Below are 72089 nucleotides of genomic sequence, written 5' to 3' on the forward strand. Positions count from 1 at the left end.
ATCGTCATCATATAGACTTTATATTGACTTTGTTTTAGTGTATATAATTATTTAAATTCAATTGTACATATGAATGACAACTTAGACATGCATGCAGAACAGGAATAATTATGGAAAATATTCAATGTTAAGCATCTAGTAGGAAGACCGGTCGAACTGGGTAGATTGGGTGCCTAACACCTTCCCAACTCTATAACTTGACACTTACCCTAAATCTCTGGACCAGACCAATTATTAGGTCCCTTTCTTAGGAATTGGACCCACCTCAGGGTCCTAGGCTCATAACCCTAGGTGGCGACTCTAAACCCCCCTTTTTGTATAATCTTTATCCCTATATTAGACCATCATCCACTAGTCACTCACTCCGTACTCAGGTCTAGAAGAAAAAGAGTCACTAGCCACATGCACGACTGTACCTGTGTCATCATCTAAAAAGTGTGTATACATGGGGTGAGCTTTCCAACTCGCTTAGTGAGGGGTGGGGTCAAGCACATCCAAGCAAGACAGTAGTAATAATAATTCATGATGTATGATAGCGAACATTAAACACATAGTCCATGATGTTCGTGATGTAGTTCATTTATTTGTTATCTACCTAATAATACTACCTAAGTTTGGTAAATGCTGATACGGGGCATTAGGCTTCATCTCGGAACCGCCATCGACTACGTAAGGATACAAACCCTAGCCAAGAATATAAGCCTGCCAATCCTTGTATAAGTCCATGGGGTCACCCAGCAAACCCTTGATAACCCCCTCCTAGTAGTCATGGCACTGGTAACACATTGGCCACGCTAGACAAGTTCCTACCTCTGATGACAATCACATCGTACCACGGGTGTGGCATTCCAGAAGGCACATCGAACATACCACAATGGGTTATCCAACATCTCAACCCCTGTTGGTAAGGGTTCGTAGTATAGGGAATGATACCTGACCATATATATGCTACATGCCTTCATAGTGATACAGTTACTATGAATTATACGATACCAACAAGACCTCAGCCACAAAGTGTAATCTATCTCCAAATATAGTCCCGGGCACACGCTACCAGCGAAACCTGGCCACAAAGTGAAACCCAAGACTATTAACCTAATCTAGCATACATATCACAATTGAGTATGGACTACGCAACACTGGTACCAACCATCGGCCCATGAAGGGTATCCATTTTCAAATACAGTCCTGGGGTACACGATACCAGCGAGACCTTGGACACAAGGTATAATCCACGACTACAACTAACTCTAATGCATATAATCAATGCATGAATGCAACATACACACGGCAATCATGGCACCGGTACCAGCTCAGCTATGCTAGATTTTGTCTCACACATATAACCAAACACACGACAATCATGGTACCGGTACCACCTCTGCCACACCGGATCCCGTCATACATATAAATAAACGGTTCATATGAAATCCATTAGAATGTAATATATGATAATCACCATCATCATGTAGGCAATATAATTAAGCATATTAAATCTACGCATGTGAACAATTCTATAATAATTAAACAATCCAAAATAAAACAACCATCCCTCACCTTGTTGATCTCTGCTTGTGTTAGGGTTCAGATAAGGCCACCGGTCAATCCACTTAGTTTCGATCTCGGTGCTTGTGTGCGTCACTATCCTAGACATAAGGACAGTCGTACATCAGTACATGTCAGAAATAATCGGAGGGACCCACATGGTTCACCCCCAAAGGTATAGATAAAATCTATCAGTGATAGTAATGTCACCAGAAACACCCACCGGAAACAGGGATTTTCCACCTGAAATATCAGTCCTATTTCTTGTGGAACTGACAGAGAACTCCTAAGGCTCAGTGGTCCACTAGAAATATGCCACCGAAATTAGACCCAGTGGATTCGATGGGCTGTTTCTGGTAGTGGTTCAGGACAGTCCACCCATTTTGGGGCTTTTCGGCTCGGGCCCAATCGCTGGGATTTGTTCTATGGAGTTTGTAGGGGATGCCCCCAACATCATTCTAAACCAATAAAATCTCGATTCCACCTAGCCGTTTAGGAGATACGTCAATCGAACGATTAAAACCCTAGTTGGCCTTTTGGCAATACATATGGCCGGAGCTCACCGGGCTCAGTTCAAGCTCGGCAATAACACCGCGAGGGTAGAACACACATTCTACTACCTTAACATGGTTTGTACACTAAGATTCCATCCATACCTAGCTTTGTCTAGGTTGAAATGAAGAGAGAGAGTGGTGAAAGTGAGTGTACTTACCTTCGACAGTGATTCTGGCAATTTGGCGGCAGCCGGCACCAAGGTAAGCCTTCTCCTTCTTCTTTCCCTTCTTCTTCCTTCTTATCCTTTTTCTCTCCTTCCGTACATTGGATACAATTGAAATTTCGGAAATGAATTCCTTATTTCTAACTTATAAGTTAAAATGGACGTTAAGGTCTGTTTGGTAGGACGCTATTCAGACCAATCGGGTTATTATGACTTTTGGAGCTCAAGAACTCATCCACTTGGGTTTAAAATGTGTTCACATCATAAGCAAAGTGTGGGGGACGATTTGGGATCATCCGAGATTGTATACGATGCGAGTGGTAGGACCCATGGGCATTAACACCATGACAGTAGCCTATTATGTTCACCAGAAACATCCCACCAGATTCAGGCCCAGTGGATCCGATGGCATATTTTCGATGGTCAAGACAGCTTGCTGTCCTATGGCTGGTCTTGCACAGGTGGTTGCCCTCGGCCATGCTCAAGGCCTTTCGACAACTTCGATAAGTGCCTAGACTTATGTGTGAGGAGTTGGGTCACTTACCGTCTGGGATTGGAAGGTACAAATCTCCTCCAATTAGACTGGCATGTGATGCACGAACACTTTGGGTCATCTCTCCACCTTTGGCAATGGGTGGTCACGAGCTAAAACTCGGTCGTGCTTTCGATCTTCGGTCTGAGACCTATCACAACAGTTCAAATTAGACCGAGTCAGGGCACGGGGATAACATTCTCCCACCTTACAAGAATTTTGTCCTCAAAATTGAACATACCTGGTAAATCAAACAATCCAGGATACTGCTTCAATATCTCATCTTCCCACTCCAAGGATGCTTCCCGTCCGGGGTGGTTCGTCCATTTCACCTTGACAAAGGGAATGGTGCAATTGTGGAGAACATGCTCTTTCTAGTCAATAATCTTCTCCGAAAACTCCACGTAGGTAAAATCCTCGTCTAACTCATGGGGTATGTAAGTCAAGATGAGAGTGGGGTCGAGAATGTACTTCCTTAACATAGAAACATGGAAGACATCATGTGTACCTTCCAACTCTGGTGGTAAAGCTATCCTGTAAGCTACTAGTCCGATCCTCTCCAGTACATCATACGGTCCCATAAACCTTGGACTAAGCTTTCCCTTCTTATCGAACCGCATCACCCCTTTCACTAAGGAGATCCGCAAGAACACCTTATCTCCAACACCAAACTCTAGATATTTTCTCCTAACATTCGTGTAGCTTTTCTGCCTGGACTGAGCTGCCTTGATCCTTTCTCTGATCACATTCACCTTCTCACTAGTGGCCTGTATCAAGTCTGGAATATGCGTTCACCAACCTCATCCCAATAGAGTGGAGTTCAGCATATCCTTCCATATTGTGTCTCAAATGGGGACATTCTAATGGTGGCTTGATAACTGTTGTTGTAGAAGAACTCAGTAAGGAAAATGTGCTCATCCCAACTATAAATCATATCCAAGGCACTTGGACGGAGTAGGTCCTCCAATGTCTAAATAGTCTTTTCCAACTGATCATTGATCTAAGGGTGATAGGCAATCCTGAAATCCAACTGTGTACCCATAGCCTTTTGTACACATGTCCAAAACTTGGAAGTGAACCTGGGATCTCGATCAGAGATGATACTAACTAGTATACCATCCAATCTGATGATGTTATCGACATACAACTTAGCCAACTTGTCCATAGAAAATGTGATCATGATTGGGATAAAGTAAGCTATCTTGGTCAAGCGGTCCACAACTACCCAAATGGCATCCATACCCTTCTATATATGGGGTAGGCCTATGACGAAGTCTATGGTAATATTCTCCCATTTTCACTCTGGAATAGGTAGGGACTGTAACAACCCATGGGGCCTCTATCTCTCAGCCTTGACTTGCTAGTATATGAGGCATCTAGACACATGCATGGTCACATCATTCTTCATTCCTTTCCACTAGTAGGAGCCTTTGAGGTCCTTGTACATTTTAGTGCTGCTGGGGTGAATGGAGTATGGAGAGCTATGTGCCTCTCTCAAAACTATGTCTCTCAAATCACCATCACTGGGTAACACAACCTCCCTTTGAACTTGAGAATTTTGCTTTTAGTTATAGAGAAATCCGGGTCCTTTTGGTTTCCTTTCTGGTATTTCGCTATCAGCTTCTGTAACTCTATATTAGTAACCTGAGCTGTAGTGATTCTATCCATTAGACTAGGTTGTACCACCAATTTCGATAGTGATAAAGTGACACTCTCTACAAATTATTCCAAGTCTAGTTTCCTGTCCTCCTTTAGGAGACACTCATTGGTGGTCAGTGATGTAAGATTCAGTGACTGGGATTTTTGACTAAGTGCATCAACTACCACATTGGCCTTTCCTGGGTGATAGTGGATAGTACAATCATAATCCTTCATCAGCTCTAACCAATGCCTCTGTCTCATGTTGAGCTCTTTTTGGGTGAAGAAGTGTTTGAAGCTCTTATGGTCACTGAAGATCTCACTCTTCTCACCATACAAGTAGTGTCTCAAGATTTTCAGTGCAAAAATCACAACTGCCAACTCCAAATCATGGGTGGGGTAGTTCTTCTCATAATCCTTCAACTGATGGGATGCATAAGCAATGACTTTCTCATGCTGTATCAATACGCAACCCAATCCCAGCTTGGAGGCATCACTACACAATCATACCACCTGTACCTGTTGGAATAGTCAAAACTGGGGCTAATACCAACCTTTGCCTTAGCTCCTCGAAGCTCTTCTCACAAGCATCAGGCCACTCAAATTTTATATCCTTTCGTGTGAGTCAGGTCATCAGAGTAGCAATGTGAGAGAAGTTCTCGATAAACCTCCTGTAGTATCCAACCAATCCCAAAAAACTACGTATGTCTGCTACACTCTTGGGAGTCTCCCATTCTAGAATTGCCTTCACCTTTCCTGGTTCGACCTCTATACCCTTGTCTGAAACAATATGGCCTAGGAATGCCACCTGTGACAGCCAAAATTCGCACTTGCTGAATTTGGCATAGAGTTGCTTCTCCCTCAGCCGTTACAGTACTAACCTTAGGTGAACAGCATATTCCTCTGCACTCTTGGAGTAGACCAAAATGTCATCAATGAATACTATCACAAACTTATCTAGGACATCCTATAATACCTGATTCATCAAGTCCATAAATGCAGCCGATGCATTGGTCAACCCAAATGATATTACCAAGAATTTATAATGTCCATACCTTGATCTGAAGGCTGTCTTACTGACATCACTATCCTTGATCCTAAGCTGGTGGTAACCTGATCTAAGGTCGATCTTGGAGAATACCTTGGCATCCTGCAATTGATCAAATAAATCATCTATCCTTCGCAAAGGATATTGGTTCTTGATGGTTAGCTTATTAAGCTTCCGGTAATCAATGCACAATCTCATACTTCTATCTTTCTTCTTGACGAACAACATTAGTGCTCCCCTTGGAGACACACTAGGTCTAATGAATCCCTTCTTCTGAAGGTCTTGAAGTTGCATCTATAATTCCTTCAACTCTGTGGGGGCCATACGGTACGGGGCCTTTGACACTAGTACCGAGTTGAGGAGTAGGTCTATAACAAACTTTGTCTCTTGGTCCAGGGGAAAACCTATCAAGTCATCCAGGAATACATCCGAAAATTCCCTCACCACATCTAGGTCAGCCAATGGCTTAATCTCTATTTCAATATCCATCACAGATGCTAAGTAGCTTTGACATCCCTTGAGTAGCTTCTTCATATGGAGTGTGGATATAACAACCTTTTTGGGTTTCTTGAGCTTATCCCCTTGGAACACAAACTCATCATCATCACAAGGTCTGAAAATGATAGTCTTCTCTGCACATAGCACACTGGCTGTGTATACAGAGAACCAATCCATTCCTAAAATCATAATGAAGTGGGTCATATCTAGCTCGATCAAGTGAGCATTCAACTCATGATCACCTATGGTCACTAGACAAGGCTCATAAACATAGTTTAAACCCACTACACTTCCTGTAGGGGTGCTCATAGCCAAACATTGAGTCAGTCCCTTGTGTAGAATTCTTATATTCTTCGTAAATGCTAGTGTCACGAACAAATGCGAGGCTCCTGAGTCAAATAACACATATGCAAGAAATCATGATATCAATAATGTACCTGTCACTACACCGGGTGTAGCCTCAGCATCTTTTGCAGTCATAGCAACACTTTACCCTGTGGTCTCTAGCCCTATAGGGGCTGCACTGGTCTAGGGGCTGAATATGTCTGTTGGGGCCTAGGTGGAATAGTGTATAGTGCATCACCTGACCTTCGATGGGGGCATGTCCTTGCCATATGGCTCGACGGATCACAATGAAAGCACCTCGGGCTCGATCCTAAAGACTAAGATACAGCACTAAATCGGAAGGACTGGGAAGTTTGACTAGCATTAGGCTTCCTGAAATGCACTGAAGTTGGGTTGACATAGGCCACTCGAAAATTTTTGTAGCCCCCCTAGAATCAGTAGATCCCATTGGCCTCTTTCCCATCCCTTGCTGGGCCGTGAAGTTATCTCTATACCGATCTTCAATAGATTTGGCCACTTGAACCACCTCAGTATAGGTCTGTAGTTTCAACCCCACAATGGTTGACCCAATACTTGGCCTCATCCCTTTCTCAAACTTCTTCACTTTAGCTCTATCACCTCTGAGATGTTCATGAGCAAAATGGAATAGCTCCTCGAAGTGTTGCTGATACTCAAGCACAAACCAGGAACCTTAAAGCAATTGAGAGAATTCACTCTCTCTCCTATCGCTGAAGCTTTTCCAAAAATAGTTCTCAAAGAAGGCCCCTTTGAAGTCTACCCAAGTGGGGTTAGCCCTCAGAATAGGCTAGGAGGCACTCCACCAATCATCCACTTCATTCTGTGACTGATAGCTGACAAATAAAATTTTTTGCTCATCAGTGTAGCCCATCAGTCTAAAAACCTTCTCCATTCCACAACCATCTTAATAGATACAACGGGTCTTGGCCCACCTTTGAGAAGCATTGGGGCCTAAGCCGTTGAAACTTCTCCATCATTTTTGTCAAGTCTGTCCAGCCCCCTACATGGGCTTGAGCTTGATCCAACATCGGGTCTTGCACCTGCCCATGCACATTTGGATGCCCTTGCCCATGCACTTGTGCCCCACCAGACGTTTGAAGAGTAGCCAATCCAGCGGGTATTGGAATAGGTTCCGGTGAAGTGTGAGGTGCGGACAGTGCATTACGGGCTTCCATTACCGCCTGAATCCTATCATCGATCTCAGCCATAAACTTGTTTTGCCTTTCTTCAACTCCCCGCATCATGTTATCCATGATGGATGCCACATCCTAGGCTGTAAGTACCGTGGAGCTGGAGGTGCATTACAGGGTCTACCTCGATTCCATGTAGGGGAAGCGGGAGGTGATAGGTGTGATCGGGATCAAGATCGAGTGTTCCTGCGTGACATGACTCCTGTGGAGGAATCTGATTAGTGCACATACAGATACAAGGTTGCATGTAATTGGAACACATGCATGCATAGTGGGTCCCACATATATACAATAGGCAAAATTAGGGTTAGGGTTTGTGTATAGGTGGGGTCCGCACATATTTGGATCTGATTGCCTACATATCAAGAAGGGGACACACAATTAGGGCAACAAAATAATAATTTAGATTTAAAAAATAAAATAAATTTATTTTCCAATTTAGTCCATCGGAAACAGGGAGACTTCTCACCGGAAATATGGCTTAATCCACTAGAAATATCAGTGTTATTTTTTATGGGCAAAACAGAGAGCAATTTGGGATTTTTCACTTCGGCAGAAACAGGCACTGGAAGCATGCCTAGTGTTTCCAGTGGGATGTTTCCAGTGACTCCAAAAAGGCTATAAATAGGCTCGAGTTTGGGTTTCATTGTACAAAACCCTATTCTAACTTGTGGAAATGGTGTGGAAACGGTCAAGGAGGACTTTTCAACCCATTAGATTGGCACGCGATGCACGAACACTTGGGGTCATCTGTCCCCCTTTGGCAATGGGTTGTCATGAGCCAAAACCTGGCCGTGCTTCCGGTCTCTGATCTGAGACCTATCACAACATATCAGATTAGATCGAGTCAGGGCATGGGTGTAACATTACTGACCACCCTTGGAGCTACTGTTCCTAGCAGTCCTTGCTTCTTCAACTTTTATGTGCTGCCGCCAAAGGCATTCCCAGTTCTGTAAACTGTCTTCCTGGGTGAGGAGCCCTCTAAGTGGGAGCATCTGACTCTATCACAAATGGTTGTGATTGTTAGGTGTTCACCACAATGATTGTTGGACCATGCATACCACATTGGTCTCAAGGCCCTTACCTCACCCACTCTTGGCACCTTTTCCCAAATCTTGGGATACTCCCTGATACTGTGCATCTCTTAGGATTTTGTTCTCAACACGTGTTCCTGTGGCAATCAGCGCCTCAAAGGTTTATAGGTGCTATAGTAGACAACATCATAGTAAGGTTAGGAAAGTGGTGATCTACCATCTTGGCAGCCTTGTCCCTGAACCTCATCAAAAAAGTGGTGAACCCTTCCCAAGGCTACTGTCTCAGGTTTTAAGCTCTCGACGCTTCTCTATCTCAGCGTTATAGGAGTACTACTTGGTGAAGGCTTTCACAATTGCTATCTAATTTTGAGTCTGTGTGGATTCTAATTGCGTGAGACATCTTAGTGTTGGCCCTGATAGTATTAACATGAATGCTTGGCCCATCTAATTATCAGCAAGCTGCCATAATTTCACGATGCTGACGAAGACCTTTATATGAGCCTTAAGGTCTCCTGAACTGTCGAACCTATCTATTTACCATTTGGACTTTTCAGGGATCCTTGCCCCAGAAAAGAAGCTCATCTCATCAAAATCTACTATTTGATTCTCTTGGCCTTTCCCTGCTCAGATTAAATTCTCGAGCCTCTCTAATTGGTCTCGAGTTCTTCTTTCCCTCTCTGTCTCTGGAGGTTCCATCTAGACATGTGCTGCAAATTCTTCCTCATCCTCAATCACAACCTTTGGTGGGGGAACTCGAGAATAAGCTCCTCTTTGACCATTTAGATGGGTTGGTTCCGTTCTTCTGAGTCAACTCTAAAGAAAGTTTCACAGTGACCCATGGGGCTGTCCTGTTCCTGCTCTCCTCTGATCAAAGTCGGGTCAGCCCTGGGATCAGTCCTAGGAGGGTTACGTAACAGGTGCAATACTTGAGCTAATCCATTCTTTTTTACTTCAGCCATTTCTACCTGCAATATCTCTATAAGGTGGACCCATACTTGCTCAGGTGCTTCAGCGTTGGGTGGGTCCATGTGGACTGGACTGTGATCACTTGGAGAAAGATAATCCCGAAGAGATGATGGAGGTGACACTGGACTTAAGCGAGTCAACCGATTACCCTGACGCATCCAAATGGACCACGGATAATCCTTGAGGCGTGGAATTGTGCCTGAACCATAAGTGATTCACTTTAGGATTCTTGTATTCCCACCCCTTTTATGCATTTGTTCACTGATTTCTCAAATAATGATTCATCCAAAGTTAGTCACCTGATGATAGGGAGTGGATTGAGGTCGATACCCCTGGTCCACTCAATGTCATAAGTGGGGAAACACACAAACTTGTATAGAATATTCTTGCAAGACATTCCATGTCGATAAATTCATGCTTTCCTTAATCTTGCCCCACTAGGTGACCTTCCTCCTAGTTCTCTTGAGTCTTTGGACAATCTACCATTTTGCGTGACTTTCAATGTGAATCACCCCGGAGTCACACATACCAAATTGCATGCATATTGTTCTTAAGGAGGAAGGACACCCTTTTATCCGAAACCCACTTAGGACAGCATTTCCTTATGACTAGAATGCGTCGTAGGAAGATTGCTTCCCAAGACCTCAAACAAATTCTACAGGTTAGCTTGTGATGTTCCTAGCATTCTCCATCTATTTCCTACATGATGCGAGTATGCAGTGGATGCAATATGACAGAATAGGTTTCCTTGACAGGATCTATATACTCAAGGTACGTGATCCATTTGTTATACCCAAAGGTACGAGACCAAAGGGGTAGCGTCCTTACTCATTACTCGTGACTACACACGAGGTTAAGCAACTACCTACAAGGGTGGTGGAACCCATGAGAGAGCATGTGGATAAGTATAATGTGAGGTTACCATCGTTCGATCTCAGAATGTCATAAGGTGCACGGACCTCCCCGAGGGTGCTGGCATTACGAACATCCTTGCAGTTTGATAATACCCCACACTCTTGTACAGGAAGTGGCTATCATTTACTCTTAAAGTACTCTCTATGACATACACTAACCTCCCCGAGGGCGCAGGTATGACAGAAAGTCCCTCGTCAAATGATTTCACTTCGAGCACAATGCATGATGTGGTTAGCGAATACATTTACAAACACGGGGTTAGCCAAACATGCTTTTGAACAGATGTGGTGGAAAATGTTCTTGCATTTAAAGGTAGCATCTAGTTTTGGAAGGTTGATAAGTCCCCAATGGAGTTGCCACTATGAGGGTAGCGGCCAGAAAGTATCTCTGTTTTTTTTGGCCCTCTCTCCTATTTGTGCCTCTGCGGTACCACCGTATCACTACTCAGTGATATGTGGGGGCCTATTTCGTAGGGCTCTGCTCTCTCTCGAGGAGGAGGAGGAGGAGGAGGAGTCCGGTTTGAAGGTACATTGTCCTTGGGCTGATGATGGTCCAATAGGGGATTGGGATCATGCAAAAGGGGTTTGGAGTCACCACCTAGGGTTATGGGCCTAGGACCCAGCGGTGGGCCTGATTCCTAAGGAAAAGGCATAGAATTTGGTCTAGTTCAAAGAATAGGGTATGTGCCAGATTGTAGAATTGGGAAGGTGTTAGGCACCTAATATACCTGATTCAACCGGTCTTCCTACTAGATGCTTAGGAATGAACATTTTCCACAATTATTTCTATACCACTTGTATGGCTAAATAATGACATATATATTCATAAAAAAAGGGTAATTACATATGTACACTAAAACAAGATAAATAAAGAATCTACATTGTGCTAATTTGGGTGAGTGATTATACCTAAGCTTAAGCCCTATTTCGGGTTAAGAGGGGTCCAATCCCTAAATTGGACCATCATCAAAACCCACCCCCATCTCAAATGATGAGTTTTGCACTCTTACGAAATAGGCCCCCACGTATCTCCAAGCGGCGATACAATGGTGTGGGGCCTGTAAGCAAAGCACACAAGACACGAACCCCTCCCCTCGCATGAAAGAGAAGGAGAGAGGAGAGAGGATGGGGAGGCATAGCCCATTTCTGTAGCCACTACCCTCATAGTCATTTCTTAGCTGGGTTGGATGTGTGAAGATACATCACCAATTACTTCAACAGGTGCCTTAACACTGGGATGCCAACTTGCATATATTTCAGTTTGGATTAGTGGAGATTTGCCCAACTCTTGAAGAATTTCAGGTTTGTATGTTATCTCCACCTAAAGGCAGTTTTTTCCAACCCTCTTTGAAGGAAGATTGCTTAGAAGAAATTCAGGATTTCTTTGGATGGAAAGAAGAAGAAGTAAAATAGTTTGTCAGGTATGGGAAGATCGACGTTCTGAAGGTGGCTCAGATCTTCATCCAATATCTACTAATGGGAGGAATACATTAGTAGGGATCCCTGGATGCTTATTTACTTTGCATGATAGCTCGTTATGTTCTCCACACTCCCGGGCATGGTGCATCATCTGTTCTGATTGAGGTAGTAAAACAGTTGAAGAAGGGAGGTGACATCGTCCCTACGGTTCTTGCAGAAACTTTCAAGCGATTTGATGACATGAGCTATGGCCATAGATTCGGATTAAATCATTATCGGGGGAGTGCTACTATTTTTCAGATATGGCTCCTCAAGAAACTAAAGCTCACCACACCACTAAGGGGAAGCTCACTCGGAGTTTTTTGTTACCGGGATTAGAGAGAAGTTCTAGATTCAACCTTATCACCGATTAGGAAAAGTACCTGCGGGAAAGGACTATGCAGGATATCGCATGGAGGTGTCCAGGGAAGCTACAAGAAGATTTTTTGATAAATACCCTTGGCCAAAACTATGTCAGATTGATGGGATTGACTCACACGTCCTTTTATTTGCCTATGTACATTAGCCGACAATACGGGCTCGAGGAGATAGACCCAAAAGAGTTAGTGAACTTTCATCCACCTCAAGAATTGTCTCCCCACCTTGTTAGTAACCTATCTTGTCTATGGTAGGAAAGTTGTCCCCCTTTTTATGTAATTCACTTGGTAATAGAATGCGGAAGTATTTGGATTTTCGTGTTATCCCGATTATTCTAATTATGACTTGAGTTATGGAACTGATTGTGCCTAAGCATTGCAAGCAAACAAAAAACCAAAAAAAAGAAAAAACAGAAGAGAGAGATTTTCTTTGCTCCAAAAGTAAGTTTTCATAAGATGCTGAAATAAAATAATAAACAAACAAGGAGAGCGAAAAAGAAAGATCCATATGTTTGTGTTTGCAGGAAATACAGGAACAAATCCCTATGGGTCAGAAGCCATCATTTGAACCATACTCTGAACCATCCTCATGAAGCACCAAGGAATCCACAGATGCTAGTCCAACCTGCTCCAGCCTCTGGGTCAGGTCCTGAATCAGTGCATCCTGCTGTGCAATTTCTTGCTCGTAGGAACTGACTTGGCTCTCCAAGGCAGAAATCCTCCCATCCTAAGGAATATAGGAAAGGATCAAGAAGAAGAATAATGAAAGGAGAATGGCAAAAAGAAAAGGGGAAGGTATGAAATATCTTGGCAACTATCACCTTGCACAGGCCATAGAGCATCCTCCTAATCTCAGTATAGACCTCCAGGGACACCTGAAAAAGAGCATATCAGCTAAAGGAAGTCAAGAGTTAATTGGAAAATGATCAGATACTCACATAATCATAAGGAATAGGTAGCCCAAGGGAAGCGTCTACATCTATGTTTAGCTCCAGAAGATGAGGGAGACTGGGTTGGCTGCGTTGGGATAGGTCCAGGCAGGGAAGCCACGAAAAGGGACATTAACAACTCTGAGAGACCAGCCAGCACTGGTAGAGGGTCCTGCTTGTGAAGGATTGGTAGCACTAGCATGCGACCAAACAACAAAAGGATCTACACGTCTCACTCTCCCCTGAAAGAACATCAGTCAAGACCAAAACAAGGAAGAATCTGTAAGAATTACTCAAGAAAGGGCAACATACCACTGAACCATCGGGACCAAGAGGGGTACACACTGTCTCCTCCTCCAGGAAGCTTTATAGTCCCTATCCAAATCAAGAAAGGAATCCTCCCATACTCTGTTAGCCAAGTGCTTCACCTCATCTACAGGGACAATCTTTGGATAATGCATAGTGGGTGGAGGAAGACCGGGAGAAGGGCGTGGATCAATATCTGACCACTGGGGTACTACTCTCTCTCCTAAGTACCAGGCGTGGCCCAACATGCCCTGAAAAAGGACTCAGTTCTTGGACAATTGATGAACCAAGGCGACTCTCTCGGAATCCGAAAGTATGAGGTCATAGAATGGTCTCCAAGTAACCTGCAAAACCAAGGAAGGGTAAGTACAACATCAGGCAAATAGAATTTCAATGTTAGACATGGTATACCTCTGTAAGATCATTCAAAAGAGAACCAGCAGTGGTCCCTGGAGGATAGCGTCGAGCCCGAACCACCTGGTTATCTCCCCACTTTGTGGCTAGGGGGAAGAAGAATGTCTTAAGATCCCTCAGTTTAGGGGCTATGGTCCCCAGGTGCACAAAACACCAGGGCTGCTTCAAGAAATCAAAGTAAGAAAGTGCAGACCAAATGACTAAAAGGAAATAGATATGAGAAAGAAAGTTACCTGGATAATGTAGCTTGCCCCCTTGAGGCCCCTATCTCGATAGGACAACAGGTTTAGGGACTACAGGAGATATGCATAGGCTGCCCCACCCCAGTCCCAAGAGTCTACTGTGCGAAGATCTCTGAGAAAGTACATCAGGCGGATATCTACTCCCCCTCAGAGGTCACTGAAGAGGCACTGACCCATGACAAATAGTAAGAAGGATGCACTATCGAGCACTAATCTCCCCTAGGTGGATGCATGTCTGGCCAGCCTTAATGGTGATACTAGTCAGGTCTGTAAACTCCCTAGTAGTCTAAAATCCTACAGGTAGGGTCATGGATCTACCCCCAAATGGAGTGCCTGTCAAGGCATAGAAGCACATAGGCATAATGTTGATCTCGTCAATAGGAAGGTGGAAAGTGTGAGTACTCGGCCACCACCGCTCCATCTTGGCCCCCACCAATACTGGATTAAACTTTTGGGTTTTTGCAAGGGCCGGCCAGCTAGCACAGATAGGTGGCATTAACCATCTCCTTCACCCTGCGAGGGAGCATCCTATGCCAGGACTGAACCATGTTCAGATGGCCATTGGAGGCCAAGGTAGGTGGTTCCTTCCCCTCAGGCTAATGGAAATAAAAAAATATAAAAAAATATACAAATAAAGAAAAAATAGCAAAAAGCAAAAACAATACAATAAATAAAAGAAGAAGAAGAGAGAACAACAAAACAGGAATAAAAGATGATCAAAATTATGAATGAAATATAAAGACTTACCTAGGAACCCCATATGGAGTTGATGATGTGATTTCGACTGTTGTAAAGAGTCTGCACAGAATACCAATTGGATAGGCCCTCATCCCTATGAGAAGGACTGCTACAGCTCTCAAGCTGAACGTCTCCCATAGACTTCCTCTTTCTCCTTTTAGCCATATTTTCCAAAATTATAAGAAGCCCCAGAAATTTTTCCAAATTATAAGAGCCCCAGAAAGTTTCTCAATTTGCACAAAAGCCCATAAGAATATCAAATTCGTCAATTGAATCCTACTTTAAGAACAAGATGAAGAATCCTCAAGAACTCCAAGAACAAAATGAAGAAACTTCACGAACAAAGAAGGAAAATTCCAAGAAAAACCAGAGAGTTCCAGGAACTCACTTCACTCAAAAAAGCTAAAATGAAGAATGAACAGGGGAGGGGGCCCATTTTATAAAATAAAAGAAAAATATTTTGGGATTCCAATTCAAAAGTCCAAATTCAATTCAAAGAAGAACCAACGAATCAAAAGAATCCAAATCAAGCATTCAAAATTCAAATCAAATTCCAAATCAAAAGCAAGAATCAAAAGACTCCAAATCAAGCATCAAAATTCAAACCAAATTTCAAATCCAAACCAATGAACAAAATTTCAAATCAAAAGCAAGAATTAAAAGGTTCCAAATCAAGCATCAAGCATCAAAATTCAAATCAAAAATCCAAATCAATTTTTAATGTCTTTTATAGGGTGGAAAGAGCAGCGAGTTTCTTTCATGTAATTGACAAGGCCAGATAGCCCAACCCGATTTAAAAGAACCTAGCCGGAAAACCAAATAGCCTAGCCCATTCGAAAAAACCCACTTGGAAGACCATATGGTCCAGATTGGTTCGAAAGAACTAGCCTAGAGACCAAAATTCCCTGAACTGGCACATGTGAAGCCCAGCTAAGGAAAATCAAAGAATCAAGTTTTTACCTGTTACAGGATTGGAAAAGTAGCGAATTCCTCTCTTATAACCTTCGGTCCCAGCATGGAGACCATATTCCCTAAACTGGCACATGTGAAGCCCGGCTAAGGAAAATCAAATATCAAAGTACTAACCTTTTTTGTAGGATTGGAAGAGCAGTGAATTCCTTTCCACAATTGGTAGCCCAAGGTAAGCCCTCAACTTCAAAGTAGTTAGGAGATATTTATCTATTGCATTTTTCAACTCCGTCATAACTGAGCAAGATGACGGTAGTACATGCTCCGGGTGACAAATGTGGACACTCTTTTCTTTACCCTTCAGTCGTTGGCAAATGCCTCAGCCAAAGAGGGGCCTTCTGTAGACACTAAATTTTGTCACCCATTTCGAAGAGATCTTTGTTAAGATCTGAAACTCTATTTGGATCTTCAAAGTGTTCTTTGGGACTTTGGAGTTCTTCCATCCATTTTTAGGTCAGCCCATTGCTTTTCAGAAATAATCGGTCCTAGCCAAACCCCTGTCTGAGTGTCCTTGGAATTTTTTCAGAAATAGCCATTCCCAGTGGAAGCCTTGCCGAAGTGCCACCTCATCCTAAATCTAGAAATAGACTTCCCTAGTCGAAGCTCTACCAAAGTGCCACCTCATCCCAAGCCCAGAAATAGCCTTCCCTAGCCGAAGCTCTGTCCAAATCCAAATCCAATACTAGCCTTTCCTAGCCGAAGCTCTGTCCGAATCCAAATCCAGAAATAGCCTTTCCTAGCCCAAGAGTTTGAAGAACATAGTGAGCTATCATGCAAAGTAAATAAGCATCTTGTGATCTCTGTTGATGGATTGCTCCCATTGGTAGTTATTAGATGAAGCTCTGGGCCACTTTTAGAATGTCAATCTTTCTGAACCTAACGAATTGCTTCACTTCCTCTTCTTTCCATCTGAAGAAGTCCTGAATTTCCTCTGAATACTCTTTCTTCAAAGATGGTTAGAACAACCTGCCATTGGGTGGGGATAACATACAAACTCAGAATTCTTTGAGAATTGGGAAAATCTCTACTAATCCAAACTGAAATACATATAGGTTGGCATCCCAATGTTGAGGCACCTGTCGGAGTAATTGGTGATGTAATTTCACACACATGATCCAATGGAGTAATGACACATTCATGGATTCCAGCAATCCTGGTGCCCTCAAGTTTATGTCTAAGGTCCATTTTCTCAACATCTCATCCAACGAGCTCATGACTTTTCTTGAAACTGTCACAAACTCTTTTTTTTTTTTTTGACTGATCAAGGGTGGCGAGTAAACTGGCCTTGATAAACTGATGCCAGGTGGCAATTTTCTTTTAGGAGATGGAATCCTAGATAAGAGTGGACAGACCAATGGGTGGATGACAGATACCCAATGGCCTTTTATACCAAATGATGATTCTTGGGGGATAAAATCCTGGATAAGAAGTGACGGACCAATGGGTGGATGACAGATATCTAATGGTCTTTCATGACAAATGGCGATTCTTGGGGGACACAAACTATGATGATATTTTAAAATACTTTGGTTATTAATCAAGGAATCAATCTATCGCCTTTAAATGGTTGAGACCACACTTGCACATGTCAAGTTGCCTACGTATCCCTCGAAAGGAATCAGGTCTGACGTAGTTTAGGCTCTTCACCCTTTTAGACATAATATTTCTTGAGTTGATCCATATTGACCAGTCTAGGTATTTCTTCGCTATTGTGATCTGTGAGTTTCACAGCCTTGCTTGGTAAAATCTCTTTGACAGTGAATGGGCTGCTCCAGTTGGGCCTGAATTTCTCTCTTGGGTCATGAATTGGGGCTCTTTGTTCTCAAAGAACAAGTACACCTCCTCTATGAGGCGGGGCTTCACATTCTCGTAAAAAGGCCTTGGCCATTCTCAATTGATATTTTTTTAGAATATCCATGGCTTTCATGTGCCTTTCATCGAGAAAATTGAGCTCGTCATGTCTGGCCTTTACTCACTCTCCTTTAGGTAGCTGACTATCAAGAAGCACCCTCAAGGATGGTACTAGGATTTCCAAGGGTAGAACCGCCTCAACCCCATATACCAAAGAGAAAGGGGTTGCCCCTGTCGAGGATCGTATAGAAGTCTGGTCTGCCCATAAGGCAAGGGGTAACTTATCAACCCAATCCTTGTTTGTTTCTGCCATTTTCTACAGGATGACATTGATGTTCTAGTTAGCTGCTTCTACGACCCCATTGGTCTGCAGCCTGTAAGTGGTAGAGCGATGCCTTCTGATACCAAATTTTGTGCAGATTTTATCGATCTTGCCCTAGAAATGGGATCTCTGATATGATATCAATTCTAAAGGTACTCCATATCGAAAAATGATAGTTTCTTGGATGAATTTTGCTACCTTAGCAGACGTGAAGACTGCATAGGACTGAGCCTCTACCCACTTGGTGAAATAATCAATGGCCACCAAAATGAACTCGTGACCATTGGATGCTTTGGGGTTGACCTTTCTAATGATATCGATGCTCCAAGTGGAGAATGGCCAAGGTGAACTGAGCGAATGTAGCTCTGTTGGCGGGATATGTATGTTGTTAGCAAATATCTAACATTTATGGCATTTCTTGACAAAGTCCACACAATCTGCTTCCATGGTATTCCAGTAATATCCCAGCCTAAGGATATTCTTATATAACATCTTGGCATTCATGTGGGGTCCACAAAGACCTTAATGAATTTCCTCCATGATGGTTGTAGCATGTTCCTTATCTACACACAACAACTATATTCCGTCATAGGATCTCTTGTACAACAGATCCTCTTGAAGAATAAATTAGGTGGCATATCTTCTCAGAAACTTCTTCTCTTTGTCAGTTGCTACAACTAGGTACTTCCTTTCCCTAATGAAATCCACTATGTAAGCGAACCAAGACCGACCATCCATAGTGAGAGAGTTCACTGAATTTTGATAGATGGGTCTGCTTCTTTGTTCCCCCAAGAATGGTCGAACCCTAGCCATAGGGTTACATTCTACCATGGAAGCCCAAGGTTGCAAGGGCATGAGCAAACCTGTTGTTATCTCTCTAGAAGTATTCGAACAAGATCTTCTCAAAGTGTCCAGTCACCTCTTCCAGATGTTCTTAATATAGCTTCAACTTTTTATCTCTAGATTTCCACTTTCCATGTGTTTGGCAGATGATGATGAATCACCATAAACCTTGATCCTTTTCACTCCACTAGTCCAAGTAATTTCGAGCCCCAAAGCACAAGCTTCATAATCGGCAATATTATTGGTACAGGGGAAGTCAGAAAAAATGATGAAGGCAAATAAAGGCCATCAGGAGTGACCAGCAATATTCCTGCACCACATTCTTTCTGATTGGCTGCCTCATCAAAGAATAATTGTGTCTTCTTCCTCTATTGCTGTGATTCTTTCATCAGGAATGGCATCATTCAAGGATCTTCTATCTTCTATGGAGTGGGCAGCCAAATGATTGGCTATGGCCTGCCCCTTGATAGATTTCTGAGTTACAGTTGTTGTTCTATTTTCTGGAGTCTATTTTGTGTGTGCTATTTTTGATACATGTATAGCACTTTTCTAGATGAAAAACCTAGGACGTCAGAAGAGGAGCTAAGCTGCTGGAAGGTGGAGGTGGTGGATGGACTGGAATTGTTTGGTCCTTAACATGGTAACAAGGAACTGAAAGAAATGCTTTGCAGAAGTACGCAATCGTGACAGTTTGAGGCATGAATTCAAGAAGAAGGGGAAGCAACTATCACTGGCAATAGTTCAGGACCTTAAATGTTTGAGCACTAGGGGAACTAGAAATGAAGAACTTGGAAGTTAGAAAAGCATCAAGTCTTCACCTTCTTTTATGTTCATGTGTCTTCCCAAGAAACTGTTGTTGGGGAGATGCAATTGCTTCTCTTATCTACTTATTTCTACAAAATTGTAAACCCTGCTTCTCTCGTATAGATGGCTTATATATGGAAAGAGGTTCAATTTGTGTGGAATACTTATGGTGCTTGTAGATTAAACTACAGGTAGCATTCATGTTTCATCTCTTTAATTATTAATCATTAAGCCAAAGTGGAAAAGAAGATTATCCCTCATTTTTTCCTAATTATTTTCATACTTGCCAATATATTTCTTACATCTACGTTAACTTATTAGCAAAGAAAGTGGAAAAATGCACATGCTTCGGAGGAAAAGATGCTGAAAATTTAAATATTTGAACTATGTTTTGGTAGTGAATGGCTCTAAAATGATTATATTCCTATATAAGTCAATTTTCTTCTTATTACATGTTTAGTGATTGTTCTAGAAGAAATGAAACCAAAGATATAATATAACTAAGTCTCTCTCTCTCTCTCTCTCTCTCTCTCTCTCTCTCTCTCCACCAAAAGCCCCACGTGCATTTGCATGTGAAATTTTGCTAGTACATATATGTATGTATATGTGTGTATCTCAATGATTTGCATACATATGAATATGAACAGTAGTACATATACATCCCATGATACACATGTGTATAAGTGCCCAAATTTTCAACGGATTCATGACTTAGCCTAGGGTATAGGTCAAAATGACCAAAATACCCCGGATGGTCCAATTTTCAATGAATTCATGACATGGCCCAGGGTATAGGTCAAAATTCCAGAATACTCCTAGATGGCCTAACCTAATTTTCAAAGAATTCATGACACGGCCCAAGGTGTAGGTCAAAATGATCAGAATACCCCTAGATGGCCCAATTTTCAAAAAAATTATTTCTTGGCCCAGGTTACAGGTCAAAATGGCCAAAATACCCCTAGATCGCCCAAATTTTCAAAGGATTTATGACATGACCTAGGGTACAAGTCAAAATGACCAAAAAACCCACGGGTGGTCCAATTTTAAAAAATTCATGACATGGCCTAGGATATAGGTCAAAATAACCAAAATACCCCTATATGGCTCATTTTCAAAAGACTCATTGCATGACCAAAATACCTTATTCAGGTCAATAAATGCCTAGGATGGCTAGTTTGACCAAAACACCCTTCATTTGGGTCGAAAGTGACCCTACACCACCACGTTGACCAAAACAATCAAGGTGCATTGTCTGCTAACACCTTACAAAAACCAAGCATCTGAGCATATTGAAAGTCTCCACCTAATAGTCACCAGCCCAAGAAAGATCTCGATTTCCTACTCAATTTCAATAGATAAGATCATATTAATTTCTTTATTTAACAAGTTTAATTGTTTAGTTTACTAGTTAAATTCTGCTTACCAACATCTTCATTTACAAACTAGTTTTTCAAGTTTTACTGAGTGAATTTGCTGCCCATACTTTTCACATAGCACCTCCATCATCCTTAAGCAAGATAACGATAGTACAAGCTCCGGGTAAGAAAATATTATAATTCTTTTCTTTGTCCTGCAACTGTGGCACAGGCCTCAGTCAAAGAGGGGCATTCTGTAGACACCTAATTTTGTCACACACCTCGACAATCATGATTTACATGATGAAGGCCTATGCTTTTCATCAAAAGGAGAATTTGATCCTTTAAAGTGACTCAGATCAGGAAGCTATCTGAAATACCCCTAAAACCCTAATTCAGATTGAAACCCTAATCTTGAAAAAACCTAAAGCCCTAATCCTGAAAATCCAAAGACCCTAATCTAGCTTGGAACCTCTACATGCCTGATCTTGGGGCACCTAACATTAACATGTTATATATTAACGAATCAAATCTAGGTACTCTCCAATGGTACAAAATGAAACGAATAAGGACTGTCGGGAATCCCAGGGGTGCAATCAGACAAGTCTTTCTTTACGAATGTCAAATTTTCTGAGTGAAAAATGGTCTCAACCACTATATTGATGGATATTGCTTAAAGAAATGATTGCGAGCATGCAAAAATCGGACCACCCAATCTCCTAAAATTACATTCGGAAGATAAAAACCCCAAATAAGGCTGACCTAGGTCAAAGATTCCTCAAGGGCCCATTAGAAAAACGGGCGGGCCCGTAAAATTTCCCCCACTTTTGGTGACTGCTTTTTCCCATGAACTTGTCAAAATGTTGATGGCCATACCAAAAAATTAACGGGTCTGCCAAATTCCCAGCCACTTTTGGTGGCAAGTCCGCCAAATAAGAACATTCTTGGGTGGTGGGCCCATAAAAAAGTTGCCCTTTTTGGCAGCCCATCAAATCCCACCTTTATGGGCCCGAAAACCTATAAATACCCCCCCCCTTTTCTCCATTCTCAAGGCATGAAAGAGACTTGATGGTGACTCCTACCCACTTACCCTCTTCGTTGTCTACCCATCCTTATCATAATAATACAAAGTGTTGAGAAAATATTCTTTTGTTCCCTCACCAGACCTCTTCTTTTAGCCCAACCTCTTGCCCAAGTCTTGGCCCAAAATCTCACCCAACTCTATTGCCAACCTAACATTCTATAGCTGGATACTTTTATCCAGTGCTGAAATTATGCCCAACGGGTCCATCCCCTTGCTTTGTGCATCGAAGTTCTGTCGGAATTCCCAAAACAATTCCAAAGTATATGCGAAGGGTTGAAGTGTCACAAGAGGTCTCGATTCTCTGAAGAAGGAAAGCAAATGGCTGAGTTCACTTCCACCTAAGTTGGGGAATCGTCACCAAGGATCATGTGTACCACAAAAGAGGCACAAAAGGGGCCGACCCCTTTTGACTCGAAGTAGGGATCGAGCAAAAGTATAATCTCTTGATAGAGTAGGCATGATGTAGATTCTCAATTTACATATAGTCTTGTACATTATAGCGTAGTAATAATTAACCATTCATGTGGTGTAGGATATATTAGGGGAATATTCACTTTCTAAGTATCTAGTAAGAAGATTGATTCAACCAGGTGGAGTGGGTGCCTAACACCTTCCCAACTTCATAACCTGAAACTTACCCTCATCTCTAGACCAGATCAATTTTTTACCCCTTTCCTTATGGGTCAGGCACACCCATCGGGTCCTAGGCACTAATCCTAGGTGGCGACTCCAAGTTTTTATGATTCCCAATCCTCAGATAGTTTTTATTATCTAGCATTAATATTCGTTAGAGAATACTCAAAGGGGTAATAGACCGTCTACGAAATAGGCCTCCACGTGTCTTCAAGCGAGGACACGATGGCGTGGGGCCCATAGGAATGCCACCACCCACTAGCAGAGGAAGAGTAAGGAGCCAAATTACGGGCGACTACCCTTACACACATGGACCTGGCCAATCTGAGCCGATATGGGACCATCCTCATAATCATACAAGTCGATCAGGAAGGAATCTGCCATCTAATAGCCCAGCTATACCTATGCCCGTGGATCAATGGCCAAGTGACTAAGCTACATCCCCACATTACAACTGCTTCGTAGATCGGGTGTAATACGTCTGACCCATGTCCACATCGGTAGGTTGGCCACGTGGTAACTGAAGAATGTCCACATATATAGGTTGAAAAACCACTATTCAAGCTACACCCGAGTGCATGGGCCACATCCGAGCCATCGGGGGTGATTGAGCTATCAAATCACAACTACATTTAAGAGTGGTAGGTAGAAGAGAGGCTAACCATTAGGCACTTGGCAGAAGTAGCTCAGAGCTATCGAACCATTGACGCTCGGCCACCATCACGGCCACCATCACTCAGCTAAACTCTAGATAGAGAGCTTGTTTAATATAAGGAACCTCACTCCTAACCTGTACGTAACCCCCAAGCGAGGGGATGATCTATCCTAATCAGGAAAGTGTTAGAACATCCAGGGGTTTGAATCTCAAAAACCCTAGTTGAATAGGTTCCCATATAGGCAACTAGAACACGATATTAAATTAAAACATAAATGTTTAGATCAAAACATAGATGATTGTTTTGTACCTTTCACCTGGTACGCTGAAGACAATTGACACCGGTCACTTCCAATGTCCCTCTTTGGCTGTGGATCTTCTACAACCCCTTAGACCTCCTTGTTTCTCTCACTTCAGTGGTAAAGTGGGGAAGAGTGAATAATGGCTTTAGGGACCTAAAACCTAGTATTATAATATTGTCCTGCACCCAAAACCTTAAAACACAATGGGTTGGCTCAGCATATCCTAAACTTAAGAGTGGATCGAACCAACTTATGCAACTTGATACTCACCCATCTAATCAACCCGAATAATTAATTTAAGCTCATAAATCCAACAATCTCCCACTTGGGCTGCATTAATTATAAGGATGTCTTTTAGATTAGTGTAGCCATAGAATCTCATTACTATTATACCCAATGGATCACTGAGAGGGGGGTGAATCAGTGATGTCTAAAAATGATCATCACAAGTTGCCTCACATGCACACTCGTTAGTTAATACCTGAAAGTAAATCACAAACCACAACACAAAGAGATGCGTGGTTTGGTAGTGTGCCTGCATCCACGAAGCAGATGACCATTTGAGCTATGACTCAAATCCGACCTCAATAATTCGACTACACCCACAATCAGGAGCACCAACCCCAATTCGTATCACACCCATGACACAGGAGCACCACCCACTGTATTTGGAGCTACAACCCCAACTACGCTTGCCATGCACCCACGCAACAGCATTTACATCCAATTACCAATAAATATAGGTTTACAATGAAAAACCTAGTACATGCAGTCTACCCAAATCCCCGAGTAAACATACATGAAAAATTAAGATAAAATATAATCAGAATAGACGATGCACTAATTGATTCCGTTGTCTTCAGCTTGTAAACACCTTACCAGACAAGGTGTACCAACTTGTTCAATAAGCAAGACGAGTATCAGATATTATATGGCAGCCCCTTTCTTCATATATAAGCCACGATAACCAAATTTTCAAGAAATTTAATTCCCATCCAACATGCAACCGTAGGTAACTATTATAGCGGCAAAACAGTGGCAGCAACAAAATATAATTGATCTCTATGAATTAAAAAGATACAATGCTAAGCACGGGCAGCATATGCGCACACCTGGAATTCTCTTATCATTGCAGCAATGCAAACAATCTTAAAACTCAACTTCATACTCAGAAAGATCTTCCATGGACAGCAGCAATATAAAAAGGAATTCTTTCAATCTTACCTCAGAATATCACAAGAACGGCAGAACAAACAATCTTCTGAAATTCAGATGAATATAGAATGCATTAGTAACAGTAGCAACACAGTCATCTTCCTTCTTCAAATCTGGGCAGCATCACTTTCGTTCTTTGAGTCTCCTTTAATAAGTCATTGCAGCAACATATCGAATGATCTGCCCTCTTACACCTGATGTGCTTGAACTCTTGGTTTCTCTGTTTCTCTATACGTTTTTTGTCTTCCAGAGTTCCATTTATTTTGCTAATTAATACCCCTTTTATAATGCATAAATTATAGTCATGATTGAACTCTACTTGCTGCCCACGTATAGAAGAGATAATTCCTTGTTCGACTCCAACTCTTGGAAATACAATAAACCTCCTCTTCTTCAACTTTCTTTCTATAGAGATAGGGTAACCACGTATGATCTATAAATCCTAAGCAGGTTAGGATAAAATAAAGCTTCACCTGGAGTATACGTATTAGAGTCCTAGTTAATAGTACGTGTTGTAACAGTGGGTGAGGGAGAATTTAGAAACCAACTTCTTGTTAAGTTTCTTTCTTTCTTTGGACTCTACATGTTTGTATAGTGCTGTTGTACTAGATCATCACTCAAGGACTTGTTGTCAACATTCCATATTTCATGCATGAAGTCTTGTTGACATTCCACTAACTTGCTGCCCACTTCAATAAGGAAACCATTCCAGCTGAACCGATTTTCTTGCTGACCAATAGGAGATGTTAGTTATCAACTCCTAGAGAGAATTCCTACTCCACTCAATCCTCTTGTAAGGCTGTCTATTTTAATAAAAAGAAGTTAACATAAGACTTGGACTCACCCTTGGCAGCAACGTTTATGATCTCACCACATGGTATAGCCCACAGGTAGGAAACCCTCTCTTAGATAATAGTTGCTGAAACAAATATTGATCCATTAAATTAGTGTTCGAATGAACCAGCCATTGAACCAAGTACATGTGAACCAAGCTCATAACAATATCTTCATGATCCCTTAAGAACCAAAATTGACATTAAACCAGACACGACAACAAAGTAGGCCTATTGTTGCGGATTACCTGCGGTTTTCTATCCACAGCTATAAGTGTCATCACTAAATATGTAGCTGCGGATTTCACACCTAGGGACATGGTACTCTATAGCTGTGGATATTTAACTGCGAATGTCTCCGCAAAAAATCTATTGTTGTGTATTTCTAACTGTGAATTTTATCCGCAATAAATTTATAGCTGCGGATATTTAACTGTGAATGTCTTCGATGTAAATCTATTGCTGCAGACTTTTAACTGTGTATTTTTTTCACAGCAACTTTATAGCTGCGGATATGTAGCTGCGAATGTTTCTGGAGTAAATCGGTTGTTGCGGACTTTAAACTGTGAATTTTTTCCATAGCAAATTTATAGATGCGGATATATAGCTGTGAATGTTTTCGCAGTAAATCTAATGCTGCAGAATTCTAACTGCACGTTTTTTCCACAGCAAATCGATAGCTGCGGATTTTAGCTATGGAATTTTACACCTTAAAAATTTATAACTACGCTTTTGTAGTGGCATATTTTTTGTGCAGCAAAATCTATAACTGTGAATTTTAATTGCGAATGTTTATTGAGCCTATGTCTTCTATCTAATACACAATATAGTAACTTATATATTAAAAAAATATACATAAATGTATAAATCCTGTTTATCAACCAAATCACTTAAATTAAAAAAAAAAAAAAAAAAAAAAAAAAAAAGAAAAGAACAAAATCCATAATCATCCCAATCAATTGTATCCAAAATAACAAATTCCACAATCTTATTAAAAAAAAAAAAAAAAAAAACTCCATCATACTTTGAGATTTCAAATTATATAGTAAAAAAAAAAAAGAAAACTATCAGACTCCACTAGTTTTTAAGTGCTGCTTCTTCCGATCCAAGCCTCTCAAGCTCCATTTTGAGTTTCTGAGTTATTTTCTGTGATAAAAAAAATAATTATTTTATACTCAAATTGTATATACTCATAACAATATTATTAATTGTATATCACTCTACCTTGTTGTGGTGACTCATTTTGACCATTAAAAGTACCGAGTACCTATCACACACATATAGATAACAATGGATTATCATTAAGAAAAAATGTTAAAAATAAAAATCACTAAATTATTAGTATTTTTCAGTATAAAATTTTAAATATTTATATTACCTGTTCCATCAACTGTGAAGGAGGGAGTGTACAATTTTTCATGTTAAACTCAGGACGTAAATCTTGAATGGTTGACACAAGTTTTTCAATTAAGGTTTACATTGTATCAACCTTATTTTTCAGTGAAAGCACCCTTTTATCATGTTCAGAACTTCTCCTAATTTCTCCAAGGAGACAAGAAGTTGTAGGAAGCAATCCTAACCCAAAAACACGTCCACGTTTATATTTTTTCTTCACTTAAGAATAAATGTCATTATCCCAAGTGATATTCTCACTCATATTTTGGGAGGTATTGGATTCTGATTTTTTTCTCTCAATTTTATCTTGCAATTCACAAACAAATATGTTACTTCAAATAAGTGTGATTATATTTAAAATATAATATTCAAATATTATTTTAATTAAAAAAATATAAATAATACATACAATCATAGCTCGTGCAATGTCATCTACAAGATCCCCGTCTCTGCGTTTGCATAGTCTAGCTCCACTCCAATTTCTTTATGCTATTTTCACATTACAAATGTCATAATTAAAAACTTCATACCAAAATAGAAATGAATAACATAACCATTTCATTTTTCAGTTATAATCTTCTCAATAATTACCTTCTCATCACGAATTCTTGCAAAACTTTTTTGACCCGCAGTATGGGGTACACCTTGATTCTTTCGATTCGTCTTATTTTTTGTGCTACGTTTCTTCAAGCATACACATAACATAGTCAAAAGATTATTACAAGCATACCACTCACATTATTTCAATGTTACAATTTTATTAAGACTTTGTTGATCAATGAAATATAATAATGCTCATATATAAAAGAAAAAACGCATTCACACAAAATCACAACACATTTAAAGTATTACCTTCCCTTCTTTTGAGTACCAAAATTACACAAGACTAACCCACAGTTTTTGGAACATTCCTCAATAGCTCCATGGGATATTTATTATCATCAAAATTAAGTTCCTTTAAATCACTTTTGTAATTTCTCCACTTTGAACTGACTGAGTTAAAAATCCATTTTAAATGATCTTTCCCCCCTAAGTCAAACTTAGTTTGCATAAATTTTAACATTCATAATCATTGTAGGTCCTCATAATATAAAACTAAATTTTATAGAAAATAGTTAAAAAAAAAAAAACTCTAATATTTAAATGCCTGCACATCCTCTAACATGCACTCTTTACAATTTCTTGGTATCTTTCTCCAGTCAATGAAATTTAAAGGGCAAAATGTTCCTTTTTTCGTTATAGTTCCAAGAAACTGACCTAACAAGCCTCCCTCCTATCCAATGGGTTGTCCTTCATTATTTCATTGTACAACAATTCTTTAGCCAGTTGGTAAATTTCACACATCTATCAATAATGTTGGACCACGACGGTTCCTAGTTCCAGATTCATCTAGTCAAAATAATAATTCAAAAAAAAGTTATCAAATAATGTAATAAATTTCAATCACATTAATTTATAAAACATAGCATAATTATAGTTACATCATTATTGTACATACCTGTAATAACAACATTCTCACCATTGCAATCAGATTCGGAGTTGGGTTGTTGTGTTTGCTCAGCGTTTGATAAATTTATTTTACATAAATATCACTTCCGCAAATGAGTAAGGTTAACCATGATTGAACTATTTAATACACATTTAAATAATTATAGAATTCTTTTACTCATACATATGATTAAAAAAAAACAAACACATAATTGAGAACTGAAAATTGTTACGAAGTAGTAAATCGTGTAGTTAGACTAATCATGTACGAAAAGAACAACAAATGTAACAATTGATTTGAAATTAATTAAAATCTATTTAAAAAAAATTAATTAAAGTCATCTACTTTAGTATCATTAGACTCTGAATCATCCAAATGACCATCTTCCATTGTTTAAAAATTAAATATAAATGATGAGTCAACCGTTGTCCCAACTACATCATTCCTCACCCATCCAATATTGTCTTCAGCAATCTCACACGTATCTTCCAATATTTGAATGTTGTGTGAGCCATTCTCTAAATATGATTGATCCATATCATCAGTGACCACTTCACCCATATCAAACACATCTCTATGCTTTATCTTGATAACAACAGACCAACCTTTCTCTTTTGAATCTAGAACATAAAATACTTGTTGCACTTGAGTTGGTAGCACAAAAGGATCATCACGTAATTGGTTACCAGTATGTATCAAATGTGAGAAGTTAACAAGTGTAAAGCCAAATCCATCATCCTTTCTTCCTCTACCTTGTTCAACGTCAACCCAATCATACTTGAACAACTTAACTTTAATTTTTTATAATAGTTCAGTTCAATAATATTCACTAATATCCCATTGTATGTAACATCTCCTGTAACTAGGTGTTTGTCATTTACAGTAGAATAGCTTGAGGTCTTTGCAACGCTCATAACTCCATAATTTTATGTTTTTAACCTCTGTGACCACTCTTTGGTGTGAAATCTTAAACCATTTACATTCAATCCGGAGTAACATTTTTGCCACTCGGTTTGGACCTCGAGCAAGCCATCTTATTTCATCAGTAATTTGTTCGTTTCTTGATTCATCCAACTGTGCAACCTAATTTATAATTAGATATGTCAAATCACAATACATATAGTGTAAACTCAATATATATAATGATATCATAAAAATTTATACACTTATATGGGATTTGAACCATTCTTGAAAATTTTCAGTCTGAATGCTCTTTATTTGATGATAATCATTTAAGCGACGTGAACGATGTTGCCTTCTAATTATTGCAGTATGTTCCCTGCATAAATATTAGTGTAGTATAACTAATAAAGGTAATGCAATTAAAATTCTTATTAATATAGTTACAATGATAGGAACTTACTGTATGAATGGGACAACTGCATCACAATTAAAGAGCACATACCGATGTTCTTGTAGCCAAGTTTGTTTATCTAACCATATATTTTTTTCCGCCCCTATTGGTTTACCTAATGTACCAAAAATAGATGATTTTTGTTTTAAGGTAACTTCAATATAATCACCATTTCTTGCTTGTCAACTAAATCTCATCTCAACTCTGGATATATATCTTGAACAAAATGTTAAACACTCTTCTGCTAGATACCCCTCTACAATCGAACCCTCTGGATGAGCTTTATTATGCACATAACACTTCAATTTTGACAAATACGTAGTCAGACAATTTTTAAGAGTTTCTATATGAAGAATTAATTAAACAACAAAAAATTTGAATATAAAATATTACAAATTAAAAAAGTATACCTTTCTATAGGATACATCCATCGGTAATGTACTGGTCCTGCAATCTTGGCCTCTGTTGCCAAATGAATTACCAGATGCACCATAACGGTAAAGAAAGATGGAGGAAAAATCTTCTCCATATAGCAAAGTGTTATTGCAATTCAAGAGTTTAAGGCGCTCAAGTTCCTCTTCATGTAGAACTTTAGAACATAATTCTCTGAAGAAATTACACAATTCAATTATAACAGATGTAACATTCTTAGGCAAAAGTCCCCAAATTTCTATTAGAAGAAGTTGTTGCATCAAAATGTGATTGTCATGGCTCTTAAGATCTAATATTTTCAATTGGTCAACATGCACACACCATGATATGTTTGATACATAACCATCTGGAATTTTCACACTCTTTAAGCATTTGCAAAACATCTCTTTCTCCTTTCGTCCCATTGTGAAACAAGCGGGAGGCAAATATGCTTTAGACCTATGTTGTTGCAGATGCAGTTCAGGTCTTATATCCATATCTTGTAGGTCAAGACGTGACTTAACATGATCATTTGTTTTCCACTCAAGGTTTAAAAGTGTGCCAAGTAAATTATCATATACATTTTTTGCTATGTGCATCACATCAAGATTATGACATAATAAATTATATTCACAATAAGGCAATTCAAAAAAAATACTTCTCTTTTTCAAAGGTTGTGGCCCATCTACCTTTTCTTTGCTTCTCTCAGATCTTGCTTTCTTGCCAGTTAACTTGCATGTCTTCTTTCCATAAGAGAATTTCATTCCTTGTAGCCAACCTAACATTGTGGAATCAGATGGTGGAGTAGATGCAACTTCAAATTCTGTACTCCCATCAAATGCTCACTTATCAAATCAAAATCTATGAGATGACTCTAGAAATCGATGATGGCCCATACAATAATTCTTCCTTGAATGCTTGAGCTACCTACTGCAAGTGTTATAGTTACAAGACGGACATGCCAATTTCTCACTGGTACTCCATCCAGATAAGTAAGCATATGCAGGGAAGTCACTAATTGTCCACATTAATGCTACACGCATTCGAAAAGTCACCTTACTCTCGGCATCAAAAGTATCTACGCCTATTCCCCATAATTCTACCAACTCCTCTATTAAAGGCTACAAATACACATCAATGTCATTTCCAGGACCATTCGATCCAGGAATAAGCAAAGACAAGATAAGGGTAGATTGCTTCATACACATCCATGGAGGCAAGTTGTATGGAATCAAAATAATAGGCCACGAGCTGTACGTACTGCTTAGTGACCTAAATGGATTAAACTATCACTAGCAAGCCCCAATCTCATATTCCTATGGTCTGAGGAAAAATCTGGATACTGGGAGTCAAATTCTTTCCAAGCAAGAGAATCAACAGGATGTCTTAATGCCCCATCCTTACTACGACCATTGTCATGCCATCTCATAGAGGAAGCTAGCTTTGACGACATATATAATCTTTGTAGTCTTTGTTTCAATGGAAAATAGCTTAAGACTTTAGCTGATTTTTTTTTTTAGACAAAATTGGTGCATCATCGTCCTTGTCATTCTCATTTCTTTGCCATCTAGAAGCACCACATGTCAAGCATGATTCTTCATTTACTTTCTCCTTCCAATACATTTACCCAGACCCAATTTTCCTAAGTACTTTTTAGTTTGACAGCTTGAATTGGGAAATGCTTCATCTATAGGGAATGCTTGTTTCAATAATTCTAGCAACATTGTAAAGGATTTCCCACTCCATCCATTAAGGCATTTCAAATGAAATAAATGCACGATGAAAGAAAGCTTGCTAAATGTCTTGCAGCCCGGAAGTAATTCTTGATCTACATCTTTGGTTAAATTATAAAATGTTTGTGCTTTTACATCTAGTTCACGTCTAGGTTGTTCAACTGATGGACCATCTTTATCTATAGTTTGTTCTTCCCTTTGGGCTCCGAACAAGTCATGTAACAACCCATGCATATCATGTGACAATTGCGAGTCTTGTTGTACATGACTATCATTAAGGATCGAAGATGTCAATCTTGATTCCCCATGACAAAACCAACAATTATAACCAGCAAGAAATCCATTACAAACCAAATTCTCGAACACTTCTCCCCAATTCCTCCAATAGGCATTAACACAGTCAACACAAGGACATGAAATTTTTCCATCACAAGAAGTTTCCATAAATGCAATATTGAGAAAATGTTCAACTCCTTCCAAGTATTCCTTGGAAACCCTACTTGTATACATCCAACTTCTATCCATTGACATGAATATTAATTGGAATAGATTATAGATTCTCTTAAAAAAAATAATAATAAAGAAAAAACAGATTAGTAATTATATCATGGTATGTTAATGAACAAGTAATGGAGAGCTAATTACTTACTGTTTAAGTAGTCGTCTGTTACTAAGATGGTCTTTTCAAGTTTTGCATTCTAACTAGATTGATTTAAGCCAGCCAATATGAGGAGATTATGTGGTCATATGGAGTCAATTGTTGTTAACAAATTATAGAATTTAACTGAAGATGTGGAATTTAATTTTTGCTGGAGTTTCTAAGTTTGTTTCCTTTTTATAAATCTATTTGTGGTTATTTCTGTTATTATTCTTCAAACAACTGATTCTTGATAATAAATGTTGGTTCTGGTTATTGGTTGTTATGATGCCATTGTTCTGTTGTTATTCTTCAAGCAACTAATTCTTGGTGAGTAGATTCTTTATTGCTAGTTTCAGGATATGGGGATTCTTTATTCTTCAAGCAACTTATTCTGTTTGTGAACTAGAATAGTAGAAACAACAAGAATTGAAGATAATATAATGGAATAGAGAACAGAGTATCGATGAGCAAAAAAGAAAAAAAAAATAGAAGAATAAATTGACCTAACTGACAGATTACTACCTGAAAAGACGATGGGAGACAAAAGATAGAAAATAAATAGTAGTTTCAATCTCATTTAAATTCTTTATTTCAGAGACAACATCAACAAAAATATAACAATACAAAGTTTCAGAAAAATTTGTGAACTAGAATAGTAGAAATGTTTGAGATTTTAAATGTAACCGCAAACATACGGATCAATATAGCTATGGGTCAAACTCAGGGAGAGCAGCCACTTTATTTTTTTGCTTCTTTTAATAATGCGAAAGTAAACTTATTAATGGTTGTGATCTAATTCTAACTACCGTCCTAAACATATGTATCTAAAATAATGTCCTAACCATTCAGCATCTAAGAATTTAAAGACGCAAGCCACGTAATTAAAATTAAACAAAGAAATAACTGAAAATAAACAACCCACACAATTAATAAAAAAAGCAATAAAGAAAAAAATGCTGAAATAAAAATAAAGTAAAAGAAAGGGGATAAAACTAGAGAGAGACTCACAAGTAGGTTTCTTTACTTAGCCCGAGGGATGCATCATAATATGAGTTTCCCTACTTGACTAGAGAGTCACTCTTACAAGGGTTACTCTATTGGCTTAAGGGAAAGGGAGACAATTAAAATAAAAGCAATAAATTGATGGTTCTATGGCTAGGAGGGGCAAAGCCAACACATACACTAGCCATGACCCTTGGGGAAAGGGAAAGGGAAAGGAATAATATAACAATTGAAATTAAAATCCTAAATTAAGAAATAAAGGGTAGTTAGAAGAGGGAATGAGAGGGGGAAGAGAAGATTACTGAAGGAGCCTACTTACTTGAATCAATACTTGAACTTGAAAGCTTGGGTGATTTGAGATGCTACCAGTACTAAAAATCAGATCTGGAATAGACCAAATCTGAAATTTCTAGTACTAGAGAAAACAAATCTTGAAAAAAAAACTGAACTTGAAAAAAAAAAAGATGCTCCAAGGCTCGTGATCTTGTCACCTAGATCTAAGCCTAGAACTATAACTTTAAAAATTACAACTCAATTGCATAAATCATAAACATGAAATGCTGAATAAGAATAAAAGTGTGCTTGCATTAATTGACATAAAAAGCTATTACAAAAGTGATTAAAGCATAAACCTAGAACTCGAGCTAGAGAAAGAGATAGAACAACTAAAAAAAAAAACCCTAGAAGAAGAATGAATTGCCTCCTCCCCTTGTGTTAATTCTATTATATAGAGAATGGGGGAGGAAAGCTAAAGATTTTAGCTTCTAAAAAAAAGATTTTTTTTTTATCTTGTTGATGAGGTGGAGGAGAGAGAAGATAGAGAATTGTAGGAAGTAGGGAATCTTCAATGATTTTGCTTCCTTTTTCCTCTTTTTTTTCTCTCTCTTCTTCAAACGTGGGTAGCATCTTGGATGATTTTTTTTAATTAATTTTTTTTCTTTTTTTTTCTTTCCTATTTTTTCTCCCTTTTTCTATTTTTCTCTTTATTTCCTTATTTCTCTCTCCTCTTGTGTAAGAAACCCTTTGGCCGACCTCCTTTGAGTGATGAGTAGGAAAGAGAAAATCTTATAAAATAAAAACCTCAATAAAATGGCAGTTAAGAGGTTCGAACTTGCGACCTCCTAATAAGCAAGGGATTTTGCATACCACAACTCACCAACTACACTAGGTAGTTGTTGTTACAAAAATGAATCTTTAATCACTTAAGGATGTGGTCCATCAATCCTTATTGGCTTTTAGAATATTCCTTATACCCTTGGAACAACTGTAGATGGGCTGGTTCTGCATCTCGGTTCAGTTTTGATCCATTATTCTTTTTCTGATCTGAAAAGAATAATCACTTGTACAGTTGATCAAACGAATGTGTACTTGCAATTGAACATGTCCATCTTGCTCAGAATTTCATCCTCATTGTAACCATGAAAATAAATAGGACCTCTTTATGTGTAAAATTGGAGATATAGTGCCCGATAGTCCTTAAAGCCTTGAAAATATAAAACCTGTAAAAAGAGAGTAAAACCTAAGGTATCTCCATTCTAAAAATGTAAAATGCATGTTTTACTACCCTAGATTTCACACATAAATGTGCTCATCAGAATTCCACCACACTTAGACTTTGCTAGTCCTCGAGCAAAATAAAATGAATAAGATTAAAAACAAAAAACCTAACTCACTTTTGTAGGAATCCTGGTTGCACTTAGCATGTGCAACAAGCCTTTAAACCCCTAGGTGACCCCTAGTGGATGAGTTGTGTCTCGTGGGTGTTTGCAATGAATATACACCTAAAATTTAGAATAAATAAATCCCAACCTTGGCTAAAGGTAAGGCCCATACCGATACAGAGCAAAGATATATTTTCTTACAAGGGACCCCCACACTTGAACTTTTATTACCCTTTATCAATTCCAGGCACTAGCATATTTCTTAATTTGGAACTCACCTCGTCTCTTCCAAAACATCCTTATCTTAAGAAAAAACCACTTGTGAAGAAATAGGGAACCAATGACTAAGGCGTTGGAGTGTTTTTGACCAAAACATATTACCAAGCGTAATGACATTTGCACATTTTTTTCTCCTTTTTTCGCGTAATAAACTCTATTCTACTCCACTACTTTTGGCCTGAATGACATGGTGGAGCAAACACCAGACACCCAAGTTACTATGTAGCTTTGCTTTTTGCATATGCCCATAAAGACAGTGATGCTAGAGTTCTTTCAGAAGTTTCCTCCCTAAGAATTTCTGTCACACCCCGCCTCCACTCACCTGAAGGTTGGCGACATGGACACGCACACGTGTCCACCATCCATCCAGGATCCACGATGCAGATGCAGTACTTTAAGTTCATAAGATTATGAAATGAATTCTAAAACCACATACTTATAATATAAACAAAATATATATCAACTGGTGATTTCTATTGATATTTACCATATTTACACAAAAAGAATGTTTTCACATCTTAATCATAATTATAGTTATGCCCTTATAGGGCTACATCTGTTAAGTACAAAAAGAATAAAAAATAGAAGATGATACTCCCATCCTCAGAGTGCTCCAAATGCACAATCATCGCACACGCATCCATCCTCGTGCGCAACCAGCTCCTCATCCCAGAGGTCACCTCCCAGAGAGCCGGGACCTCGATTACAGTTTCCAAAGGATTTTCTGAATCAACATCTAAAAAGGGGCAACAACAGGGGGTGAGCTTCCATGAAGCCCAGTGAGGGTAACACACACAAGCAATCATGACAATCCAAGAAAATGCAACAGTATGAATATTCATACCCGACCACATCAATATGAATGCAATTATGTGAGTGCAATGACATGATCCATTTATTATCAAGCAATTCTAAGCAACAATTTCTAAGTCCAAAGGGGGTATAAGTGCTACTACAACATAGGTGTTATCCCCAATCATGAATGTACGTTATCAGTCCCCACGGATACTAGCTAGTTACGAGCCAGGAGCGTGCTGGTCCCGGAACCACCTTGTTACCCGACAAACCCCTATTAATAACCCTCCCATGATACCACTACATCGAATCCAACATCGCATGTGGGGTATACCCGTCACCGAATCAAACATCTCGTGAGGGTCTGTCACAACGCTGGCATCTTTGCACCTCAGTCACCTGAAATCATCCCCAACCACAGACCATCGGAGGAGAGGATTAGCCAATACGTAAACCCCTATTGGCAAGGGTTGTAGCACCAGGGTGATTATCCTAGCCCAATGCATTCTAATATGCCACAACACAATTCAATCACACTCACACACTCACACACACCTTGAGCATGCAGTGCTGCCAGCACCAACCATTGGCCACCCTTCACCCCAGTCACACACACACACACACTCACCTTGAGCATGCAGTGCCGCCGGCACCAACCGTTGGCCACCCTGCACCCCAGTCACACACACAGACACACACACACACAGGGTGGATATTTTCCTGGTAGCTTTCTTCTAGAATCTTTGAGAAGTGGACTCTTAGGATTGGGGTGGGGCCACCCTCTAGGTAATTTTCCAGCCTGAGGTCTCAAGGGAGCGGGCTACCCTCTAGGTAATTTTCCATCTTTGTATTCATTTCTCCTCATTTGGTTGCATTTCCTTACCTTGATCTTGCAAAATCAACCCTGGTGCTTTGAGCATCTGGAGATTACAGCTCCTCGACTGAGAGATCCTTCAGCATTATCTTTTTCCATAGCTATGAGGTGGGGAGGCAGTTGGTACTTAGGGGCTGACGCCATCCTCCAGGGACCATTGCTCATTCCCTTCTGAAGGGCCTTACAGAGGTATGCCACATTTGTCATTGAATTTCCTTCTGTCCTGTGTTGTACTGACTTCTTCTTGGATTTACAGGTCACTTGGAGGCCATTTCATCCTCTGACATTCCCAAACCCTGAAGAAGCTGGTTCTGCTGGATACCTATCTGAGAATCAAGTTCAGTTTAGTGGTATATGGGGATATGCTTGGTACTTGGGAGAGAGAGCCATACCCCAGTGGTCTGATTTCAAACATGCCTCTCTCCCTATCTCCTTATCTCCCTCCTCCCACCATGCATTGTCCAGAGCGTATCCCCGTGGATGAGATTGAGAGTTTGGCTAGTGGAGTATGGGATTCCTCGACCAGGATAGGGACTACAAAGCCTTCTTGGAGGGGGAGACAGTATGCATGCCTCTTGGTCTTGATGGTCCAGTGGTATGTTGCCCTTTCTTGAGTATTTCCTTCATGCTTCAATTTCTTTTTGTTTTGGCCTTGACTGATGTTCTTTCAAGGGAGAACACAAAGTGTAAATCTTTCTACTATTCAGTCGCACGTCAATGATGTTGATCCTTCGCAAGCTAGACCCTTTATTAGTGTGGGTGGGTCTCTCAGAATAGCCAACATCCCTTTCTGTGGCTTCCCAGCTTGGTGCTACCCCAACGCGGCCAATCCTAGCCTCCCTCATCTTCTGGAGACGAGAACAGATGTAGATACTTGCCTTAGGCTGCCCATTCCTTATGACTATGTGAGTATCTGACCATCCCTCAATTGACTTTCAACCTCCTTTGGCTGACATGCTCTTTCTCAGGTGTCTCTGGAGGTCTATTATGAGATCAGGAGGATGCATCATGGCTTATGTGAGGTAATGATCGCTAAGGTATTTCTTACCTCTTTCTTTTTCTTTTTGCCCTTCTTCTTTCATTATTCTTCTTCTTGATCCTCTCCTATATTCCTTAGGATGGAAGGATAGTCACCTTGGAGAGCCAAGTCAGCTCCTACCAGCAGGAAATTGCCCAGCAGGTTGCACTGATTCAGGATTTGACCTAGAGGCTGGAGGATACTGGACTGGCAACCACGAGTTTCCCAGTATTCCACGAGGATGATTCAAAGTATGATTCAGATGATGACTTTGCTTCTTAAGGACCTGTTCTTGTAGCTCCTACAAGTGTAAACATATGCACTTTTTTTCTTTTTCTTTTTCCCTTCCCCCTTGTTTATTTTGGCATCTTATGAATGAAAATCTATCTTAAAGAGAATCTTTTCTTTTTGTTTTTGTTGGTGGTTTGCAATGTTTAGGCATAATCAATTCCATAACTCAAGTCATAATTAGAATAATTGAGATAACACGAAAATCCAAATACTTCCTCATTCTATTACCAAGTGAATTACATGGGAAGGGGAAAAAATTTTCCTACCATAGAAAAGATAGGTAAATAACAAGGTGGGGAGACAACTGGGGAGACAACTCTTGAGGTGCGTGTGATAGTTCACTAACTCTTTTGGGTCTATCACCTTAGCCCATATTGTTGGCTGATGTACATAGGCAAATAAAAGGATGTGTGAGTCAATGCCATCAACCTGACATAATTGTAGCTAGGGGTCTTCATATGAAAATCTTCTTGTGGCCTCTCTAGGCATCTCCATTCAATATCTTACACAGTCCTTTCTTGCAGGTACTTCTCCCAGTTAGTGATAAAGTTGAATTCTGGAATTTCCCTCTTATCCTAGTAGTAAAGAGCTCCGAGCAGGCCTTCTTTTAATGGCTTAGTTAACTTCATTTTCTCGAGGAGCCAAATTTGAAAAAGAGCAGGACTCCCTTGATAATGATCTAGTCTGAATCTATAGCCATGGCTCATGTCATCGAATCCCTTGAATGTTTCTGCAAGAACTATAGGGATGATGCCACTTCCTTTCTTTAACTATTTTACCACGTAAATCAGAATGGGCAGTGCACTACGCTCTGGAGTTCAGAGAACATAGTGAGCTATCATGCAAAGTAAATAAGTATCCTGTGATTTTTGTTGATGGATTCCTCCCATTGGTAGATATTGGGAGAAGATTTGGGCCACCTTCAGAATGTCAATCTTCCCATACTTGACGAATTGCTTCCCTTCCTCTTCTTTCCATCAGAAGAAGTCCTCAATTTCCTCTGAATAATCTTTCTTCAAAAATGGTTAGAATAACTTGCCTTTGGGGGGAGATAACATACAAACTTGGAATTCCTCGAAAGTTGGGTAGATCTCTACTAATCCAAATTGAAATACATGCAGATTGACATCCCAATGTCGAGGCACCTGTCGGAGTAATTGGTGATGTAATTTCACACACCTGATCTGATCGAGAAATGACATATTCATGGATTCCAGCAATCCTAGCACCCTCATATTCATGTCTAAGGTACATTTCCTCAATTTCTCATCCAATGAGCTCATGAATTTTTCGGAAACCATCACAAACAAAAGAGATATGATGATTTATCAAAGCATTACTCATTAGCTAATGACTCAAACAAGCCTTTACCACCGTTGCATCAAACTCTTTTTTTTTTTACTGATCAAGGATGGGGAATAAATTGGCCTTGGTAAACTAGTGTTGGATGGTGATTTTCTTTTAGGGGATGGAATCCTGGATAAGAGTTTGATGGACCATAGGTGAATGATAGATATCTAATGGCCTTGTATGCCAAATTGCGATTCTTGGGGGACACAAACTCTGATGATCTTTTAAGATACCTTGATTATTAATTTAGGAACCAATTTATTGCCTTGAGATGGTTGAGACCGCACTTTTCAAGTTGCCTACATATTCCTTGAGAGGAATCAGGTCTGACGTAGTTCGAGCTGTTTACCCTTTTAGTCATAATATTTCTTGAGTTGATCCATGTTGACCAGTTCGGGTATTTCTTTGCTATTGTGGTCTATGAGTTTCATAACTTTGCCTAGTAAAATCTCTTTAACAGTGAATGAGCCACTCCATTGGGCCTGAATTTCCCTCTTGGGTCATGAATTGGGGCTCTTTGTTCTCGAAGAATAAGTTCATCCTCCTCAATATGACGGGGCTTCATATTCTTGTTGAAGGCCTTTTCCATTCTCAGTTGATATTTCTTCAGATTATCCATGGTTTTTATACGCCTTTCATCAAGAAAATTGAGCTTGTTATGTCTGGCCTTCACCCACTCTCCTTCAGGTAGCTGACGATCAAGATGCACCTTTAGGGATAGTACTAGGATTTTCATGGTAGAACTGCCTCAACCCCATACACTAAAGAGAAAGGGGTTGCCCCCGTCAAGGATTGTACAGAAGTCTGATATGCCCATAAGGCAAGGGGTAACTTATCAGCCCAATCCTTATGTGTTTCTGACATTTTTTGTAGGATGACTTTGATGCTTTTATTGGCTGCTTCTACTGCCCTATTGGTCTGTTGCCTGTAAGTGGTAGAGTGATGCCTTCTGATACTGAACTTTGTGTAGATTTTATCGGTCTTGCCCCAGAAATGGGATCCCTGATCTGATATCAATTCTTGAGGTACTCCATATTGGGAAATGATATTTTTTTAAATGAATTTGGATACCTTAGTAGACGTGAAGATTGCATATGACTAAACTTGGTGAAATAATCAATGGCTACCAAGATGAACTCGTGACCATTAGATGCTTTGGGGTTGATCTTCCCCATAATAATGATGCCCCAAGTGGAGAATGGCCTAGGTGAACTGAGCGAATGCAACTCTATTGGCAAGATATGTATGATGTTAGCAAATATTTGACACTTATGGTATTTCTTGACAAAGTCCACACAATCTACTTCCATTGTGTTCCAGTAATATCCCAGCTTGAGGATCTTCTTAGATAACATCTTAGTATTCATGTAGGGTCCATAGAGACCTTGATAAATTTCCTCCATGATGGTTGTGACTTGCTCCTCATCCACACACAACTGTATTCCGTTGTAATGAAGGATAAATTGGGTGGCATATCTTCTTAGAAATTTCTTTTATTTTTTAGTTGCTTCAACTGGGTACTTCCTTTCCCTGATGAAATCTGCTATGTGAGAGAACCAAGACCGACCATCCGTAGTGAGGGAGTTCAATGAATTTTGATAAATGGGTCTACTTCTTTGTTCCACCAGAAATGGTCGAACCCTAGCCATAGGGTTGCATTCTACCATAGAAGCCAAGGTTGCAAGGGCATCAGTAAACCTGTTATTATCTCTCTAGAAGTATTCGAATGAGATCTTCTCAAAGTGCTCAACCATCTCTTTAAGATGTTCTTGATATGGCTTCAACTTTTCATCTCTAGTCTTCCACTTTCCCTGTGTTTGACAAAAGACAATGGATGAATCTCCATACACCTTGAGCCTGTTCACTCCAATAGTCACGGCCTTTTCTAGTCCCAAAGCATAAGCTTCATATTCAGAAATGTTGGTATAAGGGAAATCAAGGCTGAATGATGAAGGCAAATAAAGGCCGCCAGGAGTGACAAATAATATTCCCGCACCACACTCCTTTTGATTGGCTGCTCCATCAAAGAATAATTTCCATTCAGTAGCTGTGTCTTCTTCCCCTATGGCTGTGATTTCTTCATTGGGAAAGGCATCATCAAAAGCTCTTCCATCCTCTATAGGGTGGACAGCCAAATGATCGGCTATAGCTTACCCCTTAATAGATTTCTGGGTAACATAGGTGATATCAAACTCTGATAGCAAAAGTAACCAACGGGCCATCCTTCCTGTTAGGGCTGGTTTCTCAAAGGTACTCGATTGGATCCCTTCTTGAGATTAAACGTACTGGATAAGCTACCATATAGTGTCGTTACCTTTTCGTTGCCCAAATCAATGCAGCACAAGTTCTTTCCAAAGATGTGTACAGGGTCTCATACTCTAGGAATTTCTTGCTAAGGTAATATATGGCATGCTCTGCCCCCTTTTTTGTCTCTTTTTGTGCTAGCAATGAGCCCATGGAATATTCTCCCACTGATAATTACAACAGAAGTGGCTTTCCTTCTACCGATGGTGTCAATTTGGTGGGTTCATGAGGTATCCTTTGATCTTGTCAAAAGCTTGTTGGCATTGGTCGTTCCATTTTGTGGACTGATCCTTCTTCAGTACCTCAAAAATTGGTTCACAGATTGTGGTCAACTGAGCTAGGAATCTGCTGATATACTGAATGTGACCCAAAATTCCTCATATTTGCTTCTCAGTCCGAGGTGTGGGCATCTCCTGAATTGCCTTGATCTTGATAGGGTCGACTTCAATGCCTCTTTCACTCACCAAGAAACCCAACAATTTTCCTGTTGTAGCCCCGAATACACACTTCTGAGGATTCAACTTTAGCTGATACTTCTTGATTCTTTCAAAGAATCGCCTTAGCGCGAGAATATGCCCCTATCGATCTTTTGACTTTACTATCATGTCCTCCACATAGACTTTCACATTTTTATTCATTATGTCATACAATATGGCCGTAGCTGCTCTATAATAAGTTGCCCCGACATTCTTCAGTTCAAAAGGCATCACCTTGTAACAATAGGTTCCCCATGGAGTGGTGAAGGCTATCTTCTCATGATCTTCTGGGTGCATGCTTATTTGGTTGTATCCTGAGAATCCATCCATAAATGAGAACAAAGCATGCCCCACTGTGTTGTCCACCAATACATAAATGTGAAGTAATGGGAAGTCATCTTTAGGGCTTATTTTGCTAAGATCTCAGAAGTCCACACACATTTGTACCTTGCCATCTTTCTTTGGTACTGGTACTATGTTGGCCAACCATTGGGGTATTTTACCACTTGTAGAAATCCTGCATTCCACTGCTTCACAACTTCTTCTCTGATCTTCTCACTCCATTCTGGCCACATTCTTCGAAGCTTCTGCTTTATCGATTTTACCCTAGGATAGGTCGGCAATCAATGTTGCACGATGTTGGGATTGATACCAGGTATATACTCATAAGACCAAGCAAAGACCTCAACGAATTCCTTCAGAAGACTAATTATCTGTTCTGCTTCTTTGTCATCAAGGGTAGCGCCAATTTTTACCTCTCGAAGGCATTGGTCGGTTCCTAGATTAATAACCTGAGTATCCTCACGAATAGGTTGGGCTTTCTTTGGTTTGCATTGTTTTATTAACTCTTGATATTTATTAAGATAATCATAAAAAAAGGAGGCAAGTCATACTCAGAATAAGAAATTTCATTCATAAAAGAAGGAGTAACAGACTCAACATACACGGACTCTAGTCTCTCCTCTAGAGGAGAGGCCAACACAAAATCATAAACAACTGATTCGACTACAGACTTGATAACTGGCTTGATGTTTTTGTCAGTGGTATTCAGGTTGGTTGACTCGATAGCATGAGTAAACTTGAAGTCGTCTCCAATACTAGTCCAATTCAGGAGCAGTTTAGTGGCTCGATGGATGAGGAGATGTGGCAAAGGGCCCTCTTCCCCTTATGAGAAAGTCGCTGCTATTTTTTTAATGGTGCAATGGTTCTTCTGAATAGGCATCTGTTTCTTCACAAATACCAGCTGATCAACCTCGTGCTCTCAGAAGTCGAACTTCTTGAGGGGTGAAGATTGGTGGAGACTGCTCAATCCTCTTTCTATAAAGTCCATCTTTTGAAGCCTATTGAGGGATGCCATCCCGGTGCCTCAGTCACATCTTTGACCACCTTCACGGACCTTCCTATTGCAGTTGATTCGGGCACAGTACATGCAAACCATCATTCTTTGTGCTCTTCTTTGCTTTGCATATGCCACTTCTTCCTCTGAAAGGACGAGGCTTGAGTTCATGCAGCTCTCGGGCTCTTGGTTCTTATAGGAGGGAGCAAATGTAGCTTTTCAAATCAATAGGAACTTGTAGGCTCCAGGTGAGCCTTATCTTCTTTTTCCATTCTCTTTTCAAGAGGACTGGAGGACTTGGTGCCTCCTTTGATCGGATCAATGTTGGGTTACTAGAGGAAGACCCATTTTCAATCAGTGCAATCTCTGCTATCCCGGTGATGTAGCTGTCTTGATCACTTTCTTTGACTAGAATTTGCTATTGTTCTATTTCATGAGTTACCCAGTCAAACTCATCCTGATAGAACACTTCAAATCCTGGTTGCATCTTTGCAGCTATTTCATTGAACCATGGCTCCACATTTTTGCAAAAGGGGAAATCTTCTCCTTCCCTTACAAAATATCCATTGAGAGTAGAGTAGTAAGAGACGGAGATTTTCCTAGCCTTCCTCAATACTCTTTGCTCCTTGGTGGTTGGAGGAGTGTACCAGAGACCATTCTTTCCTTTGTTCACTGCCAAACTAGGATGCTTTGGAACTCATTGATGATATTTCCCTAATCCCATGCCAGGAAAATATTACATATTTTTCATCATCTGATTCACTAGTGGACTCTAGACGGCCTCATAGTTAGCCAGGATTTCCTCCTTTGGAACTTCTTTGGCAATGACAGCACAAGTTGTTTCTAATTTGAAACCACTTAGTTGAACTTCCTGGTCTTGTTCTTCCTTATTTTTAATATTGGCTAAGGTATTAATCACCTCGAGATCTGTGGCTACTGTAATCACCTTTTCTTCATGAATGAACTTCATCTTCTAATGGAGGCTAGAGGACATTGCCTTCGTATGATGCAACCAGGAAGTTCAACTAGAGGACACTGCCTTCCCAAGAGCATGTTGAAAGATTCTGGTATATCAATGACTTGGAAATCAATATCAAACTTCACTAGACTAATCTTTACGGTAAGGGTGAGGATGCCAAGGATTTTCCTCTTAGCATTATCATATGCCTGTATGGTTTGGGTAGTTGGACTCATTTCTTCCAGGCTGATGCCAATACTCTTTGTTGATCGTAAGGGTAGAACATTCAAAGTGGAGCCATTGTCAACAAGCACCTGGGGAACCACCTTGTCAAGACATGCTACTATGATGTGGAGAGCTCTGTTGTACTGGGTACCTTTAGGGAGCTCTGAATCTGAGAATGTCAAATTGTACCTCATATGTTGCCCCTACTATGTGTGCGGGATGTGTCGAATTTATCTCAATCGGCACCTGCACATTGGTGAGAGACTTCAAGACTGCTTCACGGTGTGTGGGGGAGGCCATTAGCAATCCCCAAATTGAGATATTAGCCTGGGACTTCTTGAGTTGAGCCAGGACTATATTCTCTGGTTCTCTTTTCAAGCCACTAGTTCCGGCCTCATTAGCCCTTGATTGTTCTACTGCTAAGGCCTTGCCCTTGTATTCTTTTCCACTCGGAGTCTCCATCACACTGATGGGTTTTTTTATGATGATCTCTGTGGGATAGCAATATTCATCATCACTGTTAGTTATGGTAATTATTCCTACCATAGGATCATCTTCTTCCTCAGATTCCTCTTCACTACTTGGGGTGGGAGGTCAAGGTCCTCCACAAATGTCCACAACCCTGGCTCGTACCATCTTGACTGCATTGTTCACTAATGACTGCTTCTCCTAACATTCGGTCAATTCCATTAACCTCGAGTTTGATGTCAACCAAATGATTATAGACATGAGCCATATGTTCTACTATAGGATTCACTTCACCTTCAATAGTAATCTAATACTCTTCATTGCCTTTTGAATCTGATGCCGGATCTCCCCCTTCCATATGAATTGTGAGTGCCGGCTGAATAGCATCTCTGGGATCAATCATTGGGTCATCTTCGTCAATTGCATACACTAAATATCCTCTTAGATTTTTGGGTGAGTAGTACCTCGATTTGTCAATATCATCATTATGCCAAGGCCCTTGGTAGTCATCCCAATTTGGGTACTCATCATCATCTTGAGAATCAGAGTCATCTTCATCTTTCTCATCTTCACTTTCGTTCTCATCATCTTTTCTAATTGCTCCCTCACTTGATTCTTCATATGATTTATCATCCTCTATCACTCCCTATATGGATTATGGAGGTGTACTCTTTAATCTGCTCCCGTATGGCCAATGTGGTTACTGCTCTAAAAAGATCATTTGTAATCCCTTCAATTATCTCTGGATTGTCCCTTCAAAATATAGTGGGCTGAATTAGAGAAGTGGGATCACCCTCTTGACCTTCTTCTAAAGCATTCACTAATCCTATTGATGAGGTCATCTCCGGGGAGCCTGGTAGTGCAAGCATATCCTTCCAATTGTACCCGTCCATCCATCCTTCTTTTGGGTTGTACACCGAAACTTGAGAATGGGATTGGTATGAGGGTGAAGAGGGATATGAGGTGGTGGTATGAAGGTGATGTAATGTGAGAGGTAGGATATAAAGATTGGGGGTGATAAGATGAGGAAATTCCTTCTCCTTGATAATGTGGTGAAGGTTGATGAGACAGTAGAGGTTGGTAATATGGTGGAGGTTGGTAATATCATGGACATTGGTAATATGGTGGTGCTTGGTAATCTGGTGAAGGTTGAAGGTATGGTGTAGTGGATTCTTCTGTTGATAAGGATGGATGAATGGAGGGTGACCGATCTTTTGGCTTTTCTTCTGATGACTCTTTCCTTTGGGGAGTCATCATGGCTCTGACTCTTTGACTTATGAGTCTCCTGTAAGCATGAGCAATCATGTGATTCTTCTGAGCTCGGGATTCAATGAGTTGGGTGGGATCACTCTCTGTTGCTTCTTCATCTAGATTATTCACATGATCGGGAAGTGGATTGGTGTTGACATTGGGAGGTTGCTTAATCTTGACTTCAATAGTCCTGTTGTCTACCAAGTCCTGGATCGCATGTTGCAAACCCATGCATCTTTCAGTATTGTGCCATTTTTGAGTGTGGTAAGCACAATATTCATCATACCTATTCCAAGCTGGAGGGTTGTTGATCACTCTTGGAGCCATTGTCCCTAGCAATCCTTATTTCTTTAGCTTTTCATACACTATTGTCACGGCCATTCCCAAATTAGTAAACTGCCTTTTTGGACGAGGAGCCTTTTGGGAGGGTGTATGTCTTGTATCACAAATGGTTGTGAAGGAGTGATAGAAGAAACTGACTGTTGGACCGTACCTACCACATTGGTTTCGGGACCTTTTCCCCGTCCAACTCTAGTGTTCTTGCCTGCATATTGGGAGGATCCTTGATATTGAGTTTCTCTCAGAACTCTATTTTCCACACGTGTATCGGTGGCTATTTGGACATCAAAAGTCTGTAGATGTTGATAGTAGAGGACATCATAATAAGGCTTTGATAAATTCTCAATCAACATCTTCACTTGCTTTGCTTTTGAAGGCCAATCTGCCATCTTGGCGGCCTTATCCCTAAACCTCATCAAGAAGGCGGTGAATCCTTCTCTAGGCTGTTCTCTCAGAGTCTCAAGCTCTTGACGTTTCACATCCACTTCGGTATTATACAAATACTGTTGTTGAAGGTTTTCACCACTGTTGTCTAATTCTGAGTTTGGGATGACTCTAACTAGGTAAGCCACCTCAGTGTTGGTCCTGATAGCATTAATATGAAGGCTTGCCCCATCTAGTTGTCCATAAGTTGCCACGACTTGGTGATGCTGAGGAAGACTTTGAGATGAGCCTTGGGGTCTCCTGACCCATCAAATCTGTCGGTCTGCAATTTGAACTTTTCGGGAATCCTAGCCCTGAAAAAGAAATTCATTTCATTTGAATCCACTACTTGGCTTTCTGAGCCTTTTTCTGTGAGAATCATATTCTCCAACTTCTCTAATTACTCTCTGAGTTTCCTTTATTTCTCCATCTTTGGAGGCTCCATTCGAACATGTGTGGTGAACTCTTCTTCCTCAACTTCAATCACTACCCTGGGAGGAGTGACCCTGGAGTAGGTTCCTCGTTGACCATTTGGACGGGTAGGTGAGACTCCTCTCTGATCGGTTGGCCTAACTTGCTCTAGTTCTCCTAAGTCAACTCGAGAAGAGTTCCTCGTGATGACCCGTAGTTCCGTTCTGATCCAACTCTCTAGTAGCTTATGCTGGTTTAGACCTGGGAGAGTTCTAAAGTGCATGCAATATCTGAGTTATTCCTCTCTTAACCTCGGCCATTTCTGTCTGCAAGGTCTCTAAGGGATTGATCGATGCATGCTCGGGTGATTCGGGGTTGTGTGGATCCATGCTAATTGGGCTATAATCACTTGGCAGTTGACAATCTCGGAGAGACAACGGGGGTGACATTGGACTTAGGCGAGTCAACTGATTACCCTGTCGTGTACAAATGGACCGCGGAGAATACTTGAGATGTGGAATTGTGCCTGACCAAAAATGATTTATTTTAGGATTCCTGAATTTCTAACCCCTTATTCACACATTCACTAGATTAACAACTAATGATCCATCCAAAGTTAGTCCACTTGGTGTTTGGGAGTGGATAGGGGTTGATGCCCCTAGTCCACTTAATGCCATAAGCGGGAAATTCATACAAATGGATTGGCCAGAATATCCCTATTAATGCATTCTTTGCCAGTAAAGTCATGCTTTCCTTAATCTTATCCCACTAGGTGACCTTCCTCCTAGTTTCCTTAGGTCTTTTAGATAATTCAGTATTTTACGAGACTTTAACAGAAGTTAGCCCGGATCGCGTATGTCAAATCATCCATATTTCATTTCTAAGGAGGAAGGATACCTTTTATCCAAAACCCACTTAGGAGAGCATTCCTTTTCGAGACCACAAACAAATTCTACAGATTAGCTTGTGGCGTTCCTAGCGTTCTCCATCTATTTTCTACATGATGCGAGTATGCAGTGGATACAATAGGACTAATAATGTTTCCTTGACAGGATCTATATATGCAAGGTACGAGATCCTTTTGATATACCCGTGGATATGAGATCAAGGGGGTGACTTCCTTACCCATTACTCGTGACTACACACGAGGTTAAGCAACTGGCCATGGGGTGGTGGAACTGTGAGTGATTGTGTACAAAAGTGTAATGCGGGAATATCATTATTTGATCTCAAAATGTCATAAAGTGCATGGACCTCCCCGAGGGTGCTAGCACAATTATAAACATCCTTGCAGTTTAACAATACCCCACACCCTTGTATAGGAAGTGGGTACCATTTGCTCTCAAAGTACTCCCCATGACATGCACTAACCTCCCTGAGGGTGCGGGCATGACAAGGAGTCCCTCGCCAAATGATTTCACTTTGAGCACGATGCATGATGCGATTAGTTAATATAATTACAAACATGGGGTTAGCCAAACATATTTTTAAACAAATGTGGTGGTGGAAAATGTTCTTGCATTTAATGGTAGCATCTAGTGTCAGAAGCTTGACAGCCATCCCTAGTGGAGTTGCCACTATGAGGGTAGCAGCCGAAAGATGATATCTTCTCTCTTCCCCTTTTGGGGGGGAAGGACTTGCATCCATTCCATTCTCTCTCCTCTCTTTCTCTTTCCTTTTCTTTTTCATGAGGAAGGGGTGTGTCATGTGTGCTTTGCTTGCGGGCCCTGCACCATCATACTGCCGCTCAAAGATACGTGGAGGTCTATTTCGCAAGAGTTTAAAGTTCTCTATTCAAGATGGGGATTTGATGATGGTCCAATACGGGAATCAAGATCATGCAAAAGGGGTTTGGAGTCACCACCTAGGATTATGGACTTAGGACCCTAGGGTGGGCATGATTCCTGAGAAAATGGCCTGATAATTGATCTGATCCAGAGATTTAGGGTAAGTGTCAGGTTATAGAATTGGAAAGGTGTTAGGCACCTAATCTGCCCGGTTCAATCGGTCTTCCTACTAGATGCTTAAGAACGAACATTTTCCACGATTATTCCTTTTTCGTAGGCATGGCTAAGTTATCACACATATGTACATTGATTGAATTTAAATGATTATATACACTAAAACAAGGTCAATACAAAGTCTACATTATGCTAATTTGGGTAAGAAATTATACTTGAGCTTGACCCCTTTTGGATTCTCCTGGCTCAGGAAAAGATGGTCTTGACCTCCAACTTCTTTTCTTGAGAGATGTTGACTGTGATGATATTTAGACAGCATTCTGGCTAGGAACAGTTACTTTCGGATTTGAATTCGAAAAGAGCTTCGGCTAGGGAAGGCTATTTCTGGATTTGGATTTGGATAGGGCTTCGGCTAGGGTAGGCTATATTGAGGCTTAGGAGAAGTGGCACTCTCACAGAGCTTTCCCTAGGGATAGGCTATGGGAGGGCTAGGTTGAGGTGGCACTCCGATAGAGCTTCCGCTAGGAATGACTATTTCTAAAAAGATTCTAGGGGCACTCAGGCAGAGCTTCCACTAGGAACGACTATTTTTGGAAAGAAATGGATTGACTTAAAAATAGATTGAAGACCTCCAAAGCCCCGAAGAATGCTTTGAAGATCTGAACAAAACTCTGGATCTTGACAAAGACCTCTTCATAGACCCGAAGAACCTCAAGGGGGGAGGGATTTCTACTTTTTGTAAAAACTAAGAACACTTAAGGAAGGAAGCTAAACACTAAAAACTAGATTGAACTAAAAACTTGGATTGAAGATCTTCAAAGTCCCAAAGAACACTTCGAAGATCCGAACAAGATTTCAGATCTTAACAAATATCGCTTCGAAGACCCGAAGAAACTCAAAGGGGGAAGGGAGGAGGAGAGAGGGCAGAGCTTCTATCTCTAAGAGTGGTTGTGGGGTTGTGATGTTGGTGTGTAGAATCCAAAGGAGGGGGGTATTTATAGGATTTTCGGACCAATAGGGAGGAGAGAGAATTTTTCACTAATGGGTGAGACTAATGGGAGGAGGGAGAATTTTTTTAACCAATGGGGGTAAAAAGTGGATTTTTAGACTAATAGGAGGTTGTGGTGTAGGGTACGCTAATGGAGTAGTGCATATGCATAGATGGGTGAATGGAAAATCTCTTCACCCATCAGGTCAGTGGAACACAAATCCTGGCCATTAACGGTGACCCACAAGGTTGGGCCGAGGTGCATGGGGCATGACAGGCACAGGTGCATGGGTGGGCGTACATGGTGCAAGGGCTGGGCAGGCATGGTTTAAGGGTGGGCAGCCATGGTACAAGGGTTGGGTAGGCATGGTGCAAGGGCTTGCCTGCAGCTACGCGTGGGTTGGCCTGCATGTGAGTGGGGTGTGCAGTAAGGGGCGCACGGCACAGCATGGGGGATGTGTGAGGCAGCATATGAGGGCACGCGAGGCAGCATATGAGGGCACGTAGGGCAGCATGAGGGGGCATACAAGGCATCAAGCAAAGGCACATGGGGTAGCATACGGGGGCATGAGAGGCAGTACGCAAGGGGACACGAGGCAACAAGCAAGGGCACCGAGGCAGCACGAGGGGGTGCGCGAGGCAGCACGCAGGGTTGTGCATTGGGTTGCTAGCTGGTTGGCCAGCACATGCAGCATGAGTGCTAGCTGGCTAGCCAAAGAGCATAGCATGAATGCGAGATGGCCTACTGGCTGGCTGGCTGGCCAGCACGGGCGACAAGCGTGCAAAAAATATGATTTTCTAGTGACGATTACAGGAGATCCGACGGTCTAATTTTGACATCCCATATATTGTCGGAATCATATTTCCAAGTACTATCCATCTGTATGGTCATTAAGATCGGATTCCTCCGTATATAAAACGTCAAAATTGGACCCTCTGCTCTCTAGTGCGGGATTTCCAGGGTTTTTAGGTAGGGGATGAATTTGGGGTATTTAGGTAGGTGGGGAATTTTTCAGGTTTCTAGCAGACTTACCAGTGCACAGTATACGTATGGGAAAATGTAATTTTTATGGGATGATTGCAAAAAATCCAACAGTTCGATTTTGACGTACCATATATCATTAGAATCATATTTCCGAGTACCATCCATTTGTATGGTCTTGACTGGATTCCTTTGTATATAAAAAAAATTAAAATTGGGTCCTCTTCTTTCCCACATAGGGTTTCTAGGGTTTTTTAGGTAGGGGATGTTTCCGAGTTTTCTTAGTCAATCATCATCACTGTTGATCGGAAGTCAGAAGTCGCATCCAAGATTTATATCTCATCATAGCCGAAGGAGGGTGACAAAATTGGGTGTCTACAAGTTGCCTTTCCAAGTTGCCCAAATATAAGTTCACTATTGTGGAAATAGACAAACTTGTCATTTGGACACATGTTTCTCCTGATTTCCTATAGGTTATCTCCAAAATAGTGAGATTAATATAAACCTTCACATGTGCATGAGGACGTACTACAACACTAAATAATTGTTTCCCGTTGTCACACCCCACCTCCACTCACCTGAAGGTTGATGACATGGATACGCACACGTGTCCACAATCCATCCAGGATCCACGATGCAGTACTTTAAGTTCGTAAGATTAGGAAATGATTCTAAGATCACATACTTATAATATAAATAAAATATATCAACTGGTGATTTCTATTGATATTTACCATATTTACACAAAAATAATGTTTTCACACCTGGATCATAATTACAGTTATGCCCCATAGGGCTACATCTGTTAAGTACAAAAAGAATAAAAAATAGAAGATGATACTCCTATCTTTAGTGTGCTCCAAATGCACAATCATTGCACATGCATCTATCCTCGTGCGCAACCAGCTTCTCATCCTAGAGGTCACCTCTGTAGAGAGCCAGATCCTCGATCATAGTTTTTGAAGGATTTCCTAAATCAACATCTAAAAAGGGGCAACAACGGGGGGTGATCTTCCACGAAGCCCAGTGAGGGCTAACACACAAGCAATTATGACAATCTAATAAAATGCAATAGTATAAATATCCATGCCCAACCACATCAATATGAATGCAATTGTATGAATGCAATGACATGATCCATTTATCAAGCAATTCTAAGCAACAATTTCTAAGTCCAAAGGGGGTATAAGTGCTACTGCAACATTGGTGTTATCCTCACTTATCAATGTACTTTATCAGTCCCTAGGGATACAAGCTAGTTGCGGGTCAGGAGCGTGCCAGTTCTGGAACCACATCGTTACCCGGCAAACCGCTATTAATAACCCTCCCATAATGCCACTACATCAAATCCAACATCGCATGTAGGATATACCCGTCACCGAATCAAACATCGCGTGAGGGTCTGTCACGAAGCTAGCATCTGCGCACCTCAGTCACCAAAAATCGTCCCCAATCACAGACCGTCAGACGAGAGGATTAGCCAATATGTAAACCCCTATTGGCAAGGGTTGTAGTACTAGGGTGGTTATCCTAGCCCAATGCATTCTAATATTCCACAACACATTTCAATCATACTCACACACACACTCACCCTGAGCATACAGTGCCACTGGCACCAACCGTTGGCCACCCTACACCCCAGTCTTCACACACACACAAACACATTCACATAGTCACCCTAAGCATGCACGACACCAACAGTTGACCGCCCTACACCCGTCACCACACACACACACACACACTCCTGCACCCCAGTCACACACACATACACAACCATAATCCACATTCTCATGCCACATCAATACTTTCCACAAGGAACATGGTAATAATAATATGCAAAATGACATGATTCACCCATATATGTGACATGATGCAAGCATTCTATAAAAGCATACAAAATCCCCTCACCTCGAGTTCTAGATGGTTGTAGAAAGTTGATGGTTTCGTGTTGCGTGCTCCCATCACTTCTTGATTCCACTCCTAGGATACATAATGTTTTTAGGTTATTCGGTTGTTCATAGAGGAGTGGGACACTAGGACTCGTGCCCCAGTAAAAGGATTAAAAATTATCTTTAAAGTGGTTCATCGATGGATGCTCACCAGTGGATGATCATCTGCCGGTGAGTTCACTGATGGACATATCCGAAAGGGATGCAAATCCTATAGTACTTTCACTGGTGGATGGTCCCTGCCTTCACCGGCTGGCCAGTGACAATCAGCCGATGAAGTTAAAATCAGGGTTTCCTTGCCCAGATCAGCCCTATAGGCCTTATGGCCCTTGTGTATGGTGGTGGGAGTGCATGTTGTTCAGTGGAGTGTCATTTCCCAACTCTATTCATTCTCTCTTTTCTTTTATATAGTTTATAGCTTAGGTTTTTGTGATTTTTAGAGTGGGTTTGTATGTGAGGCACTCACACACACCACACCTAGCTTAGGTTTAGTGTAGTTTCTGAATTAGTTCAATATAACATCATACTATGGATTTTAAATGGGAAATTGTAGAGGGTTTGAGTAGAACACTAGTCTAGGGTTTAGTTACTCTAATTTTTAGGGTTTGGGATAGGGGTTTCATAGTGATTTGTCCTTAGACCCAAGGTTGAGTGAATAACCTTGCCAAGGTAGATCTTTTACTCTAATTTCCCCTTCCCAGTATGTAGTCTTTATGGTTGGGTAGGTGTGATTTGGTTGGGTCTCCATTACTTCCAACAAAGAGCAAAAGGGAAAGAGAGAGAGAGAGAGAGAGAGAGAGAGATTTGTGTGTGTATGTGGATGAGAGATGAGTATATAGGCTTACCTCGAGAATGAAGCCCAAGCCTTCCTCCTTTCTTCCTCCCTTGCTCTCCTTCTCCTTCTTCTTCTTCTCTCTCTCCTTGTTTCTATTTTGGTAAGAGAAGAAATGAATGGTAAGAGTCTTATTTATAGCCACTTAAGTCCCACTAAGGGCTGTTTGGGGAATTAATGGGTTTTTACCCAATACTAGGTTATTCCGCTATTCGGCACTAATGGGCCCGTTTCAAGATGTCCCGCCACATTAATCAACTCCCTAACATATTGTTCCATCAATGTGGATGGGTTTGGGGTGCACGATCGTGAGGTCTCAGGTCCCACGAAAAAATAACCCAAAACTGGCTTGTGCACTCACCGTATGGTGTTCATTGATGGATACTCCATCCGTCGATGACCATCAGCCGGTGAAGGCTGAACTGGTCACTTTGTATGGAGATCTCTCCTCAGTCTGAGTGGGGCCTTCCTTAGGGTTTCCAATGTGTAAGATTCGACTGACCTTCCCCTTTGTGTCCAAAATTCCTTCCAATTATTTAAGCATGGGTAACAGGTGCAAGTGGGGTCGCCCTTCCTTCCTCGGTAAAAGACGGATGCAACCAGTTACTCATTGGTACTGGTGTCCTCCGAAGTCGCACCTGAACATTAAATAGGAAGTTTTGGGGTTCGGGTATAACACCCTCCCCAAAGCTCTATTGGCTGTAAAATAAATAAATTACACTATAATTAGTCAGTGCCAAACAGATTCAAGCTTCTCTTATTCATAAGAATAAAATTCAGGAATAAATATGCCCAATCTATGGATAAATGTGAAAAATGAACCCTATAAATTGAAGTGGGGAAAAAATTACACCAGGGTTAATCAAAAGAGTGGGGTAAAAAGTGTACATATATAAATGCACACACACACACACACAAAGACTAGAAATACCAAATTATTACTCAGTCTAAGTTTGGAAATATAATATAGTGTAATAAAGAAGGATCGACATAGGGTGCATCCAATTGAAGGTTACTTCCTCTTCCAACCCAACAATCTTCTTTACAACTTTCCAATTATTGGATTCCAAGTAGTCAAACCTCAAACAATGGGGCTCTATTCCAATAAGGACTCTCCAATAGTCAATAGGAGTCAGCCAAACCTGGCACAAAGGCTGAAGCATAGGTTAGTCTTGGCCACCCGACAATAATGTTCTTTGAAAGGTTCACTCTCAACTCTCAACCTAGAAGTTGATTCAAAATTTCTAGGGTTAGCCACAAATTGCATCATTGCAATGTTCGATCAACACTGGGATCGAGTAAGTAGCACATTGTTAGCTTATTCAAGTGGAACACCTTTTGAGCACACTCCTTAATGGGATCGAAGTTATTCCCCCAAAGCTGCTTCATACTACCGATTTTCTCAACATATACAGAAATAGGAAAAGAAATAACAGAATCCCATGTGATCTCTATGCCACATAGGCCACCTAGAAGTATGTGAACAAGAATATAAAATATAGAAACACCACACCCACCCACTTTCTCCATTTTGGCCAGAATCCCACAACCTTTGACAGTCTATTGAATGTCGGCATGTGCTTTCTACAGGTCCATTTTGCAAATGAGCTCGACTCTAACCTTATATAATCTGATGCAAGCACTCAGATTGAAAAAAAAAAAAAAAAAAAAAAGACCACCCATCCATGAATGTCCTCTCATGTAATTAAAGGCTCCATGACAAGACCAATTATATCAAAATGACTTCTGTACATGGCAGACCAACAATTTAGAGATAATCTTGCATAAACCAGAGATCAGAGACTAATATGACTGTACGGCCTTATATCTTCAACCCCATCCAACTTCATCATAGAAGAAATAAATAATATACGTTAGCAAACATCCTAACTTAGCTCAATCATGGAAATGTACTTCAGCAAGCATCCTAACCTAGCTCAATCATGGAATTCTTTCAAGGCTTCCATCATAACACCTCTCACAATGTTCCAGCATTTATTGTAAAATGCTAAAGTAAAATCATCTCGCTAGGGCCAGGCCACATTTCTTACCTCATTGTGCTCAAATCTTCCTCAGTAAATTTTTTGACTCATTGTTTCCCATCAATAATGGCAAGCTAAGAAATTTCAACTTCCAAATGGCATGAATATATCTCAGAAAATGATCCTCTAGCTCTAGAACCTTTTAGCAGATTTGGGGCTCCATTTTCTTTGACATTAGAAGCAAGCTATCCTCAATCTCCTCTCGTTGTATTGATTTGTAACACCTTGAAATTGGAAGCAGCTGAACTCAGTGCCAGGACCTAGTTGGCATAGGAAGATAGGCTACCTTACTGTAGTGGATCCATTTGTATAGTAGGAAGAGAGGGAAGTTTGGCAATCCTCTAGTCAGGAAGAGGTGTAAAATGGTCAAAATAGGAGTGGACCAGTCCTACATTGGGTGGACCCAAACGTTAGGACAGCAAATGAGCTAAAATGGGAAAACCGGCAGGTTATCCAGCTACCAACCAACGGCAGAATGCAGGAAATTTTGTTTTTCTTGTGTGGGGCCCACATCCCTATACCCCTAAGCCTCGCACTTACTATGTAGGGTCCTAATGGTGATCAAATCCAACCTAAAATAGGTCAGTATCTAGAGGGGTCCATCAATGAGAATTTAATTTTAATTAGTTTTAATTTTATGTTTCTAAAAAGCAGTTTTAAGAAGTATTTTGGAGTGTTTTAAGTGATTAAGATAATTGGGCCCTAGGACCCTTTTGGGCTGAATTATAAAAGAAAGAACTAGCCACTGTCCACTGTTCACTTTCTTGCTGCACAATTTAGTGAACAGCAAAGGGAAAGGAGAAGGAAGAAAAGAAAGAAAGGAAGAAGAAGGTTGTGCATCTGGCTGCTGTACGTACTACTGTATCTGCAGAATTAAGGTAAGAAAACTACTCTTTAATGGTTGAACAATAGGTGAATTTAGTTAGGGTTAGGGGTTTCAATGGTTTAGGGGATTGCAGCCCCTATGGACTGAATTCAGTACCTGTAGCTGAATCCCTTACGGGTTTAGGGATGCTATTTAAAGTAAATCCATCCCTGCAAACCTAAAACAAAGGGATTTTTCTGTTCATAAGGAATTCATGCAAATTGGGACTAAATTGAGGTAGTATATTGCTAAAATTCTGCAGAAAAAGCGTAGGCAGAATTTTATAATTTTCAGATTTTAGAAATTGAGAAGTATTGGTCTGAATTCTTGCCTAAAACCTATGGTTAAGCTTGATTGGGGTTGGGATTTAAGTACTGCTACTGTATACCTAGCAGTCCGACCCTAATTGAGTGGCTAATTTTGGGGAAAATGAATTCATCTGTTCAACCTAACCTATTATGATCAATTATGAATTTTATTTAAATTAGGACAATAAAAGTACATCCCTGCAGCCTATTATTGGACTTATTTGGAGGTGGAACTTGACCGGGATTACTATTTTTCATTCAACTAAGGTTAATTAAATGATTAATTAAAGGAAAATTTGTTAGAGATATTAGTTATGTTTCACTAAGGGTAGTTTAGTAATTTGTCGTATATGTATGTTTATTTTTTTCCCTTTTCTCCTCAGGGAGGTATGTGTAATTTCTTTTAAATATATTAGTGAAGCAATATATTTGGTGTTAGTGAGATTCTACTCACAACATACCATTCAAACATACCATCCCCCCCCTCTCCTTCTATAACACCCTAAATCTCACCTCTTTACATTAACTGTGAACAGGAAAGAGTAACAGTCTGGAGAGGCCAACACTACCTTGGCTGGCAAAAGTGGAATGACACAAATGGAAGAATGACCCAACATTCACTTGTGAAGCAATATATTTGGTGTTAGTGAGATTCTACTCACAACATACCATTCAAACATACCATCCCCCCCCCCTCTCCTTCTATAACACCCTAAATCTCACCTCTTTACATTAACTGTGAATAGGAAAGAGTAACAGTCTGGAGAGGCCAACACTACCTTGGCTGGCAACAGTGGAATGACAAAAATGGAAGAATGACCCAACATGCACTTGTGCATTCTGCCAACAATGTTGGAGGAATCAGCAAGAAAAGTGGGCCATAAGATAGATATTTACCTTTAATAAGGATTGGTAATGATACATGTTTGAACAAACTTAAAGGAAGACAAGTCTAGTTCAACTGGTTAGAGAGTTATAGGCATGACAGGCAGGCCTATCGACTGGACAAAATGGCCAGAATTGATTGAAATGGGTCCCACTCTTTGAATTTGACATGTGGACCTATTTCCATGGGTTTGTTATGATTAAATAGGTTAAATAATAAAATTAAAAAATAAAAAGTCATAATTTAAAGATGGGTACATAATTAGTTATTTATGGATTTATAATATCATACAATATGAGTAATATGATTTTACTTATATATATAATATATATTTTATTCTATACAATATAAGGGGATAGTGGAACATTCCACTAAGGATAGTGGGACTGTATAAGGGCCACCACCGACTATATTTCTCGCTTAGTCACCATTTGGACAGCAAGAGGAAGAAAGGAGAAAGAAGAAGAGAAGAGAAGAGAGGGAAATTGGGGAGGAGATCGATTTGCTTGGGAAGCTACTGCAAGGTTCAGCATAAAGGTAAGAGATTCTCACATATTTGAACCTATAACAAGAGAAATTTCAGAAATTAAGACGGGTATGAACCGATTTGGGCTGGAACTTGTGGAATGGAAGAAATTCTGGAAAATTTCAGCAATACCATAACTATATGGAGTATAATTTCTCCGTTCTTGATGGATTAATGGGGAGAAATGAAATAGTTTTGCATAAGGATATATATACCATGGCCGATTGGGGTTAGAATGTGAGAATTCTCATCTAAAACCTCAAAATAGTATGCTTTAGAAAAAAAGTGAAAACTCCCTTTGAATTTGTTGATTGAGGACTCTAAAGGTGCATGCAAGTTGATTGAGGTTTGATTCTTCACATGAAAAGTGAATTTAAAGGTGATTTCATGCAAGCTTAGACTGAGTTTTGATCATGAAAATTTTACTTTGATTTATACTTGTGGATGAAAATATGTAAACTTGAGCTGAATATGAAATAATCTGCTGAATTCGGTATTTAAAATAATAAATTAAAATAAAATTGGTGGATGGACTAAGAAAAGAATGGAATGTGTTATTGCATGCAAGGAGACCATGGGAACACCAAGGGGATTTTTTCTTTGAAAAAAGAGAAATTTGAAGGTTGCAAGAAGCAAAACCAAGTCTAGGTAAAGGTAATGCCAGCCTCGTATAACAACAACTGCCTCGCATAGTGGGTGAGCAATGGTGTGCAAAAAACCTATGCTCACCAAGAGGTCTCAGGTTTGAGCCTTCTGGCTGTTACTACTTCCCTCCCTACCTATTAAGAAAAAAAAAACCTAGCCCGGAACCTTTTTTCTCTTTCTTTCTCATCTGGTTAGTTTTGGAGCTAAGACCAGCTCATTTGGATCTTCCTTGTGTGCACTTTCACCCCTCTTAGTTTCGCTGCAAGCCTCCTTAAGTTGAGGCTATACAACTCAACTCATTGTTGCACATAGGGTACCGCCAACCCTATTTTTTGCCCTTTTTTGCCTCTGAAATGTGGCTATGATGCTTCTGACTACTATATGTTGTTAACATATTATGTTTTAGGGCTATTGTTCTCCTATGTGTTTGTTATGATCCTACCCCTTGAAGAAGGTAGATGGTGTGAATCCTTTGTTTGAAGTGTTTGCTTAGTTTGGCTATTGGAATTTTTTTTTTAGTGGGTAGAGTGTATACTCCCCATTGTGTTTGTGACTCCTCATCTACACCATATTTGAAGATGGACTTGGAGCCGGTTTGGTAATGTTTTAGCTAGTGTATCAAGTGGTGCTTCTCCTACTTTTATGGTTTTTGACAACCCACATACTTAGATCTCTATTGTGAAGTTGGACGACACCAACTATTTGAATTGGGCTCATTCTGTGAAGTTTTTCTTACAGAGTAGGTGAAAGCTAGGATATGTTACAGGTACCATTAAGGCTTCTAAATCAGAAGACTTGACATATCCAAAGTGGGAGACTGAAAACTCCACTGTTTTTCATGAAACTTGGGATTGAAAGAAGGTTTATGAGGAAAGAAACTACCAAGGATATTTGGGACAGTATTACTAAAACTTTTGACTGTGTGGGTGACTTAGCAAAAATTTATCAACTTCAGAAGGTCATTGGCATGAAGCAAGAGGATAGGAATTTTTGAGTACTACAACACTTTTCTTTAGTCTCTAGGAGGAGTATGATCACTATAGGGACCTCCAACTATCCAATCCTGAGGATGAAGCTAAGGTTTACTGGATACTTGAGAAGAAATGGGTTCTTATTTTACATGGTGGTTTGAATCCCGAGTATGAGGCGATCCAAATACAAATATTGGGTCGGTCTCCACTTCCATCCCTTGATGAAGTGTGTAGCTATTTGCAGAGTGAGGAGACCAGGCAAGTGGCCATGGAGTTTGTCCTCCCTCTTGAGCGGTCAACTCTTTTTTTGGATAAATAAATAATTCATTACCAAATGAAGAGAAAAGAAAAATATAGCCCCAAAAAGGGGAGGGAGAGGGAAGCAAGCAAGGTCAAGGAGAATTACTAGTCCTATCGATGGAGTTTGGGAGCTCCCAAGAGTTTACAATATGACAATTTCTAGGGGAGGAATTACAAGTGGCCGCACACCGAGAGACTTTTGCTTTGACATCAAAGAAGATGGAGTTCTAAATCTTATCAAGAGAGCAAGAGTTGGAAGTCCATTTCCTATGATTCCTTTCCATCCAAATCTGGTTTATCATAGCACAGAATGCAAGTCTTCCCACAGTGTCATTAATGGTCTTTCCATGAAATGTCATATCCATCCAAATCCATTCGCGGTGGAATGAAAGGATTGTCCTATCGAATGTCTAGCATTTACGAAGAATCCCTTTCCAAATGGATGAGGAGATACTACAAGCGATGAAGAGGTGCTCAATAGTCTTTGTCTCCATGCCACATAGGGGTGCACAATGGATCTGTAAGAATGCCTCTTTGAATGAGGAAGTAGTTTTTGGGCAAGGACTTAGTAAAAACTCTCCAAGCCGTGATCAGGGAATGTGATGCTTGAATCAAATGACACGATGCCATGGAGAGGCCGGGCCATAATTCTTAACAAACTCCCAAGCTACCTTAGGCTTCCAGAGAATGGCGCCTGGTCTAAGCTGCTGGGATGGAGGGATGATCGACAGAGAATATATCCACTAATTAAGTCATAGAATAGGTTAGAACGGACCAATTGTTTGAAGATTGGATATCTGCTACAAGGTAAATTTTGAGAGGTCTGAGTCATAAATCCTTCTGGCACTTAAAATGTGATACAAGATTCCCATAAGGTGCTAGGGATTGAGCTAAAGAAAGGTGTTAGATCCATACCAATCTTAGATGAAATAGTAGGAGTTATGGTTGGTCTAATGGCAATAATTTTACGCCAAACCCATGATGCATCAGTCAGAATTTTCAATCCAATGTGAAGTAATGGGAAGTCATCTTTAGGGCTTATTTTGTTAAGATCTCAGAAGTCCACGCACATTTGTACCTTGCCATCTTTCTTTGGTACTAGTACTATGTTGGCCAACCATTGGGGTATTTTACCACTTGTAGAAATCCTGCATTCCACTGCTTCACAACTTCTTCTCTGATCTTCTCACTCCATTCTGGCCACATTCTTCGAAGCTTCTGCTTTATCGATTTTACCCTAGGATAGGTCGGCAATCAATGTTGCACGATGTTGGGATTGATACCAGGTATATACTCATAAGACCAAGCAAAGACCTCGATGAATTCCTTCAGAAGACTAATTATCTATTCTGCTTCTTCGTCATCAAGGGTAGCGCCAATTTTTACCTCTCGAAGGCATTGGTCGGTTCCTAGATTAATAACCTGAGTATCCTCACGAATAGGTTGGGCTTTCTTTGGTTTGCATTGTTTTATTAACTCTTGATATTTATTAAGATAATCATAAAAAAGGAGGCAAGTCATACTCAAAATAAGAAATTTCATTCATAAAAGAAGGAGTAACAGACTTGACATACACGGACTCTAGTCTCTCCTCTAGAGGAGAGGCCAACACAAAATCATAAACAACTGATTCGACTACAAACTTGATAACTGGCTTGATGTTTTTGTCAGTGGTATTCAGGTTGGTTGACTCGATAGCATGAGTAAACTTGAAGTCGTCTCCAATGCTAGTCCAATTCAGGAGCGGTTTAGTGGCTCGATGGATGAGGAGATGTGGCAAAGGGCCCTCTTCCCCTTATGAGAAAGTCGTTGCTATTTTTTTAATGGTGCAATGGTTCTTCTGAATAGGTATCTGTTTCTTCACAAATACCAGCTGATCAACCTCGTGCTCTCAGAAGTTGAACTTCTTGAGGGGTGAAGATTGGTGGAGACTGCTCAATCCTCTTTCTATAAAGTCCATATTTTGAAGCCTATTGAGGGATGCCATCCCGGTGCCTCGGTCACATCTTTGACCGCCTTCACGGACCTTCCTGTTGCAGTTGATTCGGGCACAATACATGCAAACCATCATTCTTTGTGCTCTTCTTTGCTTTGCATATGCCACTTCTTCCTCTGAAAGGATGAGGCTTGAGTTCATGCAGCTCTCGGGCTCTTGGTTCTTGTAGGAGGGAGCAAATGTAGCTTTTCAAATCAATAGGAACTTGTAGGCTCCAGGTGAGCCTTATCTTCTTTTTCCATTCTCTTTTCAAGAGGACTAGAGGACTTGGTGCCTTCTTTGATCGGATCAATGTTGGGTTACTAGAGGAAGACCCATTTTCAATCAGTGCAATCTCTGTTATCCCGGTGATGTGGCTGTCTTGATCACTTTCTTTGACTAGAATTTGCTATTGTTCTATTTCATGAGTTACCTAGTCAAACTCATCCTGATAAAACACTTCAAATCCTGGTTGCATCTTTGCAGCTATTTCATTGAACCATGGCTCCACATTTCTGCAAAAGGGGAAATCTTCTCCTTCCCTTACAAAATATCCATTGAGAGTAGAGTAGTAAGAGACAGAGATTTTCCTAGCCTCCCTCAATACTCTTTGCTCCTTGGTGGTTGGAGGAGTGTACCAGAGACCATTCTTTCCTTTGTTCACTGCCAAACTAGGATGCTTTGGAACTCATTGATGATATTACCCTAATCCCATGCCAAGAAAATATTGCATATTTTTCATCATCTGATTCACTGGTGGACTCTAGACGGCCTCATAGTTAGCTAGGATTTCCTCCTTTGGAACTTCTTTGGCAATGGCTGCACAAGTTGTTTCTAATTTGAAACCACTTAGTTGAACTTCCTGGTCTTGTTCTTCCTTATTTTTAATATTGGCTAAGGTATTAATTACCTCGAGATCTGTGGCTACTGTAATCACCTTTTCTTCATGAATGAACTTCATCTTCTAATGGAGACTAGAGGACACTGCCTTCGTATGATGCAACCAGGAAGTTCAACTAGAGGACACTGCCTTCCTAAGAGCATGTTGAAAGATTCTGGTATATCAATGACTTGGAAATCAATATCAAACTTCACTAGACCAATCTTTACGGTAAGGGTGAGGATGCGAAGGATTTTCCTCTTAGCATTATCATATGCCTGTATGGTTTGGGTAGTTGGCCTCATTTCTTCCAGGCTGATGCCAATACTCTTTGTTGATCTTAAGGGTAGAACATTCGAAGTGGAGCCATTGTCAACAAGCACCTGGGGAACCACCTTGTCAAGACATTCTACTATGATGTGGAGAGCTCTGTTGTACTGGGTACCTTTAGGGAGCTCTGAATCTGAGAATGTCAAGGATTGTACCTCATATGTTGCCCCTACTATGTATGCGGGATGTGTCGAATTTATCTTAATCGGCACCTGCACATTGGTGAGAGACTTCAAGACTGCTTCACGGTGTGTGGGGGAGGCCATTAGCAATCCCCAAATTGAGATTTTAGCCTGGGACTTCTTGAGTTGAGCCAGGACTGTATTCTCTGGTTCTCTTTTCAAGCCACTAGTTCCGGCCTCATTAGCCCTTGATTGTTCTACTGCTAAGGCCTTGCCCTTGTATTCTTTTCCACTCTGAGTCTCCATCACACTGATGGGTTTTTTTATGATGATCTTTGTGGGATAGCAATATTCATCATCACTGTTAGTTATGGTAATTATTCCTACCATAGGATCATCTTCTTCCTCAGATTCCTCTTCACTACTTGGGGTGGGAGGTCAAGGTCCTCCACAAATGTCCACAACCCTGGCTCATACTATCTTGACTGCATTGTTCACTAATGACTGCTTCTCCTAACATTCGGTCAATTCCATTAACCTCGAGTTTGATGTCAACCAAATGATTATAGACATGAGCCATGTGTTCTGCTATAGGATTCACTTCACCTTCAATAGTGATCTAATACTCTTCATTGCCTTTTGAATCTGATGCCGGATCTCCCCCTTCCATATGAATTGTGACTGCCGGCTGAATAGCATCTCTGGGATCAATCATTGGGTCATCTTCGTCAATTGCATACATTAAATATCCTCTTAGATTTTTGGGTGAGTAGTACCTCGATTTGTCAATATCATCATTGTGCCAAGGCCCTTGGTAGTCATCCCAATTTGGGTACTCATCATCATCTTGAGAATCAGAGTCATCTTCATCTTTCTCATCTTCACTCTCGTTCTCATCATCTTTTCTAATTGCTCCCTCACTTGATTCTTCATATGATTCATCATCCTCTATCACTCCCTATATGGATTATGGAGGTGTACTCTTTAATCTGCTCCCCTATGGCCAATGTGGTTACTGCTCTAAAAAGATCATTTGTAATCCCTTCAATTATCTCTGGATTGTCCCTTCAAAATATAGTGGGCCGAATTAGAGAAGTGGGATCACCCTCTTGACCTTCTTCTAAAGCATTCACTAATCCTATTGATGAGGTCATCTTCGAGGATCCTGGTAGTGCAAGCATATCCTTCCAATTGTACCCGTCCATCCATCCTTCTTTTGGGTTGTACACCGAAACTTGAGAATGGGATTGGTATAAAGGTGATGTAATGTGAGAGATAGGATATGAAGATTGGGGGTGATAAGATGAGGAAATTCCTTCTCCTTGATAATGTGGTGAAGGTTGATGAGACAGTAGAGGTTGGTAATATGGTGGAGGTTGGTAATATCATGGACATTGGTAATATGGTGGTGCTTGGTAATCTGGTAAAGGTTGAAGGTATGGTGTAGTGGATTCTTCTGTTGATAAGGATGGATGAATGGAGGGTGACCGATCTTTTGGCTTTTCTTCTGACAACTCTTTCCTTTGGGGAGTCCTCATGGCTCTGGCTCTTTGACTCATGAGTCTCCTGTAAGCATGAGCATTCATGTGATTCTTCTGAGCTCGGGATTCAATGAGTTGGGTGGGATCACTCTCTGTTGCTTCTTCATCTAGATTGTTCACATGATCGGGAAGTGGATTGGTGTTGACATTGAGAGGTTGCTTAATCTTGACTTCAATAGTCCTGTTGTCTACCAAGTCCTAGATCGCATGTTGCAAACCCATGCATCTTTCAGTATTGTGCCCTTTCTGAGTGTGGTAAGCACAATATTCATCGTACCTATACCAAGCTGGAGGGTTGTTGATCACTCTTGGAGCCATTGCCCCTAGCAATCCTTATTTCTTTAGCTTTTCATACACTATTGTCACGGCCATTCCCAAATTAGTAAACTGCCTTTTTGGACGAGGAGCCTTTTGGGAGGGTGTATGTCTTGTATCACAAATGGTTGTGAAGGAGTGATAGAAGAAACTGACTGTTGGACTGTACCTACCACATTGGTTTCGGGACCTTTTCCCCGTCCAACTCTAGTGTTCTTGCCTGCATATTGGGAGGATCCTTGATATTGAGTTTCTCTAAGAACTCTATTTTTCACACGTGTATCGGTGGCTATTTGGACATCAAAAGTCTGTAGATGTTGATAGTAGAGGACATCATAATAAGGCTTTGATAAATTCTCAATCAACATCTTCACTTGCTTTGCTTTTGAAGGCCAATCTGCCATCTTGGCGGCCTTATCCCTAAACCTCATCAAGAAGGCAGTGAATCCTTCTCTTGGCTGTTGTCTCAGAGTCTCAAGCTCTTGACGTTTCACATCCACTTCGGTATTATACAAATACTGTTGTTGAAGGTTTTCACCACTGTTGTCTAATTCTGAGTTTGGGATGACTCTAACTAGGTAAGCCACCTCAGTGTTGGTCCTGATAGTGTTAATATGAAGGCTTGACCCATCTAGTTGTCCACAAGTTGCCATGACTTGGCAATGCTGAGGAAGATTTTGAGATGAGCTTTGGGGTCTCCTGACCCATCAAATCTGTCGGTCTGCAATTTGAACTTTTGGGGAATCCTAGCCCTGAAGAAGAAATTCATTTCATTTGAATCCACTACTTGGCTTTCCGAGCCTTTTTCTGTGAGAATCATATTCTCCAACTTCTCTAATTGCTCTTTGAGTTTCCTTTATTTCTCCATCTTTAGAGGCTCCATTCGAACATGTGTGGTGAACTCTTCTTCCTCATCTTCAATCACTACCCTGGGAGGAGTGACCCTGGAGTAGGTTCCTCGTTGACCATTTGGACGGGTAGGTGAGACTCCTCTCTGATCGGTTGGCCTAACTTGCTCTAGTTCTCCTGAGTCAACTCGAGAAGAGTTCCTCGTGATGACCCGTAGTTCCGTTCTGATCCAACTCTCTAGTAGCTTATGCTGGTTTAGACCTGAGAGAGTTCTAAAGTGCATGCAATATCTGAGCTATTCCTCTCTTAACCTCGGCCATTTCTATCTGCAAGGTCTCTAAGGGATTGACCGATACGTGCTCGGGTGATTCGGGGTTGTGTGGATCCATGCTAATTGGGCTGTAATCACTTGGCAGTTGACAATCTCGGAGAGATGACGGGGGTGACATTGGACTTAGGCGAGTCAACCGATTACCCTGTCGTGTCCAAATGGACCGCGGAGAATACTTGAGATGTGGAATTGTGCCTGACAAAAAATGATTTATTTTAGGATTCCTGAATTTCTAACCCCTTATTCACACATTCACTAGATTAACAACTAATGATCCATCCAAAGTTAGTCCACTTGGTGTTTGGGACTGATAGGGGTTGATGCCCCAAGTCCACTTAATGCCATAAGCAGGAGATTCATACAAATGGATTGGCCAGAATATCCCTATTAATGCATTCTTTACCACTAAAGTCATGCTTTCCTTAATCTTATCTCACTAGGTGACCTTCCTCCTAGTTTCCTTAAGTCTTTTAGATAATTCAGTATTTTACGAGACTTTAACAGAAGTCAGCCTGGATCGCGTATGTCAAATCATCCAAATTTCATTTCTAAGGAGGAAGGGTACCTTTTATCCGAAACCCACTTAGGAGAGCATTCCTTTTCAAGACCACAAACAAATTCTATAGATTAGCTTGTGGCGTTCCTAACGTTCTCCATCTATTTCCTACATGATGCAAGTATGCAGTGGATACAATAGGACTAATAATGTTTCCTTGACAGGATCTATATATGTAAGGTACGAGATCCTTTTGATATACCCGTAGATATGAGATCAAGGGGGTGACTTCCTTGCCCATTACTCCTGACTACAGACAAGGTTAAGCAACTGGCAATGGGGTGGTGGAACCGTGAGTGATTGTGTGCAAAAGTGTAATGCGGGAATATCATTATTTGATTTCAAAATGTCATAAAGTGCACGGACCTCCCCGAGGGTGCTAGCACAATTATAAACATCCTTGCAGTTTAACAATACCCCACACCCTTGTATAGGAAGTGGGTACCATATGCTCTCAAAGTACTCCCCATGACATGCACTAACCTCCCTGAGGGTGCGGGCATGACAGGGAATCCCTCGCCAAATGATTTCACTTCGAGCACGATGTATGATGCGATTAGTTAATACAATAACATATGGCACTTGGAAAGGTTTGCTGCCTCCCCTAGAATCAGTAGATCCCATTGGCCTCTTTCCAGTCCCTTGCTGGGCCATGAAGTTGTCTCTATGCCGATCTTCAACAGATTTAGCCACTTGGACCACCTTAGCATAGGTCTGCAGTTTCAACCCCACAATGGTTGACCCAATACCTAGCCTCAACCCTTTCTCAAACTACTTTGCTTTTGCTCTATCACCTCTGAGATGCTCAGGAGCAAAATGGAATAGCTCCTCGAAGCATTGTTGATACTCGAGCACAGACCAGGAACCTTAAACAAACTGAGAGAACTCACTCTCTCTTATCTCGGAAGCTTTCCAAAAAATAGTTCACAAAAAAGGCCCTTTGAAGTCTGCCCAAGTGGGGTTCGGGTTACTAAGCTCTTAGAATAGGCTTGGTGGCACTCCACCAATCATCTGCTTCATTCTGTAACTGATAGCCCGCACATAATTTTCTGGTCATCAATACAGCCCATCAGTCTAAAAACTTTCTCCATTCCACTAATCCATCTTGATGGATACAACGGGTCTTGGCCCACCTTTGAGAAGCATGGGGTCTTCAACCGTTGAAACTTCTCCATCATTTTTATCAAGTCTGTCTAGCCCTCTACATGGGCTTAAGTTTGATCTAGCATCGGGTCTTGCACCTGCCATGCACTTGTGCCCCACTAGATGTTTGAAGGGTAGTTGATCCAGTGGGTATTGGAATGGGTGCCGGTGGAGTAGGAGGTGCGAGCGATATTCATGATGGATGCCACATCCTGGGTTGTAAGCACAGGTGGAGCCAGAGGCACATTGTAGGGTCTACCGCGATTTCGTGTAGGGGAAGCGGGAGGTGATGGGTGTGATTGGGATCGGGATCAGGTGTTCCGATGTGACATAACTCCTCTGAAGGAATCTGATTAGTGTACATGCATAAACAATGTTGCATGTAATTGGAACACATGTATGCATAGTGGGTCCCACATGTATACGATAGTCAAAATTAGGGTTAGGGCATGCATAAGTGGGGCCCACACATATTAGGATCCGATCGAACACGTATCCCAAAGGGGCACCATTAAAGTAACCAAAATAAAATTTTAGATTTGAAAAATAAAATGATTTATTTTTCAAAAGAGTCCACTGGAAACAGGGGGTTTATCATCGGAAATATGGTTTAATCGACCGAAAATTTTAGTGGTATTTCCGGTGGCAAAATAGAGAGCAAAAATCTAAATTTTCCCTTCACCGGAAACAGGCATCGGAAGCTCCCAGTGTTTCCAGTGGCACCAAAACAGCTATGAATAGGCTCGGGTCTTGGTTCCTTTGTACAAAACCCTATTTTCACTTGTGGGAAAGGTGTGGAAACGGCCAAGGAGGATTTTGCTATCCATTCCCTACCTTCCTTGCTATTTTGTGATCAATCGGCCCCGCATTTGCACCAAAGGTATGTTCCTCCTCTCTGTAATCTAGTTTTGTGATTTTCTTCTCTGTGAGCTTTATATTCAGCCACTGAATCTAGTTTTTCACCCTAAATCCTTAGGAATCACATTGCAAAAATGTCTGGATGCCGTGTACATACCCGACGTGCCATTGAACAAGAGGAGCAAGACGCCACCGCTCAGTTCAACCCCATCATGTTCCGCTCTATGGATGAACGAGACCGTTGGGAACTCTTCGAGCGCTGCAGTGTGGACCCGAGAGTCTATGTGAGGACCAATGACAAGTGCATTCCATCTCCGTTAATGGTTTGACGAGGTTAGGTGGTACCGTATCTTAAAACCCAATAAGTACTACTACCCCACACTAGTCAGGTTGTTCTACTCCAACTTGCAATGCGTGAACTAGGGTACCAAAGAGATGCGGATCACCTCTTATGTGAAGGGGGTGGAGATCTCCTTTGACATAGGGCAGTTGGCCAATATTCTGATGGTTAGTAATGCCGGCGACCTAGTGTACTGCCCACCTCAGACTCTGGCATATGAATTCCAGACTCCCGATACCTTTCAGGAGATCAACAACATGCTGACTAAGGAAGCCAAGGGATGGAACTATTCAGTCAACTATTTTTCTACTCCAAAGGTTGTCTGCCGTGCAATTCAGTTGAATGTCCTCCACACTTGCGAACATTATGATGAGGTATCCGCACTGCAAGCCTACATGACCTACTGTGTGTACATAGGGCGCAGTTACATCTTCCTTACCTCCTTATGTGGACTATGGTGCTTCAATTTGAAGGAGTGGATTTTTGAGCGGGAAGCCTGTGCTATGGAAGAATATTCACTGACATCTTCTGCCGCTTTGGGGTGGACTTGGAGGGAGAGGCATGCTTGGGTGAAGAGGTCACAGACTTGAACGAAGATTCTTTGAGGAAGATGACTGTAGATTTAAGGGAGGTGACTCCTATCCCAGGAGAGGGTCAGCATCCAATGGAGGTAGAGGGTGGTGGTGCCGGTAATGTCGGTGGCGATGTCGGTGATGTTGGTGGAGGTGTGGGTGGTGCAGGAGGAGAAGCTTCTGGGATTGGTGGGGGCTCCACCACCTGATCCCCAGACTATGAGTTCTATAGCTGCTTCTACTTCTCAGGGCACTAGGGGTGCGAGGCCTTATGGTCGCAATGATGTTATGGCCCGCCTGGACACCACCGCATCTCTGATGAGGAGTAGAGTGGCCTCAACAGCATAGACATGTCCTACTGTCTTATGGACAATAGAGTGGCCTCTCTAGAGGCACAGATGCGGGCAATGGTCTTCCATCTTGGTATTATGGTGCCTCCACCAGGCTTAGGGCCAGGGACAACCACCAGCACCACTGGCAAGAGAAGCAAGAGTAGTGGCATGTTTGCCACTGTACTGTAGCTTTTAGGATTTCCCTTTCTAGGTTTTATTTGAGTTTGATGTTTTAGGTTTCGTTGACCTTTTACATTTTGTCATTTGCTTTAGTTGTTTAATTTCTTAGACTTAGGCTAGTTAGGATTTCTTACTTTTAATACTTTATTTTTCTTATGAAAGTGTAGCTGTGTATTCAAATTCTCTATTATAATGAAACGACTTTAACACCTATGCTTATCTCTTAATTGTGCAATTTTTATTATTGTTGT

The sequence above is a fragment of the Macadamia integrifolia genome, chromosome 6, assembly GCF_013358625.1.
Source record: "Macadamia integrifolia cultivar HAES 741 chromosome 6, SCU_Mint_v3, whole genome shotgun sequence".
NCBI classification, from domain to species: domain Eukaryota; kingdom Viridiplantae; phylum Streptophyta; class Magnoliopsida; order Proteales; family Proteaceae; genus Macadamia; species Macadamia integrifolia.